This window comes from Triticum urartu, chromosome 1 (genome assembly GCF_003073215.2).
Source record: "Triticum urartu cultivar G1812 chromosome 1, Tu2.1, whole genome shotgun sequence".
NCBI classification, from domain to species: Eukaryota; Viridiplantae; Streptophyta; class Magnoliopsida; order Poales; family Poaceae; genus Triticum; species Triticum urartu.
This window is the reverse complement of record NC_053022.1, coordinates 547,604,364-547,676,452: the sequence shown is the minus strand read 5'-3', so window position 1 is coordinate 547,676,452 and position 72,089 is coordinate 547,604,364.

Here is a 72,089-nt window from a genome sequence, read left to right as displayed (position 1 = left end):
CAGTCCGACGCTTCTGGGTGGTGTCAGGCAAGCCGGAGGATAGCTCTGCATCCTTGCTGGTCCGGGTCTTCCTCCGGTTTTCAAATTGCTGTTGCTTCAAAAGAAAGTCAGGATCTTGGTAAGCCAAAGGGTGTGAAAATCTTACTTTCCGGGTTACTCTTCGAATTTTCTGACGCAGCCGAAGTTCGGAGTCGGAGGAGATTATAATTACCTCTTCTTCGACGGGTTGGCTGTTGCCTGTGTTTCCCTGAAAGAAGGTTAATATCAGTAAAGTAGTGATAAAGGAGAAAGGGAAATTAAAAAGTTACCTCTTCCTCATTATCATCAGTATCATCAAGCTGAAGCAACTCAGAAGCGCTTGGCTTCCTTTTCCTTGAAGTGGTGGGCTTGGAGGTTTTCCTTTCGGCCCTCTTGGCCGCCCTGGCTGTCTTGGCCGCCTCATGATCATATTGGATTTTCCAGAAGTTATCATTTGCCTGTAAAAGGTTATAAAGGGTTATGCGTAAGAATATAGTATAACACGGTGAAAAAATAACCCGACGGCTGGAAACTTACTGCAGGGGCGGGGTTCTTCTGGCAAAAAGGTAGTAAGCCGAAAGCGTTACTATTCACTGTGCCCTCTTTCAACAAAGACTGAGTTGTAGCTTCCACTGCGTCATCTAGTAAGTCGTCAGGACTATGAAGCCGAGGGTCATCTTTCTCGCCTGAATAATTACACATTAAGCCGGGGCGGCGACTTAACGGAATTATTCTCCAAGCAATCCAGACTCGGACCAGGTCAATGCCATCTAAGCCGTTCCCTAAAAGAGCTTTAATCTTCTTGATCTTGGGGGTAAGTGGCAGATGTTCAATAGCAGTCAACTTATCCGGCAGCGGGTGAGTAGGTTCAAGGCGCAATGCACGGAAGCCGGGCAGCGAGTTTTCACCAGCCGGAGAAGTATCTTGGCAGTAGAACCATGTCTGGTTCCAGTCCTTTGGATGACTCGGCAATTCAACTTAAGGGAACATGCAGTCTCTCCGCCTTTGAATCGATATGCCACCAAGCTCCAGACTGGGCCCGTTGGCCCGCTCATTCTGCCGGTTCAAATAGAACAATTCCCTAAACAAAAGTAGGCTGGGTTCTTCTCCAAGGTAGACCTCATAGAAAACTTGGAAGTTGCAGATATTTGACATGGAATTGGGCCCGATGTCTTGAGGTCTTAAGTCAAAGAAGTGCAGAACGTCTCTAAAGAATTTTGAACCGGGAGGAGCAAATCCCCGGCTCATGTGATCGGTAAAAATGATCACCTCCCCTTCCTTGGGTTGAGGTTTCTCTTCAGACGGTTCTGGAGCACGATAAGACATGACATCCTTCTTGGGCAGATGGCCAGACTTTACAAACTCGAACAATTTGCTCTCTGTAACAATGGATGGGACCCAGTTGCAGGTAACCGGAGGTTTAACAGCTTTGGGTGACATTGGGTAAAATGAAGCCTACAACAAGATAAAGGAAATTTTTTCGGTTCATTATAACCCGGAGAATAAACATTATTGGGTTATTTAAGATGGCGGCTTAAGAAGGGGCCTAATGATATATGGGTAACTATGCAATGGTATTTAAGTCACTACAGGTATTAAAGGTAATCAAAATTTTCTTAAGTCGCTGGAAGCAAGCGGCGCTGATAGCCGGTATTATTTTAAACCGGTCATATGAGCTGCTATGGCTGAAACAGAGTCAACAGACGCAATTTTTGGCTAAGTGTGGAACAAACAGGTTTCACAAGTTGCAATTATTATTTTGGATTAAACAGTTGCTCTAAAAAGAAAAATTTCTAGACCTAAAACAGGGCAGAGAAGTTCATGCAATCAAAGATGGTTTCCAGACAGGGGAAATGAGATCTGTTTCTATACAAAATAGGCGCAAATAAGTACCGCAGCAGTTCTATGTTGTTTTTACGATCTAAGAAGTGCATTGGAAGTGGAAACTAGCAAAGACTCGCATCGGGCGGCGAAGAACGCCGACGAACTCAAGATAGTTCCAATGCAGATCTAAGGAAACAAAGAAAAGGAACTCACCGATGCAGATGAGCTGCAGAGGGTCGTCATCGTTTTCTGGTCAAGAGTCAGGTTGATGCAGCGGCCTGAGTCGTTGAAGACGAAGGAGTTCGACGGCGGCGGCGGCGGAGCTCAAGCAGTAGAGAAGGGAGTGTGAGGAGGAAGATAGCTGAGGAAAATGGGAAAGACCTAGGTCGCATCTATTTATAAGGAGGGGCCGACCAAGACGACGCGAAAAACGAGGAGATGGAGTATCATTATCCAGCGACCCCGACGCCTCGATTTTCGGGATGGTCAGTAAAGGCAAAGATCAGTTGGAGGATATGACGGAATAAAATATGAGTTTTATTGAAGATGATGTCACGGAGATTTAACCCGGATCTAGATGATGACGTCACAACGGGTTACAGTTTCCGCACAAAACAGAAGACTGAAGGCCAGTTCATAAGGTTTTTAAAGATTGACATGAACCGGTTCAAATCAATCTAGGGCCTAATGTTGGGGATATAACTATTTATGTAAGCCGCCCAGGAGGGGCTGGGTTACGCAAAGAGGAGCCCATCTGAAGCCCAAGACCGAGACGTGAAGATGGCGGTTCAGTAAAGGGTCTAAAGGCCCACAGGCGATTTATGGCCCATAGTGATAAACCGCTATAAGGACGTGACTTATATTGTAAGGTAGAAGTAACTAGTCACCGAGCCAGATACTGTTTATGAGTCGGCCGGGACTCTGTAAGCTGTAGGGCGTCGACCCGAGTATATAAGGGGACGACCCGCTGGCGGTTTAGGAAAGAAGAGACAACCAATCGAGAACCGGGCATAGCGTATCTCGCTCCCTGGTCATTGAAACCTCAAGCAATAACAACCCAACTAGACGTAGGCCTTCCTTCACCGTAAGGGGCTGAACTAGTATAAACCTCGCGTGTCCTTTGTCCCGATTAACCCCTTTAAGCTTCCTAGTTGCGATGGCTCCACGATTAAGTCCTTGCAAGAGGACATCTGCCGTGACAATTCCACGACAACTGGCACCAAATAACAATTATTTAGGTCTAATACTAATCCACAAGGTAGATGTAGAAGTAGCAAGCCGACTGCGATCACATCGACTTTGGAACCATTTCCCACGTGCATCGTCACGTCGTCCTTTGCCAATCTTCGCTTAATCCGTAGTCCCTGTTTCGAGTTGCAAATATTAGCAACAAAACCAACATCAAATACCCAGGCACTACTGTGAGAATTAGTAAGGTACACATCAATAACATGTATATCACATATACCTTTGTTCACCTTGCCATCCTTCTTATCCGCCAAATACTTGGGGTAGTTTCGTTTCCAGTGACCAGTCTGTTTGTAGTAGAAGCACTCAGTCTCAGGCTTAGGTCCAGACTCGGGTTTCTTCTCCTGAGTAGCAACTTGTTTGCCGTTCTTCTTGAAGTTCCCCTTCTTCTTCCCTTTACCCTTTTTCTTGAAACTGGTGGTCTTGTTGACCATCAACACTTGGTGCTCCTTCTTGATTTCTACCTCCGCAGCATTTAGCATTGTGAAGAGCTCGGGAATAGTCTTATTCATCCCTTGCATATTATAGTTCATCACGAAGCTCTTGTAGCTTGGTGGCAGTGATTGAAGAACTCTGTCAATGACACTATCAACCGGAAGATTAACTCCCAGCTGAGTCAAGTGGTTATGGTACCCAGACATTCTGAGTATATGTTCACTGACAGAACTGTTCTCCTCCATCTTGCAGCTGTAGAACTTATTGGAGACTTCATATCTCTCAATCCGGGCATTTGCTTGAAATATTAATGCCAGGGTACTGATCCACGGGCACCTATGGGACCGGCGGACCGGGTCCCTTTCGGTTCGGCAGGGGCGGAGGTTGTGCAAAGAGCAAATCGAGGCGATGCACGCGAGCGATTTACCCAGGTTCGGGCCGCACGGATGCGTAAAACCCTACTCCTGCTTTGTGGTTTGTATTGGTTTCTTACTTGGGAGCGCGGAGTGCTATAGTACACACCAGCAGCTAGCGAGACCGAGCGTGAGTGTTCGAACCCCCCTCTACGTTGCACACGGGCCTCCTTTTATATGCTCAAGGGGTTACCGACAGGTGGCAACGGAGGTAAAGGGAAAAAATGGAAAGGTGCTGTGGTAGGCACAGCTACCTGCTACAGTGTATCATACCTAACCCTGACGGCAGGGGACAAGGGCCTTAAATGCCCGTCTGTGTCACCTAAACAGTGCGAAAAGGGACCGCCAGGGACGCCACCGTTCGCCACGATGGCGATCTTGTCAGCGCCGCTTGCCACCGCACACCCCTGGCTGCACAGCCTTCCGCCACGTACGCCTGGAGGGGCCCCAGAGCGACACGTTGGTGGATGTGCTGGAGCGCGGGCACGGAGATGTGGCTTGCCGCGGCAAGCAGCTTGCCGCGGTCGTTGTCTTGTCGCGTCCCTACTTGCCGCGGTCGTTGTCTTGTCGCGTCCGGGAGCTTGTTGCTCACCGGGCCTTGCCGGGACGCGTGGTGCGCCGCGGCAAGTTCCTTGAAATGCCTTGGGTGGCCTTCCCGGCAAGCTCCTCTTGCCGGGGTCTTGGGATGCTTTTGTTAGCCTTCCCGGCAAGCTCCACTTGCCGGGGTCTTGTCTTCTTGGCTTGGACACTTTGTTCTTGAATGGCTCCAAAGGAACCACGGAGGAGCTTGGCGGTCACCCGGCAAGCCTTGCCGCGGGATGCTGCGACTGCCCGTGCACAAGTTCGGGATACTAGGGTACCCCTACTCTAGTACACCGACAAGAGCCCCCGGGCCTGGGCCATACACGGTGCCGAGCGCTGTTGGGCCAGGCCCAAAACAGGGCACGGGCACGCGCGGCCTAGGTTACGCCGTATCTCACTCCGTATCCACCGCGCCCTCCCCGAACGGCACGCGTTGAATGCGGCGTCGTGGGAGAGATCGTGGGGGTTTCTTTATTCGGAAATGCGGAACGTCCGCCCCCTCCCCCTCTATAAGCAGGGGAAACAGGGGCAGTTCACACATTCGCCCGTTGCCGTTTCCAATCTCAGAAATCTCCGCTGCCCCCTCGCCTCCCCAAAGCTGAGAGAGAGAGCAGCGCTCCGCCCCCCATCGCCACCAGTACCACCAATGCCGTCGACCCCTCCACTGCTCCGCCATGGCTCCAAAAGCCAACAAGGGGAAGGTCGTGAAGTCGACCGAGGCGCAGCGGCTCGCGGCGCTGCAGAAGGAGCGGTCCGTCTTCCCCCCCAAGCTTGGCGCTAAGGAGCTGAGGGAGAACTACTATTTGTTTTGGTCGGCGGAGACGCGCGCGCATCTGCGCACAAAGGTTCTCCCCGCCGCCGCTTGGAAGAAGGCTCCGAATGGGTACCCCTTCTTCGCATTGTTCTTCTACTGCGGGCTCTGCCCGCCCTTTTCTAATTTCTTCTGCGACATCATGAACACCTATGGATTCCATCTCCTTGACTTCACCCCCAATGCCGTCCTGACAATGGCAGTTTTCGCACATCTCTACGAAAATTTTGTCGGAGTCCTTCCCAACGTAGCCCTCTTCCGCCACTTTTTCATACCCCGAGTAGAGAGAGGAGAGGCTCTATCCGGCGGAATCGCCTGGATCTCAAGGGCCGGCAAGAAGGAGACCTATCTGGAGGGAGAGTTCCACGGCAAGTGGGAGGAGTGGAGGGCTGATTGGTGCTGGATTGATGAGGAGAGCCCGCAGCCATTCACCACCCGGCGCCGAACCCCAGTAGCACGCGGCAGCGACTGGAGCGACGTGGCCCTGGAGGATGACAGGCTGAAGATCGCCGTAACCAGGATTCTGCGTCTCAGGCTTGCCGGGCTTACTGTTGGCGCAGTTGGCGCAGACTTCCTTCGCCGCCGCATCGCCCCCCTGCAGGAACGGGGGAGGCCAACCTGGGAGTTCAAGAACGCGGCAGACATCATGAGGCTGCGGCCAGGCCTCAATTACAACTTCACAGTCTTGGAGCTCAACGCAATGCTGCAGGAGCTGTTCAAGTATGACCCCCAGCATCCCGAGGTCTTCAGGTTGCCGGGGGGCGTCGTCCCGTTGTGCAACAATTCTGCGTTTGACCGCATCCGTGCAATGATGCCAGAGTGCGACTCGCACGGAATTGTGCCAACTTGGCAGGAGCCCGCAGACGACGTAGTGCAGCAGTTCTTCGACGACTTGGTGGAGGTGCCAATCCGCCCCGACGAGAAGGACGGCCTCACCCGCGACACCACGGATGCGCAGATGGCACTCATCGCCACCAGGCTGGAGGAGGCAGCGGCAGCCGCAGCCGCGGGCGAGTTTGGCTTCACCGTGGAAGAGGCGGATGCAGCGGAAGCGGCAAGCCGTGCCGAGCGAGGGGAGCCCGCCGGCAAGAGGGAACTTGCCGGGCGTGATGCCGGGCCGAGCGAGCTCGCCAAGGACACAAGCGGCTCATTGGAAATCAACTCCTCCTCCTCCTCCTCTTCTTCGGGCAGCCCGCCGCAAGCAGAGCCTCCATCCCCACCAAGAAGGCGCCTCCGCAAGGCGGGTGACGTGACGGAGTGGCAAGCGGGTCAACAGTCGCCGCGCCGCGTGACACGCTCCACCGCGGCAAACACCGTTGCCGCGGGAGCGCCTCATGCTGCGACGGCAATTGGAGCGGAGTCTAGCCGGACCACCGCTTCAGTTCCTGCCGCTGCTCACGCCGCGCCGACAGCTGGAGCGGGGTTGTCTCAGACCACCGCCACTGCTCCCGCCAAGCGGCCAAGGGAAGCCACTCCTCCGCCTCCTCGCGCTGGACGTGGGCCAGACTTCGACTTCTCCGCGTTTAGCTCCGACGAATAAGAAGAAGAAGAGTAAGCTTCTCTTGCTGTATTTGCATTTCTTCAATTCTTGCTGTTGGTCTTGCTTCTCACTTGCTTTTCTTCTGAACTTGTTCCTTTTTAGGACTCTGGCCCAGAGAGCGGCAAAGAGAGCTAAGGTCCCAGTGATCGTCATCGAGGACGAGCCCACCGCGACAGCAGGTGGCGCGCCCGAGACAACCCTGCCGGACCCGGCGACTTTCCTCCAGGGCAGCCCCCAGCGTAAGTGCATGATTTACTTCCTGCTGCGAGGCGCGTTTGGGTACTTGTCTTTGCTGATATCTGCTTATTGACTTGTGTAGGAGCCGAGCAGCCCCACCAGCAGCCAAGGGAGAATTCCCCGGCAAGGGAGAATTCTCCGGAAAGGGAGGGCTTCCCGGTAAGGGAGAAGTCTCCGGCAAGGGAGGGTTCTCCGGCGAGGGACAGCACCAGCGGCCCCCCGACGACGGAGACCACGACCGCAGAGCCTGGTGCAGGTACTCCCCTTGCTTCAAAACTTCTCTTGGATCCTTCTTCTTTTGATCTTCTTTCTGTTGGATTTTTTGCTGGATTTTGTTTGACTCTTCTCCCCTTTTCCGGGCGTCAGATCCATCCGCTGCGGAGCAGATGGAGACCGAGGTCGCCGCCGACGAACCAGCTGGTGCTGGAGACGCCACCGGCGCAGAGACCTCCAAGGCTGCCGCCGCAGCAACCGGCGAGGAGTCTGGCGGTCGTACTGATGGCCCAGAGGCCGCAGGAGCGCCAGGCGCTACGCCGACCACCGACCCGTCCGCCGAAGCCGCAGCGCCAAGCTCGAAGGAGCCCCAGCCGGGCGTCTATTTGAAGGCTGGCGATGACGTCTTCATCAATCTTCCCTGGTCGCCCAGAGCTCCAGAGCGCCGGTCGAGGGGGAGGTCTTCGACGGAGAAGTGCTCGCCTCCGCGGAGCTGAAGCTGGTCGACGCGCCAAGCAGCAGCAGCAACGAGCCTGAAGAAGAGCGGCTGCTGCGGAAGTTGATGTCGCTCTACCATGCGCGGCAAGCCAAGCTGGAGTCCCGCGAGGCACTTGTGCGAAGGCGGGAGCTGACATCGAAAGGCGCGCGGAAGAGCTCGGGGGTTTCCACCGGGAAGCCCTCCGGTCCCTGGCGGAGGAGCGGGTGCAGCTCGCTGAGGCGCAGAAGGCCTTCCTCCTCGAGAAGGCCGAAGCCGAAGAGCGGCAACGACTTGCCGCTGTGAAGCTAGCCGCAGAGGAGGGCGAGCTGGCACAGTGGAAGGTCAACCTCGATGCCCATGAGGAGGAGCTTGCCGCGCGCGAGGGAAAACTCGGCGAAGCCCTCAAACAAGCAGAGGCCGCCGCCGCCGCCGAGGCCGCCAAGGAGGAGTTGAAGACAAAGGTGGCGCAGCTAGAAGCCGATCTCGCCGAGAAGGGCAGAGAGCTCAGCGCCGCCAAGGTCTCCAACGTGGATCTTGAGTTGAAGTTAACCACTTCGACCAAGACTCTGGACAGCGCCAAGAAGCGGGAGGCGGCCTTGAAGGAGGAAATCAAGGCCGACAAGGCGTTGCTGGAGAGTGCTGCCGCCGCCCAGAACGCCTTCAGGGAGACTGTGACGCGCTGGACGGAGAGTCTGGTGAATGCCGCCACAGACATCGACAAGGAGCTGGCGCAGCTGGGGATGGAAGATCTTGGGTATTCCTCCAACGACAATCTCCAACCCAGCGCCAAGCTCGTCCTGTTCTTCAAGGGCGTGGCGACAACCCTCCAGCGACTCCGGGAGAGGATCCTCAAGCAGCTGGCCGACGAGTCGCGCAAGATCTGCGCAGGAGCCCTCCAGAAGGTGTTGATGAAGGTGGCCTTCCGCAATCCGGGCCTCCGCCTCACCAACATCCTCAGGACCTTGCCACCGGAGGCTGATCTAGAGGAGCCAAGGCCCTTGTCGCACCCATTGTGGACAAGGTGAGCGGGATCAAGCGGGTCGAAGGAAGGCGATCGCGTAGATTAGGCCGCTCATTTCTTCTTTCCTTGTCGCTGCTTACCATGTCATGAAAACAGTCTGTTAGAGCTGCAACAAGCTACCTTTGTAATATAACTTTGTTCTGGGCAATGATCGCAATGTTATTCCCTTTACTTGATTCCTTGCTTTGTATGCCTTTTTACCCTACGCTTTTAGGGAACTTGCCGGCGCAGGCACCTGAGCCGCGAGCGCTGAGTGCGGGACGTCAGCAGCCTGCTGGCGGTGCCGCAGCCGACAAGAAACCTTGTCGCAACTAGTTGCAGCTCACTTAAGTTGTTGAGCGAACTCGAAACAAAGTAAGGGCGCTAGCGGCTCACTTAAGTTGTTGAGCGGACTCGAAACAAAGTAAGGGTGCTACTAGCTACGAGTCGGTTCCTCCGCGCACAGGTTTTCCATACAAAGTGCAGTCGTTCAAGGGAGATAACTTAGAAATTTTAAAAAATCTGATTGCTCAAACTTTGGCAACTTAGCTTTTCTGTTGCTTGCTTCCCGGCAAAGCGAAACTTTCTTGAACGACGCCTGGTCCATACCATCGTCTTCTCCTTTCCCCCCGGCAAACTTGTGGGCGAGGGGAACCTTGCTTTTAGAAGAAAAAAGAGACAATACACATATGGAGCTTTACGGCTCGTTATTGCTTACCGTGGAGTAGGTGCTACACAAAGTGTCAGATCATATATGCCAAAAAATAGAAAGCATAAAATCGACAAAATGTGCAGAGCACATGAGCTTTACTTATGCACGGGGTCTGCGCCCGGCTTTGTACAAAAGATTACATGCAACAGCGGCAAGACTTGTACAAAAGGTGGTTGCCGGAACAGGTTCCGGCAACCGCGCCTTACGGGTAAAACTTACGAAGATGCTCAATATTCCAGGAGTTGCTCACCGGAATGGCATCTTCGGTCTCAAGGCGGACAGCGCCAGGCCTAGTGACTCGTTTCACCAGGTAAGGGCCTTCCCACTTCGGCGTCAACTTGTTGGAATTCTTGGCGGACTGAACGCGCCGAAGAACAAGGTCGCCTTCCTCGAGACTTCTGGCGTTAACTTTGCGGCTATGGTAGCGGCGCAAAGCTTGCTGGTAGCGAGCAGCTCACACAGCAGCCTGAAGACGGTCTTCCTCAAGGAGCAGTGCGTCATCTTGTCGCAGCTGCTCTTGCTCAAGCTCATCATAAGCGAGCACTCGAGGTGACCCGTATACGAGTTCCGTGGGGATAACTGCCTCTGCTCCATAGACTAGAGCGAAAGGTGTCTGGCGAGTGGCTCGATTTGGCGTCGTCCTGATCGACCAAAGAACCACCAGCAGCTCCTCGATCCAGTTTCTTCCGCATTTGTGCAGCCTGTCGAAAGTTCTAGTGTAACGCCCCAGATATACTTTCCATATTTGTATCCAACCTTGCCGTTTCCGGCATTAAGTTATATTTATTTCTCGGGTTAGGGTCTTTGTCTCCGTGTGTTGTTTTTCTTTTCGTGCATCTCTTATCATGTCATCTCGTGCATTGCATTGCATACATGTTCATCTCATGCATTCGAGCATTTTCCCCGTTGTCGGTTTTGCATTCCGGCGCTTCGTTCTCCTCCGGTGGCCATTTCTAGCTTTCTTTCATGTGTGGGGTTAAACATTTCCAGATTGGACCGAGACTTGCCAAGCGGCCTTGGTTTACTACCGGTAGACCGCCTGTCAAGTTTCGTATCATTTGGACTTAGTTTGATACTCCTACGGTTAACCGAGGGACCGAAAAGGCCTCGTGTGTGTTGCAGCCCAACACCCCTCAAGTTTGGCCCAAAACCCACCAAACTCTGCTCCATGTCCTAGAGCGTTCGATCACGATCGCGTGGCCGAAAACCGCACCTCATTTGGACTCTCCTAGCTCTACTTATGTCTATATATACCCCCTCCAATTTCGGATCTCGTCTTCCTCCTCGAACCCTAGCTCTAAAAAAAATCCATCTTCCCCCGCGCCGGGCCGGACGTGTCCGCCCGCGCCGGACGTTGTTCGCCCCGCCGCCGCCTACCCACTCGCGCGCCGCCACGTGGACCGAGGCCCACTTCGCCGCCGCCAACCGCCGCCGGCCCGGGAGGCCCAGGAGGGGCCCCCGAGGCCCATCGCCGCGCCTCGTCGCCCGGGTACAGGCGCCGCCCGAGGCCGCCCAGCTCCGCCGCCCGCCGTCCCGCCTTCGCCGTCCAGCTTCGCCGCCGGCGCCGACTCCGGCCGCCGTTGGCCGCTCCGCCCCGGTGCCGGCCGCCGGCCTCCTCGCGCCGCCCCACGCCGGCCAACCCCCCCTGGCAGAGGACGCCGGATCCGGCCACTCCGGCCTCCTCTCCCTCCACGCCGGCGACTCCTCCGGCGAGCTTCAAATCCGGCGGTGAACAGTGCCGCCGCCACCTTGGTTCCCGTGCCCGATCTGGATCTCAGATCCGAAATTCTAGGGTTGACTTTTTCCCTCTCCCTCTAAAATTTTGTGCTATGTTTGACCAGTGTTATCTCCGCATCCGTAACTCCGATTTGGACATATAATATATCAAAATCTTTGCCTCGACATGTACATCATTCCATTCCATTGCATCATTTGCATTTGAGTTCATCTCGATGCCCAAAATGCTGTTAGAAGGAGGCTTCGTGAGTTAAATTGCAGATCCGTTAGTTCATCATGCACTTTTGTCATTTTTGCCATGTTTAATCCGTGCATGATATGCCTGTGCCCCTTTGGGATGAATTGTTAAGCATTTTGTCTTCTTTCCAGAGGTGCCGCCCATGCATTTTTAGGATGTGTGTGTTGTCTTGTGCAAGCTTGCTAAGAGAGGTACCTGAGATTGCTGATTTCAGGGACTTAGCGATTTTCACTAAGTCTGGGATATTTTAGTTCATGATGCTATATGTCCAGCTTGTTTCCTAGTGATCCGTGCCTCTTTTGAGGAAGATCAGTAAGGGAGTTTTGATATTTATGTTATGCTCTATCCATCCATGTCTTTGTTTGCAAATATGGAGTACTCTAGGTTGACTCAATCGAGCTCAACTTTTGCTTCGTTGTTAATCTGGGCAGATCGTCAACTTGTTTGCGATTTTGCCGATGCTACCGTTAGTGTTCCATGCATGCTATGCCTTTGTTCTTGCCATGTCTAGCTTGTTATTTGTGCCTTCTTAATGGATGTATGCTTGCCTTGCCATGACTTGCACCGTAGTGAGTGCATCGAGCTCGTTTACATGCCTTCGCGAGTTAAATTTCAGCATGTCTCAGTTTTCACTAAGTTTGAAAACTGATTGTGTTCGAGCTATGTTCGTGAGCTCGGTAGAGTATTTTGTGAACCCTTTTGGCCCCAGGTCACTTTGGGTGTTTTGTTAAGCTTGTTGATTAGCTCCATGCCATGTTCTTACTTGTCATGTTCAGGTCATTTATCATGTTGTTTTGCTGCTCCAAAGAGAGCATCGTGATCTGAAATTTCAGGCTAGTGTTAATTTCACTAAGTCTGGAATCTGTTTTGCTTATTCATTTTTGCCATGCTTGTTTGAACCTCTTAATGGATGAATTTGCCTATGGATCAGTGCTAGTGTTTTGTTAACCATCTTGTGTACATCACTGCCATGTATTTTGTTTTCATGTTTGGTGGCTGTAGCATGTTCATTTCGTTGCATTTAGATGCCTACTTGCTGTAAATCGCAGACCGGTGTCATATCTTAAAATGCTTGCCATTTCCAAACCGTAACTCCGATTCCAATGATCTTTATATCATTTTCAAGCGATTTCATCCCCTCTATCCAGTGGCACCCTTGGAATTCCAAGTTGAGGCCAGGTTCATGCATTTCCTGTCATATCTTGCATTTTGCATCCCGCATCGCATCCCGCATAACATATCATCATTTCATCATATTGCTTGGTCTTGCACGTGGTTGATTGTATCCTTGTTGCTTGTTTGTCTTGTTTGGGTAGAGCCGGGAGACGAGTTCGCTACCGAGGAGCCCGTTGAGTTTGCTTGTGAGGATCCAGTCAACTTTGACAACTGTGCAGGCAAGATGATCATACCCTCGAAATCACTACTATCTTTGCTATGCTAGTTTGCTCGCTCTTTTGCTTTGCCACTGCTACGATGCCTACCACTTGCTTGTCAGCCTCCCAATTGCATGATTGAACCCTTAACCTACCATTGTCCTAGCAAACCGTTGATTGGCTATGTTACCGCTTTGCTCAGCCCTTCTTATAGCGTTGTTAGTTGCAGGTGAAGAGTGGAGCCGTTCCTTGTTGGAACATTTATTTACTTGTTGGGATATCATTATATTTCTATGTTATCTTAATGCATTTATATACTTGGTAAAGGGTGGAAGGCTCGGCCTCTCGCCTAGTGTTTTGTTCCACTCTTGCCGCCCTAGTTTCCGTCATATCGATGTTATGATCCCGGTTTTTGCGTTCCTTACGCGGTTGGGTTATAATGGGAACCCCTTGATGTTTCGCCTTGATTAAAGCTTTTGCAGCAATGCCCAACCTTGGTTTTACCATTTTCCACCTAGCCCTTTTCTTTCCCTTGGGTTCTGCAGACTCAAGGGTCATCTTATTTTAACCCCCCCCCGGGCCAGTGCTCCTCTGAGTGTTGGTCCAAACCGTCAGCCGCCGGTGGCTACCAGGGGAAACTCTGGGCTGGCCTACCGGAAGTTTGGACAATCTGAGTGTGCCCTGAGAAAGAGATATGTGCAGCTCCTATCGGGATTTGTCGGCACATTCGGGCGGTGTTGCTGGTCTTGTTTTAACCTGTCGAATTGTCTTGTTGTACCGGGTTACCGAGTCTGATCGGTGTGTCTCGGGTGGAGGTCTTATCCTTCGTTGACCGTGAGAGCTTGTCATGGGCTAAGTTGGGACTCCCCTGCAGGGATTGAACTTTCGAAAGCCGTGCCCACGGTTATGGGCAGATGGGAATTTGTTAATGTCCGGTTGTAGAGAACTTAAACCTTAATTACTTAAAATGAATCAACCGTGTGTGTTGCCGTGATGGCCTCTTCTCGGCGGAGTCCGGGAAGTGGACACGGTGTTGGAGTAATGCTTGCGCATGTTGTTCCTTCTAGTTTCTCGCTCGCGCTTTGCCTCCTCTTCTCGCTCTCCTTTGCGAATAAGTTAGCCACCATATATGCTAGTCGCTTGCTGCAGCTCCACATATACTTGCCTTATCCTTCCTATAAGCTTAAATAGTTTTGATCGCGAGGGTGCGAGATTGCTGAGTCCCTGTGGCTCACAGATACTACAATTCCAGATGCAGGTCCAGGTGATTCCGCTCCAGGTGACGAGTACGAGCTCAAGTGGGAGTTCGACGAGGACTCTCAGCGTTATTATGTTTCCTTTCCCGACGATCAGTAGTGGTGCCTAGTTGGGGTTATCGATTCAGGGCCTTGTCGCATGTTGGGGGTCTTTTCTATTTGGCACCGTAGTCGGGCCATGAGTGATTTGTATGATGGATGTTATTTATGTACTTTGATGTGACGTGGCGAGTGTAAGCCAACTACGTTTCTCCCCTTCATCTTATTTATGTACATGGGATGTGTAAAGATTTCCCGACTTGCGGCATTGCTTTCAATGCGGTTATGCCTCTAAGTCGTGCCTCCACACGTGGGAGATATAGCCGCATCGAGAGCGTTACATCTAGTCTTGAGCCCGCGCAGCACTTCAGCATTTGCCCTTTCTGCTTGACCGTTGCTTCTCGGGTGAGCAACAGAAGCGAAGCAGACTTTGGCGCCAAGATCTTGGACGTACTGCATGAAGGTGCGGCTCGTAAATTGTGTGCCGTTGTCGGTGGTTATCCTGTTAGGGATCCCGAAGCGGCAAACAATCGACCTGAAGAACTTGACTGCTGACTGTGCGGTCACCTTCCTCACTGGTTCCACTTCCGGCCACTTTGTGAACTTGTTGATTGCAACGTACAAGTACTCAAAGCCCCCGACAGCTCGGGGAAAGGGGCCGAGGATGTCAAGCCCCCAGACCGAAAATGGCCAGGATAAAGGGATCGTCTGGAGAGCTTGAGCTGGTTGGTGTATCTGCTTGGAATGAAACTGGCACGCTTCACACTTGGTTACTTGTGCAGTTGCATCCTGGAGGGCTGTTGGCCAAAAGAAACCTTGCCGGAAAGCTTTACCAACAAGTGCTCTTGCGCCAATGTGGTGACCACATATGCCTCCATGTATCTCTGCCAACAACTTTTGTCCGTCTTCCCGGGGAATACACTTCAATTTCACACCATTGAGTCTTCTTCTGTACAGTGTCTTGTCGACAAACTGGTACATACTTGACTGCCGGGCTACTCTTTCCGCTTCTTCTTGCTCTTCGGGAAGTTCTCCTGTTTGAAGGAAATGGACAATCTGCTGTGCCCATGCTGGAGCTTGTGGCTCGACAACAAGGACTAAAGGCAAATCCGCGGCTGCGGGAACGTCCGCTTCTACGGCGAGAACCTGGGCCTCTGCCGGAGCTTGATGTTCCCTAGCAAGCTTGCCGGAGCAAAACTTGTCGGGAGCTTCTGCTACAACGGAACAAACCCTAGGGCTTGCCGGAGCAGACTGCTCCTCAGCACTCTTGGTGTTGATCTTAGGTACTTTCTTGGCGGCGGCTTCGGGAAGCTCTGCCGGCAAATAGTCACCAGTAATCAACTTCCTCTTTTTTCTCTGTCCAGTTGATGGCGTTACGGACGGCTGAGTCAGCTTGAGCACAAAGATCCCTGGTTCCACAGGTAACTTAAGTGCGGCGCACTTTGACAGGCCATCGGCAATGGCGTTCTGAGCTCTTGGAACATGCTCCATCCGCAGGCCGTCAAAGTGCTCTTCTAGCTTTCTCACTTCATCGACGTAAGCTTCCATTAATGGACTCTGATAACTCTTGTTCACTTGGTGGACGACGAGCTGTGAGTCACCACTGACAATGAGCTTCTTGATCCCAAGGTCTGCCGTGATCCAGAGACCGGCAAGCAGGCCTTCATACTCTGCAGTATTATTTGTTGCTTGTTCCTTGGGGAAGTGCATCTGGACTACGTACTTGAGGTGCTCTCCGGCGGGTGCGACAAGCAGCACGCCAGCGCCGGCACCTTGCAGCGAAAAGGCACCATCAAAGTACATCAGCCACTCTTTGCTTGCTTCATCAACGAGGATGCTCGTCTCTGGAATTTCTTCATCTAGTGTTGGCGTCCATTCTGCTATAAACTCTGCCAATGCTCTGCTCTGAATAGTTGGAGTGCTCTCAAACTTGAGGCCAAACCTTGACAGTTCCAGTGCCCACTCGACAATCCTGCCTGTCGCTTCTGGATTCTGCAGTATCCTCTTCAGCGGAAAGCGAGTGACAACTGTTATCTCATGTGCTTGAAAGTAATGGCGCAGCTTTCTCGAGGCCATGAGAAGGCCGAAAAGCAATTTCTGCACGCCAGAGTACCTTGACCTAGCCCCCTGCAGAAGGGAACTGACAAAGTAAACTGGGTGCTGCACCATCTTCTTGTGTATCTCTTCATGCATCTGTGCAGATCCATCTTTATCGGGACCAGAGCTTGTTGAGGAAGCCCCCTGCTTGTCGCTGGATGCGCTTGCCGTGGTTGTTGGCTCATCATCTGCCTCCCTCTCCGCTACTAGTGCAGCACTGACCACTTAATTGGTTGCCGCTATATACAGCAGCAACTTTTCTTGTGGCTTAGGTGCGACAAGTATTGGAGGGGAGGACATGTATCTCTTCAAGTCTTGCAGCGCAGCCTCCGCTTCCGGAGTCCATTTCATTGGACCTGCCTTTTTCAACAATTTGAAAAATGGCAGGGCGCGCTCAGCAGACCTAGAGATAAACCTGCTGGGAGCAGCCACACAACCGGCAAGTCTCTGTACATCCTTGACACGCTTTGGTGCTTTAATCTGCTCAATGGCCTTGATCTTGTGGGGATTGGCTTCAATTCCTCGCTGAGACACAAAGAACCCGAGAAGCTTGCCGGAGGGAACTCCAAACACACACTTCTCTGGGTTGAGCTTGAGGCTGATCTTGCGCAGATTTGCAAAGGTTTCGTCTAAATCTTGAATCAGGGTTGCTCTGTCTTTGCTCTTGACCACTATATCATCCATGTAGGCTTCCGCATTTCTGTGTATTTGTGGCTCGAGAGCGACATGGACTACTCTTGCAAATGTTAAACCAGCATATTTTAATCCGAAAGGCATTCGTACGAAACAGTACGTGCCACATGGACTAATAAATGCGGTCTTCTCCTCATCCTCTTCTGCCATGAAGATCTGATGGTATCCCGAGTATGCGTCAAGAAATGAAAGCAAATCACATCCGGCTGTGGAGTCAACAATCTGGTCAATGCGCGGCAAAGGAAATGGGTCTTTGGGACAGGCTTTGTTAACATCAGTAAAATCGATACAAAGTCTCCATTTCCCATTTGCTTTGCGCACGACTACATGATTGGCCAACCACGTGGGATGGAGCACTCCTCTGACAAGGCCTGCTGCTTCCAACTTCTTGATCTCTTCTGCAATGAATTCCTGGCGCTCCACTGCTTGCTTCCTGACTTTCTGTTTGACGGGCCGTGCATGAGGACAAACGGCAAGGTGGTGCTCAATCACTTTCCTGGGAACACCGGGGATGTCAGACGGTTGCCACGCAAACACGTCGACATTCGCCCGCAGGAAAGCAACGAGCGCGCTTTCCTATTTAGGGTCGAGCGTGGCACTGATGGTGAAGGTACCACCAGTGCCGTCCTCCTTGGCGGACATCTTCTTCGTCTCTGCCGGAGCTGCCATCGTCTTCTTACACTTGCCAGTGGAGCTCGATGGTGCGTCCTCGACAGCAGCGCAGCACTCCGAAGAGGTGCGCTTGCGGGAGTGGGCATCAGGACTCTTGCCGGACTTGGTCTTCTTGGTCTTCTTCCCCCCGGGAGCTTTAGCGGCAAGTGATTCGCGTTCTGCTGTGGCTGCTGCTTCCCGGTAAATCTTGTCGGCGCAGATAAGGGCATCCTTCTTGTCGCCAGGGACAGAGATGACGCTTATCGGGCCTGGCATCTTCAGCATGTTGTATGAGTAATGAGAGGCTGCCATGAACTTGGCGAGTGCTGGACGGCCAAGTATCCCATTGTAAGGTAATGGAATCTCGGTGACGTCAAAAGTGACCCTCTCAGTCCTGAAGTTCAGCTCGCTGCCAAATGTGACTGGCAACGTGACCTTCCCCTTCGGCTTGCTCCTTCCCGGGTTGATTCCTTGGAATGTGCCGGTTTCTTCGAGCTTGCTGTCAGGGATCTGGAGTTTCTGGAGTACAGCGGAGGAGATCAGGTTCAGGCCGGCCCCGCCGTCAACTAGCATCTTAGTGACCTTGAGGTTGCGGATAGTTGGTGAAACCAACATCGGCAAACACCCGACCACAGTTGTGCGATCAGGGTGGTCCTCAATGTCAAAGATGATAGGCGTGCCGGACCATTTTAGAAGTTTGCGCGATTCGACAGGTGGTTCCGCTGCATTGACTTCCCGCACCCACTGCTTGAGTTGGCGGTGCAAAGTGTGCAGGGAAGCACCGCCGTCAACGCACAAGACCTCTGTGGCTTTCTGAAACTCCTGCTCACTGGTCTCAACATCATCCATGTCTTCATCGTCGTCATCGTCTTCATCGTTGTCGCGGCCGCGGGGAGGTCTGTCTCCTTGCCGCTGCTTGGCCTTGCCGCGGCGTCCTCCCCGGCCGGCGCGCTTCTTGCCAGATTCTCCAGCGCCACCTTGGGCTCTCTCCTTGTCTCGCCGCTCGTACTCAGCTTTTTGCTACTGGACAAGCTGCTCGACCTTCTTACAGCTTTGGAGGTCATGGCCCTTGGTGCGGTGAATCTTGCAATATTGCTTGTCGGAGCCGTCCTGTTTGTCGGCGACTGCCACAGCCTGAAAGTTGGTGCATGCGGCAACCTCCTTGCCGGAGCTACCAACTTTGGCTTTCTTGGCGCTACCTTCGTTGCCGGACTGCTCAACGACTAGCACCTCTTTCCCTTTCTTCTTTCTGTTTCGCCGCCGGTTCTTCTTGGCCGGGGCAGTATCTTCGCTGTCAGATCCTCCTGCTCCCACATTCTCTCCGGGGAGTTTCCTCCCTTCCTCAGCACGTGCACACTTGTCTGCCAGGGCATACAGCTCGCTGACGTCTCTGATCTTGCACATCGCCATCTCCTCCCTCATCCTGCGGTTACGCACGTTCTGATGGAACGCGCTAATAACCGCGGCAGGGTGGACATCTGGGATGTTGTGCTGCACACGGCTGAATCTCTGAATGTACTTGCGCAGAGGCTCTCCTTCCTTCTGGGCGAGCAGATGAAGGTCACTCTCCTGGTCGTGAGGTTTGTGGCCGCCTGTAAAGGCGCCGACAAACTGATGGCATAGGTCTGCCCAGGAGGATATGGAGTTGTCCGGCAAGTGCATGAGCCAGGACCTGACGTTGGGCTTGAGCACCAACGGGAAGTAGTTGGCAAGGATCGTGTCGTCCCGCCCCCCAGCAGCCTGCACCGTGATGGTGTAGATACTGAGGAACTCCGACGGATGCGTCTTGCCGTCGTACTTCTCTGGCACATCTGGTTTGAAATTCTTCATACTGGGACACTGGACTTGCCGCAGCTCACGGGTGAACGCAGGGCAACCTACCATGTACGACAAGTCGCTTGGTTCCCCTGGCGCATGCATGTCGACAGAGGGCCCAGCGCGCTGGTCTGATTGACGTCGCGCTTCTCTCCGGCGCTCGATGCAAGTACGAGCATCCTCTTGCTGCCGTTCTTGAAGAACTTGGCGCTGATCACAACGAGCTCGCGGATCTGACGATGCGGTGGAGTCGCTGTCGAGGTGGATCTGGCGAGTCGGCGATCTTGGCCTTCAGGGTGGGGAGTGCACAGAGGTTGCACCCCCACCGGTCTTGTCGCCACCGGCTCGTGCCTGGCTGACTCGTTGCGGCTGCGACGTGTTCGGCTGCCGAGGAGTGTCGCCGTTGGCGAAGCCGATGAGACTCTGGATAGTGGCCCTCCAGTCGTCGATCTTGTCCGCCGCTGGAGGGTAGTCTAGGAGCAGCTGAGCTCGCGCCAAAGCTTCTGCTGCAGTGGCGGGTGGCGGTGGCGAATGGTGCGAGGAGCAGGATATGCTCGGACTTCTAACTATGTTAGAAGGAGCAGTATCCCGTCCAGGCGACTGTGTCTCGCTCGCGCCAGCAGGTTGACGTGCGTGGTGGTCCTGAGCGCTCCGAGAGCCACCAGCTCGATCTTGGTCTAGCGAACGCATGGTACCGTGAGTACAATGACGCTGCCGGTCCCGCGCCTCCTGAGAGGGGCGCGGTGCATGTACGGACGCGGAGGTCTTGGAGTGCGCCCGGTCGTTGTGGGAGCCGGCTACGCCGCCAATGGGCAGCGCAACCTTGTCCTTGGACCTGGCAGCACCGCGAGCTCCCTCGTCGACGCTCGTTCTTCCACCGCCGTCTGCCCCACCAACCGTTTGCTCCGGCGGTGGTTGGCTCGGCGCGGAAGTAGTAGATGCCTCCGAAACCTTCTTCTTCGGCGGCATGTTGATGAAGATGATGAAGATCTAGCTCGCGAGAACGTCGGATCTGGTTCACACAACCTCGACACCCCCTACCTGGCGCGCCAAAGATGCCGGGGTACTGATCCATGGGCACCTATGGGACCGGCGGACCGGGTCCCTTTCGGTTCGGCAGGGGCGGAGGTTGTGCAAAGAGCAAATCGAGGCGATGCACGCGAGCGATTTACCCAGGTTCGGGCCGCACGGATGCGTAAAACCCTACTCCTGCTTTGTGGTTTGTATTGGTTTCTTACTCGGGAGCGCGGAGTGCTACAGTACACACCAGCAGCTAGCGAGACCGAGCGTGAGTGTTCGAACCCCCCTCTACGTTGCACACGGGCCTCCTTTTATATGCTCAAGGGGTTACCGACAGGTGGCAACGGAGGTAAAGGGAAAAAATGGAAAGGTGCTGTGGTAGGCCCAGCTACCTGCTACAGTGTATCATACCTAACCATGACGGCAGGGGACAAGGGCCTTAAATGCCCGTCTGTGTCGCCTAAACAGTGCGAAAAGGGACCGCCAGGGACGCCACCGTTCGCCACGATGGCGATCTTGTCAGCGTCGCTTGCCACCGCACGCCCCTGGCTGCACAGCCTTCCGCCACGTACGCCTGGAGGGGCCCCAGAGCGACACGTTGGTGGATGTGCTGGAGCGCGGGCACGGAGATGTGGCTTGCCGCGGCAAGCAGCTTGCCGCGGTCGTTGTCTTGTCGCGTCCGGGAGCTTGTCGGTCACCGGGCCTTGCCGGGACGCGTGGTGCGCCGCGGCAAGTTCCTTGAAATGCCTTGGGTGGCCTTCCCGGCAAGCTCCTCTTCCCGGGGTCTTGGGATGCTTTTGTTAGCCTTCCCGGCAAGCTCCACTTGCCGGGGTCTTGTCTTCTTGGCTTGGACACTTTGTTCTTGAATGGCTCCAAAGGAACCACGGAGGACCTTGGCGGTCACCCGGCAAGCCTTGCCGCGGGATGCTGCGACTGCCCGTGCACAAGTTCGGGATACTAGGGTACCCCTACTCTAGTACGCCAACAATTAACTTCAACTCCTGGAACATCTCATATGCTCCATGACGTTCAAAACGTCGTTGAAGTCCCAGTTCTAAGCTGTAAAGCATGGCACACTGAACTATTGAGTAGTCATCAGCTTTGCTCTGCCAGACGTTCTTAACGTCGTCAGTTGCATCTGCAGCAGGCCTGCCACCCAGCAGTGCTTCCAGGACATAATTCTTCTGTGTAGCAATGAGGATAATCCTCAAGTTACGGAACCAGTCCGTGTAATTGCTATCATCATCTTTCAACTTTGCTTTCTCAAGGAACGCATTAAAATTCAACGGAACAACAACACGGGCCATCTATCTACAACAACATAGACATGCAAAATACTATCAGGTACTAAGTTCGTGATAAATTAAGGTTCAATTAATCAAATTATTAAAGAACTCCCACTTAGATAGACATCTCTCTAATCATCTAAGTGATCACATGATCCATATCAATTAAACCATGTCCAATCATCACGTGAGATGGAGTAGTTTTCAATGGTGAACATCAATGTGTTGACCATATCTTTTATATGATTCACGCTCGACCTTTCGGTCTCCAGTGTTCTAAGGCCATATCTGCACATGCTAGGCTCATCAAGTTTAACCCGAGTATTCTGCATGTTGATACGTCTCCGTCGTATCTATAATTTTTGATTGTTCCATGCCAATATTATTTAACTTTCATATACTTTTGGCAACTTCTTATACTATTTTTGGGACTAACATATTGATCCAGTGCCCAGTGCCAGTTCCTGTTTGTTGCATGTTTTTTGTTTCGCGGAATATCCATATTAAACGGAGTCCAAACGGGATAAAAACTGACGGAGATTTTTTTGGAATATATATGATTTTTGGGAAGAAAAATCCACGCGAGACGGTGCCCGAGGTGGCCACGAGGCTGGGGGGCGCGCCTGCCCCCCTTGGGCGCGCCCCTGACCCTCGTGGGCCTCCCGTAAGGCGGTTGATGCCCTTCTTTCGCCACAAGAAAGCTAATATCCAGATAGAGATTGTTTTAAAATTTCAGCCCAATCGGATTTACGGATCTCTGGGAATATAAGAAACGGTGAAAGGGTAGAATCTGAGAACGCAAAAACAGAGAGAGAGAGAGACAGAGAGACAGGTCCAATATCGGAGGGGCTCTCACCCCTCCCACTCCATGCAGACCATGGACCAGAGGGGAAACCCTTCTCCCATCTAGGGAGGAGGTCAAGGAAGAAGAAGAAGAAGGAGGGGGTCTCTCTCCCCCTCGCTTCCGGTGGCGCCGGAGTGTCACCGGGGGCCATCATCATCCCCGCGATCTGCACCAACACCTCCGCCATCTTCACCAACATCTCCATCACCTTCCCCCCTCTATCTACAGCGGTCCACTCTCCCGCAACCCGCTGTACCCTCTACTTGAACATGGTGCTTTATGCTTCATATTATTATCCAATGATGTGTTGCCATCCTATGATGTCTGAGTAGATTTTCGTTGTCCTATCGGTGGTTGATGAATTGCTATGATTGATTTAATTTTCTTGTGGTTATGTTGCTGTCCTTTGGTGCCCATCATATGATCGCGCGTGTGAACCACACCTTAGGGTTAGTTGTATGTTGATAGGACTATGTATTGGAGGGCAAGAGTGACAGAAGCTTCAACCTAGCATAGAAATTGATGCATACGGGATTGAAGGGGGACCGATATATCTTAATGCTATGGTTGGGTTTTACCTTAATGAACTTTAGTAGTTGCGGATGCTTGCTAATAGTTCCAATCATAAGTGCATAGAATTCCAAGTCAGGGATGACATGCTAGCAGTGGCCTCTCCCACATAATACTTGCTATCGGTCTAGTAAAGTAGTCAATTGCTTAGGGGCAATTTCGCAACTCCTACCACCACTTTTCCACACTCGCTATATTTACTTTATTGTTTCTTTATCTAAACAGTCCCTACTTTTTATTTACGTACTCTTTATTATCTTGCAAACCTATCCAACAACATCAAGCGTGCGTAGAGTTGTATCGGTGGTCGATAGAACTTGAGGGAATATTTGTTCTGCCTTTAGCTCCTCGTTGGGTTCGACACTCTTACTTATCGAAAACTGTTGCGATCCCCTTTACTGGTGGGTTATCAAGACCTTTTTCTGGCGCCGTTGCCGGGGAGCAATAGCGTGGGGTGAATATTCTCATGTGTGCTTGTTTGCTTTATCACTAAGTAATTTTTATTTGCTGTTCTTAGTTGTTCTTTATCTTTAGTTATGGATATGGAACACGAAATACCAAAAAATTAGGTGTACTTTCTGCTCATGGAGATAGGGAACCTCCTAAAACCCTCGATGCTGGTTATGTGAAGAATATTATGTACTACTTTAATAATCCTGAGAAAACCCCATTCAATTATGTAGTGGGAGTAATGTTGGATCAACATGAATACTTTAGGGATTACCGCTTGACACAAAAAGGGAAACTATTATGGGATCAAATTCATATATTGAATTGGTATGCTAGGCAACTATGCTTGAGATATGATTATACTTGTTGCTCTAAGATGAAGGCTCCACACCTTCCCTTTTTATGCGAATTTAATGATAATAAAACCTTAGCTTCTTATGCTAATGGTATATATGATTACTATGATGTGGAACAAATAGAAGAATTTGTTGCTTTTAAGGGTGCTTATGAAATTGAATCTATGTTTAAAGAGTTTGAAGATTTTGATGATGCTGTTTATAGACCTGAAAATTTAGCTATCCTGAAATATTGTTATGAGAATTATGAATATAATTACAAAATTAATGCGCTTATTGAGAAAGTCTCCGCTGTCCAAGAAGAGACTAATATTTTGCAGGAATCTATGGAAGAAGAAGTTGATGAAACTGTGAGCTCAATGGATGAAAAAGATGAGGAAGAGAGCGAAGAACAAAAGGAGGAAGAGCGGATTAGCTACCCGTGCCCACCTTCTAATGAGAGTAACTCTTCAACTCACACATTGTTTAATTTCCCTTCGTGCTTACCGGAGGATGATTGCTATGATGATTGTTATGATCCCGTTGATTCTTTTGAAATATCCCTTTTTGATGATGCTTGCTATGCTTGTGGCCAAGATGCCAATATGAATTATGCTTATGGAGATGAACTTGCTAGAATTCCTTATATTAAACATGAAATTGTTGCTATTGCACCCACAGTGACAGTCCTATTATCTTTTTGAATTCTCCAAACTACACTATATCGAGAAGTTTGCCCTTATTAAGGATTATATTGATGGGTTGCCTTTTACCGTTGCACATGATGATTTTGATGAATATAATATGCATGTGCTTGCTGCTCCTACTTGCAATTATTATGAGAGAGGAACTATATCTCCATCTCTCTATGTTTCCAATACGATAAAATTGCAAGAAATTGTTTATACTATGCATTGGCCTTTACTATGTGTGCATGAATTGTTCTTTTATGACATGCCGATGCATAGGAAGAGAGTTAGACTTCGTTGTTGTATGATATATGTTACTTTGTGCTCACTACTAAATTACGAATAATTGTTAATTAAAATTGGCTTTGATATACCTTGGGATCCGGGTGGATTCATTACTTGAGCACTATATGCCTAGCTTAATGGCTTTAAAGAAAGAGCTGCCAGGGAGACAACCCAGAAGTTTTAGAGAGTCATTTATTTCTGTTTTGTGCTTTTATAAAGTTTAGAAATAAAATAATATGCCAAGGTTTGCCTTTAGGATGTCTACATTTGCTTGATGGTTTGTACGGTGCAGGACAGAAACTTTGGCTGTAGTGCACGATTTTACATTTTTAGCTGGAACGTCAAATGGTTCTGATTCTTTTTGCACTGTATTCCTATACAGATTGTTTATTTTTTCTAATTTTGGTATAATTTTTCAAGTGTCATAAGTATGGTAAATGTTCAGATTGTTACAGACTGTTCTGTTTTAGACAGATTCTGTTTTTGATGCATAGTTTGCTTGTTTTGATGAAACTATCGATTAATATCAGTGGATTAAGCCATGAAATAGTTATATTACAGTAGACACAATGAAAAAACAAAATATGAATTGGTTTGCAATAGTACTTAAAGTAGTGATTTGCTTTATTATACTAACGGATCTTACTGAGTTTTCTGTTGAAGTTTTGTGTGGATGAAGTGTTCGATGATCGAGAAGGTCTCGATGTGAGAAGAAGGAAGAGAGGCAAGAGCTCAAGCTTGGGGATGCCCGAGGCACCCCAAGTAAATATTCAAGGAGACTCAAGCTTCTAAGCTTGGGGATGCCCCGGAAGGCATCCCCTCTTTCTTCAACAAGTATCGGTATGTTTTCGGATTCGTTTCGTTCATGCGATATGTGCAATCTTGGAGCGTCTTTTGCATTTAGTTTTCAATTTTCTTTTATGCACCATGCTGGTATGATATAGTCCTTGGTTGATTTATAGAATGCTCTATGCACTTCACTTATATATTTTGAGTATGGCCTTATAGAATGCTTCATGTGCTTCACTTATATCTATTGAAGTTTGGATTGCCTGTTTCTCTTTACATAGAAAACCACCATTTGTAGAATGCTCTTTTGCTTCACTTAGATTTGTTAGAGTGTGGGCATATCTTTTGTAGAAAGAATTAAACTTTCTTGCTTCACTTATATCTATTTAGAGAGATGATAGGAATTGGTCATTCACATGGTTAGTCATAAAATCCTACATAAAACTTGTAGATCACTGAATATGATGTGTTTGATTCCTTGCAATAGTTTTGCGATATAAAGATGGTGATATTAGAGTCATGCTAGTGGGTAGTTGTGTATTGTAGAAATACTTGTGTTGAGGTTTGTGATTCCCGTAGCATGCACGTATGGTGAACTGTTATGTAACGAAGTTGGAGCATGAGGTATTTATTGATTGTCTTCCTTATGAGTGGCGGTCGGGGATGAGCGATGGCCTTTTCCTACCAATCTATCCCCCTAGGAGCATGCGCGTAGTACTTTGTTTCGATGACTAATAGATTTTTGCAATAAGTATGTGAGTTCTTTATGACTAATGTTGAGTCCATGGATTATACGCACTCTCACCCTTCCACCATTGCTAGCCTCTCTAGTACCGCGCAACTTTCGCCGGTACCATAAACCCACCATATACCTTCCTCAAAACAGCCACCATACCTACCTATCATGGCATTTCCATAGCCATTCTGAGATATATTGCCATGCAACTTTTATCATCATCATATACATGACTTGAGCATTCATTGTCATATTGCTTTGCATGATCGTAAGATAGCTAGCATGATGTTTTCATGGCTTGTCCTTTTTTTGATGTCATTGCTACGCTAGATCATTGCACATCCCGGTACACCGCCGGAGGCATTCATATAGAGTCATATCTTTGTTCTAGATATCGAGTTGTAATATTGAGTTGTAAGTAAATAAAAGTGTGATGATCATCATTATTAGAACATTGTCCCATGTGAGGTTATCAAAATAAAAGTGGCCAAAGAAGCCCCAAAAAAAGAGAGAGAGAGAGAGGTCAAAGAAGCCTAAAAAAGAAAAAAAGAAAAAAGAAAAAATGAGAGAAAAAGAGAGAAGGGGAAATGTTACTATCCTTTTACCACACTTGTGCTTCGGAGTAGCACCATGTTCTTCATATAGAGAGTCTCTTGAGTTATCACTTTCATATACTAGTGAGAATTTTCATTATAGAACTTGGCTTGTATATTCCAACGATGGGCTTCCTCAAATGCCCTAGGTCTTCATGAGCAAGCAAGTTGGATGCACACCCACTTAGTTTCAGTTTGAGCTTTCATATACTTATAGCTCTAGTGCATTCGTTGCATGGCAATCCCTACTCACTCACATTGATATCTATTGATGGGCATCTCCATAGCCCATTGATACGCCTAGTTGATGTGAGACTATCTTCTCCTTTTTGTCTTCTCCACAACCACCATTCTATTCCACCTATAGTGCTATGTCCATGGCTCACGCTCATGTATTGCGTGAAAGTTGAAAAGGTTTGAGAATGTCAAAAGTATGAATCAATTGCTTGGCTTGTCATCGGGGTTGTGCATGATGTGAGTATTTTGTGTGAAGAAGATGGAGCATAGCCAGACTATATGATTTTGTAGGGATAACTTTCTTTGGCCTTGTTATTTTGAAAAGACATGATTGCTTTATTAGTGGGCTTGAAGTATTATCGTTTTTATGTCAAATGATAGACTATTGCTTTGAATCACTCATATCTTAATATTCATGCCATGATTAGATTACATGATCAAGATTATGCTAGGTAGCATTCCACATCAAAAATTATCTTTTCTATCATTTACCTGCTCGAGGACGAGCAGGAATTAAGCTTGGGGATGCTGATATGTCTCCGTCGTATCTATAATTTTGGATTGTTCCATGCCAATATTATTCAACTTTCATATACTTTTGGCGACTTTTTATACTATTTTTGGGACTAACATATTGATCTAGTGCCCAGTGCCAGTTCCTATTTGTTGCATGTTTTTTGTTTCGTAGAATATCCATATCAAACAGAGTCCAAACGGGATAAAACCTGACGGAGATTTTTTTGGGAATATATATGATTTTTGGGAAGAAAAATCCACGCGAGATGGTGCCCGAGGTGGCCACGAGGCAGGGGGCACGCCCCTAACCCTCGTGGGCCACCCGTAAGGCGGTTGATGACCTTCTTTTGCCGCAAGAAAGCTAATATCTGGATAGAGATCGTGTTGAAATTTCAGCCCAATCGGAGTTACGGATCTCCGGGAGTATAAGAAACGGTGAAAGGGTAGAATCTGAGAACGCAGAAACAGAGAGGGAGACAGAGAGACAGATCCAATCTCGGAGGGGCTCTCGCCCCTCCCACGCCATGGAGACCATGGACCAGAGGGGAAACCCTTCTCCCATCTAGGGAGGAGGTCAAGGAAGAAGAAGAAGGAGGGGGGCTCTCTCCCCCTCGCTTCCGGTGGCGCCGGAGTGTCACCGAGGGCCATCATCATCACCGCGATCTGCACCAACACCTCCGCCATCTTCATCAACATCTCCATCACCTTCCCCCTCTATCTACAGCGGTACACTCTCCCGCAACCCGTTGTACCCTCTACTTGAACATGGTGCTTTATGCTTCATATTATTATCCAATGATGTGTTGCCATCCTATGATGTCTGAGTAGATTTTCGTTGTCCTATCGGTGGTTGATGAATTGCTATGATTGATTTAATTTGCTTGTGGTTATGTTGCTGTCCTTTGGTTCCCATCATATGATTGCGCACGTGGATCACACCCTAGGGTTAGTTGTATGTTGATAGGACTATGTATTGGAGGGCAAGAATGACAGAAGCTTCAACCTAGCATAGAAATTGACGCATACGGGATTGAAGGGGGACTGATATATCTTAATGCTATGGTTGGGTTTTACCTTAATGAACTTTAGTAGTTGCGGATGCTTGCTAATAGTTCCAATCATAAGTGCATAGAATTCCAAGTCAGGGATGACATGCTAGCAGTGGCCTCTCCCACATAATACTTTCTATCGGTCTTAGGGGCAATTTCGCAACTCCTACCACCACTTTTCCACACTCACTATATTTACTTTATTGTTTCTTTATCTAAACAACCCCTACTTTTTATTTATATACTCTTTATTATCTTGCAAACCTATCCAACAACACCTACAAAGTACTTCTAGTTTCATACTTGTTCTAGGTAAAGCAAACATCAAGCGTGCGTAGAGTTGTATCGGTGGTCGATAGAACTTGAGGGACTCCTCGTTGGGTTCGACACTCTTACTTATCGAAAACTGTTGCGATCCCCTATACTTGTGGGTTATCACATGTGCAAAACTGGCTTGCACCTGTTGTATGTGAACGTAGAGCTTATCACACCCGATCATCACGTGGTTTCTTGGCACGACGAACTTTCGCAACAGTGCATACTCAGGGAGAGCTCTTGTACCTTGAAATTTAGTGAGAGATCATCTTATAATGCTACCGTCGATCTAAGCAAAATAAGATGCATAAAAGATAAACATCACATGCAATCAATATAAGTGATATGATATGGCCATCATCATCTTGTGCTTGTGAACTCCATCTCCGAAGCACCGTCATGATCACCATCGTCACCGGCGCGACACCTTGATCTCCATCGTAGCATCGTTGTTGTCTCACCAACTATTGCTTCTACGACTATCACTATCGCTTGGTGATAAAGAAAAGCAATTACAGGGCGATTGCATTGCATACAATAAAGTGACAACCATATGGCTCCTGCCAGTTGAAGATAACTCGGTTACAAAACATGATCATCTCATACAACAGAATATAGCAACATGTCTTGACCATATTACATCACAATATGCCCTGCAAAAACAAGTTAGACGTCCTCTACTTTGTTGTTGCAAGTTTTACGTGGCTGCTACGGGCTGAGCAAGAACCGTTCTTACCTACGCATCAAAACCACAACGATAGTTTGTCAAGTTAGTGTTGTTTTAACCTTCTCAAGGACCGGGTGTAGCCACACTTGATTCAACTAAAGTTGGAGAAACTGACACCTACCAACCACCTGTGTGCAAAGCACGTCGGTAGAACCAGTCTCGCGTAAGCGTATGCATAATGTCGGTCCGGGCCTGATACATCTCCAACATATCTACTTTTCCAAACACTTTTGCCCTTGTTTTGGACTCTAACTTGCATGATTTGAATGGAACTAACCCGGACTGACGCTGTTTTCAGCAGAATTACCATGGTGTTATTTATGTGCAGGAGCAAACGTTCTCGGAATGACCTGAAACTTCACGGAGCCACTTTTCAAAAAATAAGATAAATACCTGCCAAAGATGAAGGCCAGGGGGGGCCATCGTCTCTCCACGAGGGTGGGGGGCGCGCCCCCTACCTCGTGGGCCCCCTATTGCCTCTCCGACTCCAACTCCACCTCCATATATTGAGTTTCGGGGAGAAAAAAAATCAGAGAGAAGAAATCATCGCGTTTTATGATACGGAGCCGCCGCCAAGCCCTAAAACCTCTCGGGAGGGTTGACCAGGAGTCCGTTCGGGGCTCCGGAGAGGGGAATCCGTCGCCATCGTCATCATCAACCATCCTCCATCACCAATTTCATGATGCTCACCGCCGTGCGTGAGTAATTCCATCGTAGGCTTGCTGGACGGTGATGGGTTGGACGGGATCTATCATGTAATCGAGTTAGTTTTGTTAGGGTTTGATCCCTAGTGTCCACTATGTTCTGAGATTGATGTTGCTATGACTTTGCTATGCTTAATGCTTGTCACTAGGGCCCGAGTGCCATGATTTCAGATCTGAACCTATTATGTTTTCATCAATATATGAGTGTTCTTGATCCTATCTTGCAAGTCTATAGTCACCTATTATGTGTTATTGATCCGTTAACACCGAAGTGACAATAATCGGGATACTTACCGGTGATGACGTAGTTTGAGGAGTTCTTGTATTCACTACGTGTTAATGCTTTGTTCCGGTACTCTATTAAAAGGAGGCCTTAATATCCCTTAGTTTCCGTAAGGACCCCGCTACCACGGGAGGGTAGGACAAAAGATGTCATGCAAGTTCTTTTCCATAAGCACGTATGACTATATTCGGAATACATGCCTACATTACATTGATGAACTGGAGCTAGTTCTGTGTCACCCTAGGTTATGACTGTTACATGATGAACCGCATCCAGGATAATTCTCCATAACGGATTCATTGCCTACGAGCTTTCCATATATTGTTCTTCGCTTATTTACTTTCCCGTTGCTATTGCTATCATCACTACAAAATACCAAAAACATTACTTTTACTATTGTTAACTTTTGCTACCGTTGCCACTACTATCATATTACTTTGCTACTAAACAGTTTGCTGCAGATATTAAGTTTCCAGGTGTGGTTGAATTGACAACTCAACTGCTAATACTTGAGAATGTTCTTTGGCTCCCCTTGTGTCGAATCAATAAATTGGGTTGAATACTCTACCCTCGAAAACTGTTGCGATCCCCTATACTTGTGGGTTATCAAGACTATTTTCTGGTGCCGTTGCTGAGGAGCATAGCTCTATTCTTTGAGTCACTTGGGATATATATCTTCTTATCACTATGAAGAACTTGAGAGATCCAAAAACCAAGATCTATCCCTCAACTACGAGGGGAGGTAAGGAACTGCCATCTAGCTCTGCACTTGATTCACCTTCTGTTATGAGTAAGTTTGTGACACCTACACCTGCTTCTGCTATTCGTTCTGATATGTCACATGTTATTGATGATGCCACTTCTGCTATGCATGCTACTTATGATGAAACTACCTCTATGCCTGATACTACTATGCCACTTAGTGATTTTCTTGATGAACAACTTGCTAGGGCTAGAGAGATTGAAAATATTGAATCTGATGATACTGATGAAAGTGATGATGAAGAATCACTTGTTATTCCTAAGGGTTATGTTTTTGATCAAGAAGCTTCTTTCGCTATTTTAGCTTGCAAAAATAGAAATGAACTCAAAAGATTATTAGCTAAATGGAGTAAGAAATCTCTAAATGCTAGAATGAAACCTGACCCTACTTTTGCTACTTCACCTATCTTTGTTACTGATAAGGATTATGAATTCTCTGTTGATCCTGATATAATTACTTTGGTTGAATCTGATCCTTTTCATGGTTATGAATCTGAAACTGTTGTGGCACATCTTACTAAATTGAATGATATAGCTACCCTGTTCACTAAAGATGAGAGAACTCGCTACTTTTATATTCTTAAAATATTTCCGTTCTCATTGAAGGGTGATGCTAAGATATGGTTTAATTCTCTTGATCCTGGTTGTGTGCGTAGTCCCCAAGATATGATTTATTACTTCTCTGCTAAATATTTCCCTGCTCATAAGAAACAAGCTGCTTTAAGGGATATATATAATTTTGTGCAAATTGAAGAAGAGAGTCTCCCACAAGCTTGGGGGAGGATTCTCCAATTACTTAATGCTTTGCCTGATCATCCTCTTAAGAAAAATGAAATACTTGATATCTTTTATAATGGACTAACCGATGCCTCCAGAGATTACCTGGATAGTTGTGCTGGTTCTGTTTTTAGGGAAAGAACACCGGATGAAGCTGAAATTCTATTGAATAATATGTTGACAACTGAAAATAATTGGACACCTCCGGAGCCAATGCCTGAGCCTATTCCTAAACCAATTCCGAAGAAGAGGGGTATTCTATTTCTCAGCCCTGAAGATATGCAAGAGGCAAAGAAATCTATGAAAGAAAAAGGTATTAAAGCGAAAGATGTTAAGAATTTACCTCCTATTGAAGAAATACATGGTCTTAATTTACCTCCTGTTGAAGAAACATATAATCTTAATCATTTACCTATTGAAGAAACTCATGGTCTTGATAACCCGACATAGGTAGTAAAGGTAAATTCTCTCTATAGATATGATAAAGCTGTAATCCCATTTACTAAAATTGCCAGCCCATGCTTGGATGAGTTTGATAAATTTATGGCTAAGAAAGAAGACTTTAATGCTTATTTTGGTAGACAATTGAAAAACAATTCAAATATGCTTGAACACTTGGGTGATTATATGGCTAATGTTAAAGGTGAACTTAAACTTATTAGTAAACATGCTTCTATGGTTACCACTCAAGTAGAACAAGTACTTAAAGCTCAAAATGATTTTCTCAATGAATTGAATAGTAAAGATAATGATTATACTGTTAGAGTGGCTACTAGAACTGGTAGAATGACTCAGGAACCTTTGTATCCGGAAGGCCACCCTAAGAGAATTGAGCAAGATTCTCAGAGAAAAAACATAAATGTACCTAGTTCTTCTAAAAAGAAGAAAAGGAAAAATGATAGGACCTTGCATGCTTCTAGTGATCCTATTGTTGAAACACCTAAGAATCCAAATGATATTTCTATTTCTGATGCTGAAACACAATCTGGTAATGAACTTGAAACTAGTGGTAATGTTAATGATAATGTTCATGATGATGCCCAACCTAGTAATGATAATGATATAGAAATTGAACCTCCTGTTGATCTTGATAACCCACAATCAAAGAATCAACGTTATGATAAAAAAGATTTTGTTGCTAGGAAACATGGTAAAGAAAGAGAGCCTTGGGTTCAGAAACCCATGCCTTTTCGTCCCAAACCATCCAAGAAAAAGGATGATGAGGATTTTGAGCGCTTTGCTGAAATGATTAGACCTATCTTTTTGCATATGCGATTAACTGATATGCTCAAAACCAATCCTTATGCTAAGTACATGAAAGATATTATTACAAATAAAAGAAAGATACCGGAAGCTGAAATTTCCACCATGCTTGCTAATTATACCTTTAAGGGTGGAACACCAAAGAAACTTGGAGATCCCGGTGTACCCACTATACCATGCTCTATTAAAAGAAACTATGTTAAAACTGCTTTATGTTATCTTGGAGCCGGTGTTAGTGTTATGCCTCTCTCTTTATATCGTAGACTTGATTTGAATAAGTTGACACCTACTGAAATATCTTTGCAAATGGCTGATAAATCAACTACTATACCTGTCGGTATTTGTGAGGATGTGCCTGTTGTAGTTGCAAACGTTACTATTTTAACGGACTTTGTTATTCTTGATATTCCCGAGGATGATAGTATGTCTATTATTCTTGGAACACCCTTTTTGAATACTGCAGGGGCTGTTATTGATTGCACTAAAGGCAATGTCACTTTTCATGTTAATGGCAATGAGCATACGATACACTTCCCGAGGAAACAACCTCAAGTTCATAGTATCAACTATATTGGGAAAATGCCATCGATTATATTTGGAGGTTTTGAATTTCCTCTTCCTACTGTCAAGAAGAAATATGCTATTCTTATTATTGGGGATGTGCATATCCCCGTTGAGGTAACATAGTGTTATTCAAAATTTCTCCGGTTCCATGTTATTCGGAATGAGTTCGTTAACAAGACTTGATCAACCTTGTTAGTGGATTCCTTTTGATGATCATGAGATGGATGAAACTAGAAGGCACAACCTTCTCTACCCCACTTTTACTTTCTGTTATTTATATTAAATAAAATAAAAATAAATATTTTTCTGTCTCTTATCTGATTATCCGTGCAATATAAAAATACCTCGAAAATAAAAGTTCTCCAAATGCCCTGAAATTTAAATATGATTTTTTCCAGAATATTTGAGGATTTATGGAACTGAGAACACACCAGGGGGGTCAACCACCTTCCCACGAGGGTGGAGGGCGCGCCCACCCCTCTAAGGCGCACCCCCTTGCTCGTGGGCCCACGGCGGCCCTCCTCCACTTATTCCTGCACCCACACACATCATCTTCCTCCCACAAACACGAATATCCAACTCAAGCATGAGTTCTAGCTCATCTTGCTGCCATTTTCGATCTCCTTGCTCAAAGCACCTCTCACAAAACTGCTTCGGGAGATTGTTCCTTGGTATGTGACTCCTCCATTGGTCTAATTAGTTTTTGTTCTAGTGCTTTATTCATTGCAAATTTGTGTTGCTTAGGTGACCCTGTTCTTGAGCTTGCATGTCAAATTTATTTGTTCAAAAGTAGTTTTGATACATGATATAGGCCCTAGGCACTTGTAGGAGTAGTTGCTACCAATATTATTGAGTTTGGTTTACTTTTATTTTGAAGTTACTAAAAATTTTCAGAATTTTTCAGAGGAAGAAATATGCTTAGGAAAATGTTCCAAGGTGGTTCTTCAAGGAAGCAAAGACCCAGGCTTGCAATACGTGATGCTGATGAAGAGCCACCAAGAGACGCTCCAGTGCGTCCCTGTGAATGGCCTTCTGAGAACTTTATGGATCGAGCGGGAATTAATGAAGAATTCAACGCATATTTGTGTAACGCTGATCTTGTGAGCTTCGAGGAAGAGAAGTGCAGCCAGTATCACTATCTCACCAGTACCTTTGTGAGGAGGTTTGAATTTTTCAACTTCACGTAATTCTCCAACTGTCATGTTTGATCTTTATGATAAATCTTACATTATGGACTTAGAGGATTTTACCACTGCTTGCAAACTTCCACAATGGGGTAGTATAAGGGATCCTCGCAAATCTGAATTTAGAGATTTTCTTGCTAGAATAACTATGGGGGAATCTAGAGATATTACACAAGCTACCATAGGGAGCATTCACTTTCCTGCTATACATTATTTTGCTCTCTTCATACGTAGATGCATTAATGGTAAAGATGAGGCATGTCACATGTGTGTCCCCGATCTTAGTATTCTTAGGAGTGCTGTGTTAGGAGACAAATCATATAATGTGGGAGCCATTGTTGCATGTAGGTTGCATCCTAATAGACTTAATGGAGATTTCTTTGGTGGAATTTATGCAACCCGCATAGCTAATTTTCTTGGTATAGCCATACGCGAAGATGATATTGAATTACCTCCTGCTTATCTAGATTTTAATGCTATGGTTCACCGAGAGGAACGAACCACCTCTCTAGTATTGACTAATCTTTGACAGACGCTGTGTTGTCCGTATTACTCTCCCTGCTCCCGCCTTCTTTGATTATCAGGCAAGAGGAGGATATACTATTACCAGAGAGGAGGCAGATGAGTACGAGAGGATAGAGGAGGCCGCTCGTCACCACGCTGCAGCTCAGTAGGCGATAGCCGCTGCATCACAGTACGACCCCAGCTACTATTATGGATATCCGCCAGGCCAGCCGTGGCCATAGACCAACTTAGGCCAAAAGCCTAAGCTTGGGGGAGTACGTATTTCCCACCGACATTACATTTGTGTTCACACACTCATTGCTAGATGTCGGTGCTCATACTTTTTCATTGTATCATCCATGCTAGTTTATTTTCCTTTTTTATGCTTTCTTCTTGTGTGTTTAATAAACCTTAAGAAAAACCAAAAAATCAGGTGTAGCTTTTAATCAGTTTAATTTCCATGCTTGTAGTAGTAATTAAAAAGAAAACCCAAAAAGATTTCCTATTCTTCTTTTGCTTGTTGGGAGCTTTCCTGTGTAAACAGTTTTATTTCTTTTCTTTTCTTTGGGGGTCGATAGGAGAAGACCATAATTAAATTGTTGAAGTGGCTCTTATATGCATTATTGTTTATCTGACAAAAGAGCCCATATTGCCTTGTCTTCTCCTGTTTATTGAATGCCTGCAGATTCCAGCTTAGTCCAATGCACGTGCACTATTATTATTATTCACATCGTTCGGTCGTGCAAGTGAAAGGCAATTATGATGATATATGATGGACTGGCTGAGATGAGAAAAGCTGGTATGAACTCGACCTCTTTTGTTTTTGTAAATACGATTAGTTCATCATTCCTGATTCAACCTATTATGAATAAACATATTTGCAATGACAACTAGAGATCATAGTTTCTTGTGCCATGCTTGATTAGCTATGAGTTATAATGGTTTACCTTGCGTGCCAACATGCTATTAAAATGGTTATGATGTGGTATGATAGGGTGGTATCCTTCTCTGAATGATTTAAGTGACTTGACTTGGCACATGTTCACGCATGAAGTTGAAACAAAATCAACAAAGCCTTCACGATATTTATGTTCATGGTGGATTATATCCTACTCATGCTTGCATTCGATGTTGATTAATTTTAATGCATGTTCATGACTGTTGTCGCTCTCTAGCTGGTCGCTTCCCAGTCTTTTGCTAGCCTTCACTTATACTAAGCGGGAATACTGCTTGTGCATCCAAACTCCTTAAACCCCAAAGTTATTCCTCATGAGTCCACTATCTATAACTACTAATAAAGCATGGTCGGTTTCGTCGATTTTTCATCTGTTCACCATCGATTTTTTTGTTCTATCCAAGGTGGTACTAATTTTTTGTATGTCCATCTGCCATAAAAGAAACAGTTCTATCCAAAATTTCGTACGTGGCCGCGCGCGCTGAGGCCCAACCCATTTATTTCCTGTCCATGCAGCTGAGAACCATTATTTAATGCACTGGGCACAAAATAGATAAAGTTTCGCATATGGCGCCCAGTATTGGGACGGCCCGTTTTTATTTTTTCTCTGTTCTGCTTCTTTTTCCTTTTTATTTTCTTTCCCTTTTCTTTTATCTTTCCTTTTTCTTTTTTCGCTTCCATATTTCTTTTTGTTTTTTCCTTTTTTCATAAATTCAATTTTTCAAAATTTTAGTTTTTCATTAATCTTCCTAAAATCTCCAGAATTTATTATATTTTTACCATTTTGATTTTTTTCCAAATTTTAGTTTTTATTCCCATTCCAGAATTAGTTGAAAACTATAGAAAATTTTCGCATTTTAATTGTATTTTATGTTTTCCAAAATTGTTTGATATTTTCAAAATAAATTGCATTTTGAAAATGATACAAATTAAATAAATATTCATTTTTATTGAAACGTTCACAAATTCAAAGTAATGGTTGTGTTAGAAAACATGTTTTTGAAAATTGTTTCAATGTTGAAAACATATTTAATTTTCAAAAATTGTTCACACATTCAAAAATTGTTCGTTTTCTTATAAAAGGTTCATCTTTTTAATATTTTTTGTGAATTTCAATAAATTTTCATGTTTCGAAGAATATTCGAGATATCATAATTATTAATTTATTTTTTGATAAGTTCAATAAGACGAGAAAAAAATGTTTTGAATGGTACGCTATAGTATATTATTAAACATCCGCGCTGGCCATTTGTTAGCAGGAGTTGTTTGTTCGGGTGGCTAGCAGCACGTGGTCGAGTTTTTGAGGTCGTGAGTTTGATCCTTCAACTCAGTGGTTGTTTTGGATTTTCGTTTGCGCCTTACAAACACATGTCATTTTGGTGCCTGCCACTTGCCTGGCCAGACTTGAACTGTTGTGCATCCGACGTGCTATTTGACAATAAAAAAGAATACGTTTGTTGAATATAATTAAAAGAAATTGTGGACACATGGCAATAAAAGAGGATATGTTGGTTTGGCTCTGACTAAAAATATGTGGGCAAGTGATCGCCGAAATAATTACAGAGAATAAACCCTGGTAAAGTAGGGACTACCTGGTTATGTGTTGATTATACCAATGAAACGGGATTCACTGCAATTTGTACTATATCTGTTACGCCATCATAGGAGAGAGTGGTCGAAGCAAGTATGCACTGAAGGTCGCCGTGCTGCCATAAAATGAGGAGGCAACCACAACCTAGACACGATAGCGAACAAAAAAGAAAAAAAGGCACAAGTTGGGTGGTGGCCACCACTCCGACCAACCCCATCACTATTAAGATCTCGTGGGCCAAACATGACCTGTGAGAACATCGCAGCTCCTCGCTCTATAGCCCCATCACTATGAAGACCGTTTTGATGGACACATCAATTATCTCTCCGATGCTTCTCGTAAAAAAATATCTCTCCCCTTGCAACGCACGGGCATATGTGCTAGTACCTACCTATATACGGTATCTACCTGCCGTTCCAAGCAAATTTGTATGTACCAAACTCTAAACCTTCAAATAAATATCCTGTTTTGTATGCTCGAATAGCTCATGTATCAACTAGGGCTGTTTGTATCTTCCATGCTAGGCGGGTTATTCTCAAGAGGAGTGGACTCCGCTCCTCACTCACGAGATAAATGGCTGGTCACCGGGATGCCCAGTCCCATGCTTTATGCAAACTAAATCAAAATAATTGCAAACAAAACTCCCCCTGGGACTCTTGTTAGTTGGAGGCACTCGTTGTTTCGAGCAAGCCATGGATTGATGCTTGTGGTGGAAGGGGGAGTATAAACTTTACCATTCTGTTTGGGAACCGCCTATAATGTGTGTAGCATGGAAGATATCGCCATCTCTTGGTTGTTATGTTGACAATGAAAGTATACCGCTCAAAATATCATTCACCTCTGTTTCAAAACCGAGCTCTGGCACCTCTACAAATCCGTGCTTCCTCTGCGAAGGGCCTATCTATTTACTTTTATGCTGAGTCATCATCCTCTTATTAAAAAGCACTAGTTGGAGAGCACCGTTGTCATTTGCATTCATTACTGTTAGTTTACATTGAGTATGACTTGACTGGATCTCTTTTACCATGAATTACAATGTCTAGTCAGTCCTTGGTCTTTAAAGGTGCTCTGCATTTATGTTTTGCAGTCTCAGAAAGGGCTAGCGAGATACCATCTTGTTATATCATATTATGATTGTTTTGAGAAAGTGTTGTCATCCGAGATTTATTATTATTGCTCGCTAGTTGATTATGCTATTGATATGAGTAAACTTGAGATCTATGCATTATTGTGAATGTGGTTAGTTATAATCTTTGCTGAAAACTTGAATGCTGGATTTACATATTTACAACAACAAGAGCAAACAGAGTTTGTAAAAGTTTTTCTTTATCACTTTCAGTTTATCAACTGAATTGCTTGAGGACAAGCAAAGGGTTAAGCTTGGGGGAGTTGACACGTCTCCAACGTATCTACTTTTCCAAACACTTTTGCCATTATTTTGGACTCTAACTTGCATGATTTGAATGGAACTAGCCCGAACTGACGCTGTTTTCAGCAGAATTACCATGGTGTTATTTATGTGCAGGAGCAAACTTTCTCGGAATGACCTGAAACTTCACGGAGCCACTTTTCATAAAATAAGAAAAATACCTGCCAAAGATGAAGGCCAGGGGGCCCACCGTCTCTCCACGAGGGTGGGGGCGCGCTTGCCCCCTAGGGCGCGCCCCTACCTCGTGGGCCCCATGTTGCCTCTCCGACTCCAACTCCACCTCCATATATTGAGTTTCGGGGAGAAAAAATAAGAGAGAAGAAATCATCACGTTTTATGATATGGAGCCGCCGCCAAGCCCTAAAACCTCTCGGGAGGGCTGATCTGGAGTCCGTTCGGGGCTCGGGAGAGGGGAATTCGTCGCCATCATCATCATCAACCATCCTCCATCACCAATTTCATGATGCTCACCGCCGTGCATGAGTAATTCCATCGTAGGCTTGCTGGAAGGTGATGGGTTGGATGGGATCTATCATGCAATCGAGTTAGTTTTGTTAGGGTTTGATCCCTAGTGTCCACTATGTTCTGAGATTGATGTTGCTATGACTTTGCTATGCTTAATGCTTGTCACTAGGGCCCGAGTGCCATGATTTCAGATCTGAACCTATTATGTTTTCATCAATATATGAGTGTTCTTGATCCCATCTTGCAAGTCTATAGTCACCTATTATGTGTTATGATCCGTTAACCCCGAAGTGACAATAATTGGGATACTTACCGGTGATGACTGATACGTCTCCAACGTATCTATAATTTTAGATTGCTCCATGCTATATTATCTACTGTTTTGGAAATTATTGGGCTTTATTATCCACTTTTATATTATTTTTGGGACTAACCTATTAACTGGAGGCCCAGCCCAGAATTGTTGTTTTTTGCCTGTTTTAGGGTTTCGAAGAAAAGTAATATCAAACGGAGTCCAAACGGAATGAAACCTTCGGGAACGTGATTTTTAGGAAGATTATGATCCGGGAGACTTGGACCCTACGTCAAGAAAGAAAACAGGAGGGCACGAGGTAGGGGGGCGCGCCCACCCCCACCAGGCGCGCCCTCCACCCTCGTGGGCCCCCTGTTGCTCCACCGACGTACTCCTTCCTCCTATATATATCCACGTACCCCCAAACGATCAGATACGGAGCCAAAACCATAATTCCACCACCGTAACTTTCTGTATCCACGAGATCCCATCTTGGGGCCTATTCCGGAGCTCCGCCGGAGGGGCATCGATCACGACATCAACACCATAGCCTCTCCGATGAAGTGCGAGTAGATTACCTCAGACCTACGGGTCCATAGTTAGTAGCTAGATGGCTTCTTCTCTCTTTCTGGATCTCAATACAATGTTCTCCCCCTCTCTTGTGGAATTCTATTCGATGTAATCTTGTTTTTGCGGTGTGTTTGTTGAGACCGATGAATTGTGGGTTTATGATCAAGTCTATCTATGAATAATATTTGAATCTTCTCTGAATTCTTTTATGTATGATTGGTTATCTTTGCAAGTCTCTTCGAATTATCAGTTTGGTTTGGCCTACTAGATTGATCTTTCTTGCAATGGGAGAAGTGCTTAGCTTTGGGTTCAATCTTGCAGTGTCCTTTCCCGGTGACAGTAAGGGCAGCAAGGCACGTATTGTATTGTTGCCATCGAGGATAACAAGATGGGGTTTTCTTCATATTGCATGAGTCTATCCCTCTACATCATGTCATCTTGCTTAAGGTGTTACTCTGTTTTTAACTTAATACTCTAGATGCATGCTGGATAGCGGTCGATGAGTGGAGTAATAGTAGTAGATCCAGGCAGGAGTCGGTCTACTTGTCTCGGACGTGATGCCTATATACATGATCAAACCTAGATATTCTCATAACTATGCTCAATTCTGTCAATTGCTCAACAGTAATTTGTTCACCCACCGTAGAATACTTATGCTCTCGAGAGAAGCCACTAGTGAAACGTATGGCCCTAGGGTCTATCTTTATCATATTAATCTCCTACTACTTAGTTATTTCCTTTGCTATTAACTTTGCCTTTATTTTACTTTGCATCTTTTATCATAAAAATACCAAAAATATTATCTTATCATATCTATCAGATCTCACTCTCGTAAGTGGCCCTATAGGGATTGACAAACCCTATTTGCGTTTGTTGTGAGGATTTATTTGTTTTGTGCAGGTGCGAGGGACTCGCGCGTAGCCTCCTACTGGATTGATACCTTGGTTCCCAAAACTGAGGAAAATACTTACGCTACTTTGCTGCATCATCCCTTCCTCTTCGGGGAAAACCAATGCAGTGCTCAAGAGGTAGCAAGAAGGATTTCTGGCGCCGTTGCCGGGAGGTCTACGCAAAAGTCAACATACCAAGTACCCATCACGTACCCTTATCTCCCGCATTACATTATTTGCCATTTGCCTCTCATTTTCCTCTCCCCCCACTTCACCCTTGCCGTTTTATTCGCCCTCTCTCTCTCTCTATCCTCCCTCTCTATTTGCCTCTTTTTGCCCGCTTGCTTTTTGTTTGCTTGTGTGTTAGTTTACTTGCTTGTCACGAAGGCTCAAGATAATACTAAATTGTGTGACTTCACCAATACCAACAATAATGATTTTATTAGCACCCCGATTGCTCCTCTTACTGATACTGAATCTTGTGAAATTAATGCTGCTTTGCTGAATCTTGTCATGAAAGATCCGTTCTCCGGCCTTCCTAGTGAAGATGTCGCTACCCATCTAAATAGCTTCGTTGATTTGTGTTACATGCAAGAGAAGAAAGATGTGGATAATGATATTGTTAAATTGAAGCTATTTCCTTTTTCGCCTAGAGATCGTGCTAAAGCTTGGTTTTTGTCTTTGCCTAAAAATAGCATTAATTCATGGAACAAGTGCAAAGATGCTATTATCTCTAAGTATTTTCCTCCCGCTAAGATCATCTCTCTTAGAAACGATATTATGAATTTTAAGCAACTTGATCATGAACATGTTGCACAAGCTTGGGAGAGAATGAAATTAATGATACGTAATTGCCCTACTCATGGTTTAAATTTGTGGATGATTATACAAAATTTTATGCTGGATTGAATTTTGCTTCTAGAAATCTTTTAGATTCGGCCAAGGGAGGCACTTTTATGGAAATCACTTTAGGAGAAGCTACTAAACTCCTAGATAATATTATGGTTAATTATTCTCAATGGCATACTGAAAGATCTACTAATAAAAAGGTGCATGCGATAGAAGAAATTAATGTTTTCAGTGGAAAGATGGATGAACTTATGAAATTATTTGCTAATAAGAGTGTTTCTTCTAATCCTAGTGATATGCCCTTGTCTACTTTGATTGAGAATAATAATGAATCTATGGATGTGAATTTTGTTGGTAGGAACAATTTTGGTAACAATGCGTATAGAGGAAATTTTAATCCTAGGCCTTATCCTAGTAACCCCTCTAATAATTATGGTAATTACTACAACAATTCTTATGGAAATTATAATAAGATGCCCTCTGATTTTGAATCTAATATTAAATAATTTATTACTTCGCAAAAGAATTTTAATGCTATGATTGAAGAACAATTGCTTAAGATTGATGATTTGGCTAGGAACGTTGAATTTCTCTTGATGTTGATTCTTTGGAACTTAGATCTATTCCACCTAAGCATAATATCAATTAGTCTCTCAAAGCCATGAGAATTTCCATTGATGAGTGCAAAGAAAGAACCGCTAGGATGCGTGCTAAGAAAGATGCCTTTATAAGAGTGTGTTCTTCTAGTTGCTATGAAAATAAAGATGATGGTCTAAAAGTTATTGATGTGTCCCTATTAAATCTTTGTTTTGTAATATGAATCTTGATAATGATGGGAGTGAATATGATCCACCTTTACCTAGAAGGCGTTCCAAGAATTCGGAATTTGTTGATCTTGATGCTAAATTTGATAAAAGTGGGATTGAAGAAATTAAAACCCTAGATGTTGCTAAACCCACTATTATGGATTTCAAGGAATTTAACTATGAAAATTGCTCTTTGATTGATTGTATTTCCTTGTTGCAATCTGTGCTAAATTCTCCCCATGCTTAGTCAAAATGAAGTGTTTACTAAACATATCGTTGATGCTTTGATGCAATCTTATGAAGAAAAACTTTCACTACAAAATACCAAAAACATTACTTTTACTATTGTTACCTTTTGCTACCGTTACCACTACTATCATATTACTTTGCTACTAAACACTTTGCTGCAGATATTAAGTTTCCAGGTGTGGTTGAATTGAAAACTCAGCTGCTAATACTTGAGAATATTCTTTGGCTCCCCTTGTGTCGAATCAATAAATTGGGTTGAATACTCTGCCCTCGAAAACTGTTGTGATCCCCTATACTTGTGGGTTATCAGGGCCGCTTCATCCAACAATATCGCCGAACCAAAGTATGACATGATGGTAAGCAGTATGACTTGTATCGCCCACAAATCACTTGTGTTCTACTCATGCATATAACATCTACGCATAAACCAGGCTCTGATACCACTGTTGGGGAACGTAGTAATTTCAAAAAAAATCCTACGCACACGCAAGATCATGGTGATGCATAGCAACGAGAGGGAAGAGTATCGTCCACGTACCCTCGTAGACCGTAAGCGGAAGCGTTATGAGAACGCGGTTGATGTAGTCGAACATCTTCACGATCCGACCGACCAAAGTACCAAACGCACGGCACCTCCGAGTTCAGCACACGTTCAGCTCGATGACGTCCCACGAACTCCGATCCAGCAGAGCTTCACGGGAGAGTTCCGTCAGCACTACGGCGTGTTGACGGTGATGATGTTGCTACTGACGCAGGTCTTCCCCTAAGCACTGCTACGATATGATCGAGGTGGATTATGGTGGAGGGGGCACCGCACACAGCTAAGGGATCAATGATCAACTTGTGTGTCTAGAGGTGCCCCCTGCCCCCGTATATAAAGGAGCAAGGGGGAGGCCGGCCGGCCCTATGGGGCGCGCCAGGAGGAGGAGTCCTCCTCCTAGTAGGAGTAGGACTCCCCTCTTTCCTACTCCTACTAGGAGGGGGAAAGGAAGGGGGAGAGGGAGAAGGAAAGGGGGGCGCCCCCCCCCCCTCTCCTAGTCCAATTCTGACTAGAGGGGGAGGGGTGCGCGGCCTGCCCTAGGCCAGACCTCTCTCTCTCCACTAAGGCCCATAAGGCCCATTATTTCTCCCGAGGGGGGGGGTCCGGTAACCCTTCGGCACTTCGGTTTTCTCCGAAATCACCCGGACACTTCCGGTGTTAGAATATAGTCGTCCAATATATGGATCTTTACGTATCGACCATTTCGAGACTCCTTGTAATGTCCGTGATCATATCCGGGACTCCGAACTACCTTCGGTACATCAAAACACAAAAACTCATAATACCGATGGTCACCGAACTTTAAGCGTGCGGACCCTACGGGTTCGAGAACTGTGTAGACATGACCGAGACATGTCTCCGGTCAATAACCAATAGCGGAACCTGGATGTTCATATTGGCTCCCACATATTCTACGAAGATCTTTATCGGTCAAACCGCATAACAGCATACATTGTTCCCTTTGTCATCGGTATGTTACTTGCCCGAGATTCGGTCATCGGTATCTCAATACCTAGTTCAATCTTGTTACCGGCAAGTCTCTTTACTCGTTCTGTAATGCATCATCTCGCAACTAACTCATTAGTTACAATGCTTGCAAGGCTTATAGTGATGTGCATTACCGAGTGGGCCCAGAGATACCTCTCCGACAATCGGAGTGAAAAATCATAATCTTGAACTATGCCAACTCAACAAGTAACATCGGAGACACCTGTAGAGCACCTTTATAATCACCCAGATATGTTGTGATGTTTCGTAGCACACAAAGTGTTCCTCCGGCAATCGGGAGTTACATAATCTCATAGTCATAGGAACATGTATAAGTCATGAAGAAAGCAATAGCAGTAAACTAAAATGATCAAGTGCTAAGCTAACGAAATGGGTCAAGTCAATCACATCATTCTTCTAATGATGTGATCCCGTTTATAAAATGACAACTCATGTCTATGGTTAGGAAACATAACCATATTTGATCAACGAGCTAGTCAAGTAGAGGCATACTAGTGACACTCTTTTGTCTATGTATTCACACATGTATCATGTTTCCGGTTAATACAATTCTAGCATGAATAATAAACATTTATCATGATATAAGGAAATAAATAATAACTTTATTATTGCCTCTAGGGCATATTTCCTTCAGTCTCCCACTTGCATACTAGAGTCAATAATCTAGATTACATAGTAATGATTATAACACCCATGGCGTCTTGGTGCTGATCATGTTTTGCTCGTGAAAGTAGCTTCGTCAACGGGTCTGCAACATTCAGATCCGTATGTATCTTGCAAATCTCTATGTGTCCCACCTGGACTTGATCGCGGATGGAATTGAAGCGTCTCTTGATGTGTTTGGTTCTCTTGTGAAATCTGGATTCCTTTGCCAAGGCAATTGCACCAGTATTGTCACAAAAGATTTTCATTGGACCCGATGAACGAGGTATGGCACCTAGATCGGATATGAACTCCTACACAAAAGATTTTCATTGAATCCAGTAGGAGGTCACGCACAAGTCCCTCGCACCTACACAAACTAATAAATCCTCGCAACCAACGCGATAAGGGGTTGTCAATCCCTACACGGTCACTTACAAGAGTGAGATCTGATAGATATGATAAGATAATATTTTTGGTATTTTTATGATAAAGATGCAAAGTAAAATAAATGGCAAAGGAAATAACTAAGTATTGGAAGATTAATATGATGGAAGATAGACCCAGTGGCCATAGGTTTCACTAGTGGCTTCTCTCAAGAACATAAGTATTTATGGTGGGTGAACAAATTAATGTTGAGCAATTGACAGAATTGAGCATAGTTATGAGAATATCTAGCTAAGATCATGTATATAGGCATCACGTCCGAGACAAGTAGACCGACTCCTGCCTGCATCTACTACTATTACTCCACACATCGACCGCTATCCAGCATGCATCTAGAGTATTAAGTTCAAGAGAACAGAGTAACGCTTTAAGCAAGATGACATTATGTAGAGGGATAAACACATGCAATATGATATAAAGCCCATCTTGTTATCCTCGATGGCAACAATACAATACGTGCCTTGCTGCCCCTACTGTCACCCGGAAAGGACACCGCAAGATTGAACCCAAAGCTAAGCACTTCTCCCATTGCAAGAAAGATCAATCTAGTAGGCCAAACCAAACTGATAATTCAAAGAGACTTGCAAAGATAACCAATCATACATAAAAGAATTCAGAGAAGATTCAAATATTCTTCATAGATAAACTTGATCTTAAACCCACAATTCATCGATCTCAACAAACACACCGCAAAAGAAGATTACATCGAATAGATCTCCACAAGAGAGGGGGAGAACTTTGTGTTGAGATCTAAAAAGAGAGAAGAAACCATCTAGCTAATAACTATGGACCCGTAGGTCTGAAGTAAACTACTCACACTTCATCGGAGGGGCTATGGTGTTGATGTAGAAGCCCTCCATGATCGTTGCCCCCTCCAGCGGAGCTCTGGAAAAGGCCCCAAGATGGGATCTCGTGGATACAGAAAGTTACGGCGATGGAATTTGGGTTTTGGCTACGTATCAGGTAGTTTGGGGGTACGTAGGTATATATAGGAGGAAGGAGTACGTCGATGGAGCAACAGGGGGCCCATGAGGGTGGAGGGCGTGCCTGGGGGGTAGGCGCGCCCCCCTACCTCGTGCCTTCCTCGTTGATTGCTTGACGTAGGGTCCAAGTCCTCTGGATCATGTTCGTTCCGAAAATCACGTTCCCGAAGGTTTCATTCCGTTTGGACTCAGTTTGATATTCTTTTTCTTCGAAACCCTAAAATAGGCAAAAACATCAGCAATTCTGGGCTGGGCCTCCAGTTAATAGGTTAGTCCCAAAAATAATATAAAAGTGTATAATAAAGCCCAATAATGTCCAAAACAGAATATAATATAGCATGGAACAATAAAAAATTATAGATACGTTGGAGACGTATCAAGCATCCCCAAGCTTAATTCCTGCTCGTCCTCGAGTAGATAAATGATTAAAACATAATTTTGATGTGGAATGCTACTTGGCATAATTTCAATGTAATTCTTCTTAATTGTGGTATGAATATTCAGATCTGAAAGATTCAAGACAAAAGTTCAATATTGACATAGAAATAATAATACTTCAAGCATACTAACTAAGCGATTATGTCTCATCAAAATAACATGGCCAAAGAAAGTTATCCCTACAAAATCATATAGTCTAGCTATGCTCTATCTTCACCACACAAAGTATTTAAATCATGCACAACCCCGATGACAAGCCAAGCAATTGTTTCGTACTTTTGGTGTTCTCAAACTTTTTCAATCTTCATGCAATACATGAGTGTGAGCCATGGACATAGAACTTTAGGTGGAATAGGATGGTGGTTGTGGAGGAGACAAAAAAAGGGGAAAGATAGTCTCACATCAACTAGGCGTATCAACGGGCTATGGAGATGCCCATCAATAGATATCAATGTGAGTGAGTAGGGATTGCCATGCAACAGATGCACTAGAGCTATAAGTATATGAAAGCTCAACAAAAGGAACTAAGTGGGTGTGCATCCAACTCGCTTGCTCACGAAGACCTAGGGCATTTTGAGGAAGCCCATCATTGGAATATACAAGCCAAGTTCTATAATGAAAAATTCCCACTAGTATATGAAAGTGATAACATATGATACCCTCTATTATGATGATCATGGTGCTACTTTGAAACACAAGTGTGGTAAAATGATAGTAGCATTGTCCCGTCTCTCTTTTTCTCTCATTTTTTTATTTGGGCCTTTTCCTTTTTTATGGCCTCTTTTTTTATTTGGGCTTCTTTGGCCTCTTTTTTATTTTTTATTTATTTTATTTTTCGTCTGGAGTCTCATCTCGACTTGTGAGGGAATCATAGTCTCCATCATCCTTTCCTCACTGGGACAATGATCTAAAAATGATGATCATCAAACTTTTATTTACTTACAACTCAACAATTACAACTCGATACTTAGAACAAAGTATGACTCTGTGTGAATGCCTCCGGCGGTGTACCAGGATATGCAATGAATCAAGAGTGACATGTATGAAATAATTATGAACGGTGGCTTTGCCACAAATACAATGTCAACTACATGACCATGCAAAGCAATATGATAATGATGAAGCGTGTCATAGTAAACAGAACGGTGGAAAGTTGCATGGCAATATTTCTCGGAATGGCTATGGAAATGCCATGATAGGTAGGTATGGTGGCTATTTTGATGAAGGTATATGGTGGGTGTATGATACCGGCGAAAGGTGCGCGGTATTAGAGAGGCTAGCAATGGTGAAAGGAAGAAAAGTGCGTATGATCCATGGACTCAACCTTAGTCATAAAGAACTCATATACTTATTGCAAAAACCTACAAGTTATCAAAGCAAAGTATTACGCGCATGCTCCTAGGGGGATATATTGGTAGGAAAAGACCATCGCTTGTCCCCGACCGCCACTCATAAGGAAGACAATCAATAAATAAATCATGCCCCGACTTCATCACATAACGGTTCACCATACGTGCATGCTACGGGAATCACAAACTTTAACACAAGTATTTCTCAAATTCATAACTACTCGACTAGCATGACTCCAATATTACCATCTCCATACCTCAAAACAATTATCAAGTATCAAACTTCTCATAGTATTCAACACACTCATAAGAAAAAATTTATTAATCTTGAATGACTAACATAATTAAAGCAAATTACCATGCTGTTTTGTAGGACTTTTGTAACACCCTCGATGCGACTATATCTCCCACGTGTCGAGGCACGACTTAGAGGCATAATCGCATTGAAGGCATATGTCGCAAGTTAGGCAATCCTCACAACATCCCATGTAATATAAATAATAAAGGGGAGATAACATAGTTGGCTTACACTCGCCACGTCAATCAAGTACATAAATAACATTACATCATCCAAACACTCATGGCCCGACTACGGCGCAAAAAAAAAAGTGAACCCAACATGCGACAACGGTCCCGTTCACCCCCAACTGGGCACCACTACTGATCATCGGGAAAGGAAACATAGTAACGTTGAGAGTCTTCGTCGAACTCCCACTTGAGCTCATACGCGTCTCCTGGAGCGGAATCATCAGGCCCTGCATCTGGTATAATAGTAATCTGTGAGCCACAGGGACTCAGCAATCTCGCACCCTCGCGATCAAAACTATTTAAGCTTATAGGAATGGCAAGGTAAAATATGAGTGGAGCTGCAGCAAGCGACTAGCAAATATGGTGGCTAACTTATTCGCAAAAGAGAGCGAGAAGAGGAGGCAAAGCGCGAGCGAGAAACTAGGGAGCAACCTGCGCAAACATTACTCCAACACCGTGTCCACTTCCCGGACTCCGCCGAGAAGAGGCCATCACGGTAACACACTCAGTTGATTCATTTTAATTAAGTTAAGGTTCAAGTTATCTACAACCGGACATTAACAAATTCCCATCTGCCCATAACCGCGGGCACGGCTTTTGAAAGTTCAAATCCCTGTAGGGGAGTCCCAACTTAGCCCATGACAAGCTCTCACGGTCAATGAAGGAATAGACCTCCTCCCAAGACGTTCCGATCAGACTCGGTATCTCGGTAATTCAAGACACTTCGACAGGTTAAAACAAGTCCAGCAACACCGCCCGAATGTGCCGACAAATCCCGATAGGAACTGCACATATCTCTTTCTCAGGGCACACTCAGATGAGCCAGACGTCGGGTAGGCCAGCCCAGAGTTGTCCCTGGTAGCCCCGGACATCACTCGGTGGGACCAACACTCAGAGGAGCACTGGCCCGGGGGGGTTAAAATAAGATGACCCTTGAGTCTGCAGAACCCAAGGGAAAGAAAAGGCTAGGTGGCGAATGGTAAGACCAATGTTGGGCATTGCTGGAAAAGCTTTAATCAAGGCGAACTATCAAGGGGTTCCCATTATAACCCAACCGCGTAAGGAACGCAATATCCGGGAACATAACACCAATATGACGGAAACTAGGGCGGCAAGAGTGGAACAAAACACAAGGCAAGAGGCCGAGCCTTCCACCCTTTACCAAGTATATAGATGCATTAAGATAACATAGCAATATAATGATATCCCCAACAAGTAAAATATACGTTCCAACAAGGAACGGCCTCCAATCTTCACCTGCAACTAGCAACGCTATAAGAGGGGCTAAGCAAAGCGGTAACATAGCCAATCAACGGTTTGCTAGGACATTGGTGGGTTAGAGGTTTGACATGGCAATTTGGGAGGCTTGCAAGCAAGTGGTAGGCATCGTAGCAATGGCATAGCAAAAGAGCGAGCAAACTAGCATAGCAAAGATAGTAGTGATTTCGAGGGTATGATCATCTTGCCTGCACAGTTGTCAGAGTTGACTGGATCCTCGAAAGCAAACTCAACGGGCTCCTCATTAGCGAACTCGTCTCCCGGCTCTACCCAAACAAGACAAACAAGCAACAAGGACATAATCAACCACGTGCAAACTCAAACAACACAATGCAAAGATGATATGCTATGCGGGATGCGATGCGGGATGCAAAATGCAAGATATGATAGGAAATGCATGAACCTGGCCTCAACTTGTAAAACCAAGTGTGCCACTGGAAAGATGAGACGAAATCGCTTGAAAACGATATAAAGAACGCCGGAATCGGAGTTACGGTTTGGAAATGGCAAGCGATTCAAATGACACCGGTCTGCGATTTACAGCAAGTAGGCATCTAAATGCAATGGGATGAACATGCTACAGCACCCAAACATGACAAAAAAATACATGGCAGGGATGCACACAAGATGCTTAACAAAAGTCTAGCACTGAGCTACGGCCAAATCATCCATTAACAGGTTCAAACAAGCATGGCAAAAATGCAAATGGCAAATAGATCTCAGACTTAGCGAAATCAACACTTGTCTGGAATTTCGGATCAGGTAGCCCTCTTCGGAGCAACAAAACTACATGCTACAGGACCTGAACATGGCAAAGTAAAGCATGGCATGGAGCTACTCAAAGATCTTAACAAAAGTCCCTTAGTGACCTTGAGCCAAAAGGGATTAGAAAATACAATTGCAAGCATGTGAACATAGCAAAAACATAATCAGTTTCAGACTTAGTGAAAAACTGACACATGCTGAAATATAACTCAAGTAGGCATGTTTACGAGCTCGATGCACTCACTACAGAGCAAGTCATGGCAAGGAAAGCATACACCCATCAAGAAGGCACAAAATGCAAGCTAGACATGTCAAGAACAATAGCATAGCATGCACGGATCAACTACAACATCACCGGCAAAATTGCAAACAAGTTGACAATCTGCCCAGATTCACAAAGTAGCAAAAGTACAGCTCGATTGACTCAAGCTAGGGTGCTCCATAAATGCAAACAAAGACATGGATCGATAGAGCACTGCAATATTAACAAAACTCCCTTACTGATCATCCTCAAAAGAGGCATGGATCACTAGGAAACAACATGAACATATGGCAACATGAGATAAACAGCTCCAGGACTTAGTGAAATCACTAAGTCCCTGAAAACAGAATTAGCAAGTGCACCACTTTGCAAGCTTGCACAAGTCACCACACACATCCTAAAAATACATGGATTGCACCTCTGGGAAGATGACAAAACCCTTAACAAAACATAAGTAGAACTCACGGGCATATCATGCACACATTAATCATGGCAAAAAAGACAAAAGTGCTAAACGGAGTAACAGATCTGGCAATTAACTCAAGTAGCCCACTTCTAACAGCATTTCGGGCCTCAAGATGAGCTCAAATGAAAATGATGCAATGGAATGTAATGATGTACTCTCCGAGATGAACATTTTGATATGCCATATGCATGAATCGGAGCTACGGATGCAAAGTTATGGAGCTACGAACAGAGGCACTTGGATCTGCAGTTCTAGGACTTAGACGAAATTTTTACCCCTAGGGTTTACTGTTCACGGATCCGGATCCAGATCGGCGCACGGATCGAGGTTGACCTGGGCACGCACTCCGGCGAGGCGACGGCGGCCGGGGTCGACGGAGAAGGACGAGGGAGGGCGGCGAGGTGGCGCGGACGCGGCGAGGCGGCGGAGGTGGCGGCCGGCGTCGGTGAGGCGGCGGGCGATCCGGAGGAGGCGGCGGCCGACGTCGGCGAGGCGGCGCGGCGAGTGAGGCGGCGGGCGGCGGCTCGGGCGGAGCGGGGCGGCGCGGCGCGGCAGGTGAGGGAGGCGACGCGAGGCGGTGGACGGGAGAGGAGGCGGGCGGCGGCGCGCTGGGCCGTGGGGGCCGGCCACGGGCCGAGCGGGCCCGCGCAGTGCGGCGAAGTGGGCACGGGTGGCGGCCAATAGGGAGGCGCCACGTGGCGGCGGCGAGGTGCAACGGACACGTCCGTCGGTGGGGGAAGCTGTCCGGCGGCGACGATGATGATTTTTTTAGGGTTTCGGGGGGGGAGAAAGATCCGGATTTGGAGAGGGTGTATATATAGGCATAGAGGGAGTTAGGAGAGTCCAAATGAGGTGCGGTTTTCGGCCACGCGATCGTGATCGAACGCTCTAGATGATGGAGCAGAGTTAGGTGGGTTTTGGACCAAATTGGAGGGGTGTTGGGCTGCAACACACACGAGGCCTTTTCGGTCCCTCGGTTAACCGTTGGAGTATCCAACGAAGTCCAAATGATACGAAACTTGACAAGCGGTCTACCGGTAGTAAACCAAGGCCGCTTGGCAAGTCTCGGTCCAATCCGGAAATATTTAATCCCCACACACGAAAGAAGGCTAGAAATGACCACCAGAGGAGAACGAAGCGCCGGAATACAAAACGGACAACGGGAAAAATGCTCGAATGCCTGAGATGAGCACGTATGCAAATGTAATGCACATGATGACATGATATGAGATGCATGACAACGATAAAAACACACGGAGACAAAACCCGAACCCGAGGAAATAAATATAACTTAACGCCGGAAACGGCAAGAGTTGGAGTATAAATAGGGAAAGTTATATCCGGGGTGTTACAACTTTCAAAATAATCTAAGTGAAGCATGAGAGAACAATAGTTTCTATACAACAAATCCACCGACGTGCTCTAAAAGATATAAGTGAAGCACTAGAGCAAAAACTATATAACTCAAAAGATATAAGTGAAGTACATAGAGTATCTATCTATTATATAATTAAAACAAGAGTCAAAGAAGCCATAACGTTTGTCCACATATGCTAATATTATTTCCACCATTTGATCAAAATAATAATGGCTGAGATTTAAAAGTATTTACGTTACACAGATTTAACACGTATGTAACAATAGTGGACTGTCACGTGGATATATACCAATGATGACTAGACTCAGAAAAAAATTATGCTGCCTAAAATATTATGTGCAATATTTGACACGTGCATCAAATTATGTGTACAAATTGGAAAGCAAGTCGTATAAAAAAATAATATGTCCTAACATAGAGCCATAATCCATTACGGTTCTTCATGCAAAGGGATATTACCGTGTGCATGCACTTTAATCAGACTCTTTTATTTGGAAACAATCAGACTTTTTTCTGGTGTACTTCAATCGGACACCGGCAGCGTATCAAAACAGAGCGCCAATCACCTAAGAAACAATCCCAACCAAACTGACTGTGCCTAAAGAAAAAGCAAAGCCCGGCCACACAAAGAGCCGAAATGTCTCACTTCTTTAAAGAAAAAACAAGGCGTTCAAGACGTCCGTGGCCCAGCCATACAATAATTTTTTTGCGGGCCCAACCACACAAGATGAAAGCACGTTCTGTTTTTTAGGGGGAAAATGATGTAAGCATGCTGGTGGCAAACGATTTTGTAGAGCCATGGTGTTAATTGGAATCGAGCCAAGCATAAATTTAGAGCTAGATCTACAATGAATCAAAAAAATATTTAAATTAAAATTAAAAAACGTTAATAAAAATATTTAATTTAAATATAAAAAACGTTAATAAAAATATATAAATTATATTGTATCTACAAACGAACAATTTACACATACGTCAAACATATCCATATATACATGTGAAATTTCTTTTTTATGGAATTTTTGCCAGCCAAAATATACTTGTGAATTACTTTCAAGAATTTTTGCCAGTTAGAGTACTGAATTGCTTTTAAGAATTGTTTTTCCTGTCAGATAATCTATATCCAACTAATTTTTTGAAAACTAAGCCCACTAGACCCCGAGCTGCAAAACACAATTCCGACCAGACTCTACGTTCACAAACTTAGAAAATAGAGTAGGAGAAATACGAGCCATGTCACGCATAAATTTGGAGCCCAGGCTCTGACAATGACTTTTAAAAAAGAAATAAATAGTACTTCCAATATTTCAAATTTTTCAAAAGTGATTTCAACTATATTTAGTACACCCTTAACAAAATTTAAAGATATATACGTATTGAATAGCTTTCAGAAGTTTCTGGCAATGAAAAAAATGTATTTTCAAATTTCAGAACAAAATTCCAGTCAGACTCTATCTTCAAGAAACAATTAGCGGCCACACACAGTTCATATTGGCTTATAGCACAAAAAAAGGGGCACCTTATGGTGAATAAAAAATTATATACATATGATAACCAGGCTAAAGGCATGTGCGACGGTTAGTAAGAAGACAAGGTGAAAAAATCCAGGCATGAGAAAGATGAGGCGAGTCATGCAGAATTAGCGGCCAACCTCTCTAATGAAAATAATAGTGATGAGAGATAGGTTTCACAATATCTAGGGAGAACCAAAGAGTATATACATGCATAAGCATTGGATATACGACATGCATGGCATTGTTTAGGAAAAATAGGCGGATCAATTTCAAAATATTATTTTTGTGAGCTAGCAAAATGTACCAACAAAGCAAGAAAAAAATGTTGTTAGATGAAACCTTAAATACTGAATGTTAAGACATCAAGGGGTGAGAATGGCCGACCTCACGGTGAACTGCTCAACCCACGCAATAGAAGATTTGTCATTAAAGAGAGCACCAAAAATATTGCGGTCAAGCATGGTGGACTTTCCAAAACCAATAGTGAAACAAAATAGGGTGCCACACCCGCATGTAAAGTTGATGCAAAGGGAAAAATGACCAAAATGTAACAATTTAGTAGCAACTAATATTAAACTTTTTAGAAACAATAAGTAGTAGAATCTGAAAATTAACTATGTATAAATGTTATGGTAATCTTAATAGGCATAACACGGTGCATTCATCGGAACCAAACTAAAATCTCTATGCCTAAAACCATAGATGAGACTTACGATGAAGGTTTCGAAAGGTGAAAAATCTTGCTCCTGTAACACGTGTGACTACAATAGAAATATGAATTTTATGTGGGTACATACTGTAAAATGAGTATATATCAAGTCTAATATAGTACAAATGAAGATATAAATGGAAGAAAACATAAGACAAAATCTAGCCGCGCAAATGCGCGGGTCACACCACTAGTTCTAACAATTTCCGAATCATGTGTGTCTCTCTCAAAAGGTCTGTACAGCAAGGATGATTGTGGAAAACTAACAAATAAAGACTCAAATAATACAAGACGCTCCAAGCAAAACACATATCACGTGGTAAATAAAAATATAGCTCCAAGTAAAGTTACCGATGGAAGTAGACGAAAGGGGGGATGCCTTCCGGGACATCCCCAAGCTTTGGCTTTTGGGTGTCCTTAGATTATCTTGGGGTGCCATGAGCATCCGCAAGCTTAGACTCTTTCCACTCCTTGTTCCATAATCAATCAAATCTTTTACCCAAAACTTGAAAACTTCACAACACAAAACTTAAAGTAGAAAATCTCGTGAGCTCTGTTAGCGAAAGAAAACAAAACACCACTTCAAGGTACTGTAATGAACTCATTCTTTATTTATATTGGTGTTAAAACCTACTGTATTCCAACTTCTCTATGGTTTATAAACTATTTTACTAGCCATAGATTCATCAAAATAAGCAAACAACACACGAAAAACAGAATCTGTCAAAAACAGAACAGTCTGTAGTAATCTGTAGCTAACGCAAGATCTGGAATCCCAAAAAATTCTAAAATAAATTTCTGGACGTGACGAATTTATCTATTAATCATGTGCAAAAAGAATTAACTAAATATCACTTTCCAAATAAAAATGTCAGCAATTCTCGTGAGCACTAAAGTTTCTGTTTTTTACAGCAAGATTAGAAAGACTTTCCCCAAGTCTTCCCAATGGTTCTACTTGGCACAAACACTAACTAAACACAAAAACACAACCAAAACAGAGGCTAGATAAATTATTTATTACTAAACAGGAGCAAAAAGCAAGGAATAAAAATAAAATTGGGTTGCCTCCCAACAAGCGCTATCGTTCAACGCCCCTAGCAAGGCATAAAAGTAAGGATAGATCTAGGTATTGCCATCTTTGGTAGGCAATCCATAAGTGGCTCTCATAATAGATTCATAAGGTAATTTAATTTTCTTTCTAGGAAAGTGTTCCATGCCTTTCCTTAATGGAAATTGGGATCTAATATTCCCTTCCTTCATATCAATAATAGCACCAATCGTTCTAAGGAAAGGTCTACCAAGAATAATAGGACATGAAGGATTGCAATATATGTCAAGAAAAATAAAATCTACGGGCACATAATTCCTATTTGCAATAATAAGAACATCATTAATTCTTCCCATAGGTTTCTTAATAGTGGAATCCGCAAGGTGCAAGTTTAAAGAGCAATCATCAAAATCACAGAAACCTAGCAAATCACACAAAGTCTTTGGAATTGTGGAAACACTAGCACCCAAATCACACAAAGCATAGCATTCATGATCTTTAATTTTAATTTTAATACTAGGTCCCCACTCATCATAAAGTTTTCTAGGGATAGAAACTTCCAACTCAAGTTTTTCTTCATAAGATTGCATCAAAGCATCAATGATATGTTTAGTAAAATCTTTATTTTGACTATAAGCATGAGGAGAATTTAGCACAGATTGCAACAAGGAAATACAATCTATCAAATAGCAATTATCATAATTGAATTCCATAAATCCGAAATAGTGGGTTCATTAATATTTAAAGTTTTGACTTCTTCAATCCCACTTTTAACAATTTTAGCATCAAGATCTAAAGACTCCAAACTTTTGGAACGCCGTCTAGGTAAAGGTGGATCATATTCAGCACCATCATTATCAAGATTCATATTGCAAAACAAATATTTAATAGGGGACACATCAATAACTTTTAGATCTTCATCTTTATTATCATGGAAACTAGAAGAACACGCTTTTATAAAGCAATCTTTCTTAGCATGCATCCTAGCGGTTCTTTCTTTGCACTCATCAATGGAAATTATCATGGCTTTGAGAGACTCATTGATATCATGCTTATGTGGAATAGATCTAAGTTTCAAAGAATCAACATCAAGAGAAATTCTATCAACGTTCCTAGCCAACTAATCAATCTTAAGCAATTTTTCTTCAATCAAAGCATTGAAATTCTTTTGCGAAGTAATAAATTCTTTAATATTAGATTCAAAATCAGACGGAATATTATTATAATTTCCATAAGAATTGTTGTAGGAATTACCATAATTATTATAGGAATTACTAGGATACGGCCTAGGATTAAAGTTTCCTCTATACGCGTTATTACCAAAATTATTCCTACCAACAAAATTCACATCCATATATTCATTATTATTCTCAATCAAAGTAGACAAAGGCATATCATTAGGATCAGAAGAAACACTTCTATTAGCAAATAATTTCATAAGTTCATCCATCTTTCCACTCAAAACATTAATTTCTTCTATCGCATGCACTTTCTTATTAGTAGATCTTTCAGTGTGCCATTGAGAATAATTAACCATAATATTATCTAGGAGTTTAGTAGCTTCTCCTAAAGAGTTTTCCATAAAAGTGCCTCCCACGGCCGAATCTAAAAGATTTCTAGAAGCAAAATTCAATCCGGCATAAATTTTTTGTATAATCATCAAATTCAAACCATGTGTAGGGCAATTACGTATCATTAATTTCACCCTCTACCAAGCTTGTGCAACATGTTCATGATCAAGTTGCTTAAAATTCATAATATCATTTCTAAGAGAGATGATCTTAGCGGGAGGAAAATACTTAGAGATAAAAGCATCTTTGCACTTATTCCACGAATCAATACTATTTTTAGGCAAGGACGAAAACCAAGCTTTAGCACGATCTCTAAGCGAAAAAGGGAATAGCTTCAATTTAACAATATCATTATCCACATCCTTCTTCTTTTGCATATCACATAAATCAACGAAGCTATTCAGATGGGTAGCGGCATCTTCACTAGGAAGGCCGGCGGATTGATCTTTCATGACAAGATTCAACAAACAAGCATTGATTTCACAAGATTCAGTATCTGTAAGAGGAGCAATTGGAGTGCAAAGGAAATCATTGTTGTTGGTATTGGTGAAGTAACACAATTTAGTATTATCTGGAGCCATCGTGTCAAGCAAGCAATCCAACACACAAGCAAACAAGAAATGGGCAAAAAGAGGCAAATAGAGAAAGAGAGGGAGGATGGAGAGAGAGGGCGAATAAAACAGCAATGGTGAAGTGGGGGAGAGGAAAACGAGAGGCAAATGGCAAATAATGTAATGTTGAGATTAGGATTTGTGATGGGTACTTGGTATGTCTTGACTTGCAACGGCGCCACAAGTGACTCGTTGTCGGGAGTCAAATCTTGACTTGTCTTGCGCGAACCTCCCCGGCAACGGCGCCAGAAATCCTTCTTGCTACCTGCTACGTCTTGAGCTTGTGTTTGTTTTCCCCGAAGAGGAAGGGATGATGCAGCAGAGTAGCGTAAATATTTCCCTCAGTTTTTGAGAACCAAGGTATCAATCCAGTAGGAGGCCACGCTCAAGTCCCTCGTACCTGCACAAAACGATAGCTACTCGCAACCAACGCGATTAGGGGTTGTCAATCCCTTCACGGTCACTTACGAGAGTGAGATCTGATAGATATAATATTTTTGGTATTTTTGGTATAAAGATGCACAGTAAAAAGTAAAGGCAAAGTAAAAAAAGCAAAGCAAGATTAAAGTAATGGAGATTGATATGATGAGAATAGACCCGGGGGCCATAGATTTCACTAGTGGCTTCTCTCAAGAGCATAAGTATTCTATGGTGGGTGAACAAATTACTGTTGAGCAATTGACAGAATTGAGCATAGTTATGAGAATATCTAGGCATGATCATGTATATAGGCATCATGTCCGTGACAAGTAGATCGAAACGATTCTGCATCTACTACTATTACTCCACTCATCGACCACTATCCAGCATGCATCTAGAGTATTAAGTTAAAAACAGAGTAACGCCTTAAGCAAGATGACATGATGTAGAGAGATAAATTCATGCAATATGAAATAAACCCCATCTTGTTATCCTCGATGGCAACGATGCAATACGTGCCTTGCTGCCCCTTCTGTCACTTGGAAAGGACACCGCAAGATCGAACCCAAAGCTAAGCACTTCTCCCATGGCAAGAACTACCAATCTAGTTGGCCAAACCAAATGGATAATTCGAAGAGACTTGCAAAGATAACCAATCATACATAAAAGAATTCAGAGAAGATTCAAATATTATTCATAGATATACTTGATCATAAACCCACAATTCATCGGTCTCAACAAACACACAGCAAAAAGAAGATTACATCGAATAGATCTCCACAAGAGAGGGGGAGAACCTTGTATTGAGATTCAAAGAGAGAGAAGAAGCCATCTAGATACTAACTATGGACCCGAAGGTCTGAGGTAAATTACTCACACTTCATCAGAGAGGCTATGATGATGTAGAAGCCCTCCGGGATGATGGCCCTCTCCGGCGGAGCTCCGAAACAGGCCCCAAGATGGGATCTCGTGGATACATAAAGATGCGGCAGTGGAATTAGGTTTTTGGCTCCTGTTCTGATCGTTTGGGGGTACGTGTGTATATATAGGAGGAAGAAGTACGTCGGTGGAGCACCGAGGGGCCCACGAGGCAAGGGGCGCGCCCTAGGGGGGGCGCCCCCCACCCTCGTGACCTCCTCTTTTGTTCCTTGGCGTAGGGTCCAAGTCTCCTGGATCACGTTTGGTGAGAAAATCACGTTCCCGAAGATTTTATTCCGTTTGGACTCCGTTTGATATTCTGTTTCTCCGAAACACTGAAGTAGGCAAAAAACAACAATTCTGGGCTGGGCCTCCGGTTAATAGGTTAGTCCCATAAATAATATAAAAGTGGAAAATAAAGCCCAATATAGTCCAAAACAGTAGATAATATAGCATGGAGCAATCAAAAATTATAGATACGTTGGAGACGTATCAGGCATCCCCAAGCTTAATTCCTGCTCGTCCTCGAGTAGGTAAATGATAAAAAGAGAATTTTTCATGCGGAGTGCTACTTGGCATAATTTCAATGCAAATCTTCTTAATTGTGGTATGAATATTTAGATTAGAAAGATTCAAGACAAAAGTTTATACTGACATAAAAATAATAATACTTCAAGCATACTAACAAAGCAATTATGTCTTCTCAAAATAACATGGCCAAAGAAAGTTATCCCTACAAAATCATATAGTCTGGCTATGCTCTATCTTCACCACACAAAGTATTTAAATCATGCACAACCCCGATGCCAAGCCAAGCAATTGTTTCATACTCTAACTTTTTCAAAACTTTTTTCAATCTTCACGCAATACATGAGCGTGAGCCATGGATATAGCACTATAGGTGGAATAGAATGGTGGTTGTGGAGAAGACAAAAAGGAGAAGATAGTCTCACATCAACTAGGCGTATCAACGGGCTATGGAGATGCCCATCAATAGATATCAATGTGAGTGAGTAGGGATTGCCATGCAACAGATGCACTAGAGCTATAAGTATATGAAAGCTCGAAAAGAAACTAAGTGGGTGTGCATCCAACTTGCTTGCTCATGAAGACCTAGGCAATTTGAGGAAGCCCATCATTGGAATATACAAGCCAAGTTCTATAATGTAAAATTCCCACTAGTATATGAAAGTGATAACATGAGAGACTCTCTACTATGAAGATCATGGTGCTACTTTGAAGCACAAGTGTGGTAAAAGGATAGTAACATTGTCCCTTCTCTCTTTTTCTCTCATATTTTTTTATATATTTTTTATTTGGGCCTTTTCTCTTTTTTTATGGCCTCTTTTCTTTATTTTTTTATTTGGGCTTCTTTGGCCTCTTTTATTTATTTTTCGTCCAGAGTCTCATCCCGACTTATGAGGGAATCATAGTCTCCATCATCCTTTCCTCACTGGGACAATGCTCTAATAATTATGATCATCACACTTTTATTTTTCTTACAACTCAACAATTACAACTCGATACTTAGAACAAAATATGACTCTATGTGAATACATCCGGCGGTGTACCGGGATATGCAATATGACAATGATGGCATGTGTCATGAACGGAACGGTGGAAAGTTGCATGGCAATATATCTCGGAATGGCTATGGAAATGCCATAATAGGTAGGTATGGTGGCTGTTTTGAGGAAGGTATATGGTAGGTGTATGATAACGGCGAAAGGTGCGCAGTATTAGAGAGGCTAGCAAAGGTGGAAGGGTGAGAGTGCGTATAATCCATGGACTCAACATTAGTCATAAAGAACTCATATACTTATTGCAAAAATCTAGAAGTTATCAAAGCAAAGTATTACGCGCATGCTCCCAGGGGGATAGATTGGTAGGAAAAAACCATCGCTCGTCCCCGACCGCCACTCATAAGGAAGACAATCAATAAATAAATCATGCTCCGACTTCATCACATAACGGTTCACCATACGTGCATGCTACGGGAATCACAAACTTTAACACAAGTATTCTTTAAATTCACAACTACTCAACTAGCATGACTTTAATATTATCACCTCCATATCTCAAAACAATTATCAAGCTTCAATCTTTTCTTAGTATTCAACACACTCAAAAGAAAGTTTCACAAATCTTGAATACCAAGCATATTATTATTAACCAAATTACCATGCTTTTAAGAGACTCTCAAAATAATTTAAGTGAAGCATGAGAGATCAATAGTTCCTTTAAAACAAATCCACCACCGTACTCTAAAAGATCTTAGTGAAGCACATAGAGCAAAATTATAACACTCAAAAGATATAAGTGACTCTCGAAAGGTGTGTACAACAAGGATGCTTGTGGCATACTAGACACGAAGACACAAATAATACAAGACGCTCCAAGCAAAACACATATCATGTTGGTGAATAAAAATATAGCTCCAAGTAAATAACCTATGGAAGTGGACGAAAGAGGGGATGCCTTCCGAGGCATCCCCAAGCTTTGACTTCTGGGTATCCTTGGATTATCTTGGGGGTCCCATGGGCATCCCCAATCTTAGGCTCTTGCCACTCCTTGTTTCATAATCCATCAAAAGAATTCACCCAAAACTTGAAAACTTCAGAACACAAAACTCAAAATAGAAAACTCGTGAGCTCCATTAGCGAAATAAAACAAAAGAACACTTCAAGGTACTGTAATGAACTCATTCTTTATTTATATTGGTGTTAAATCTACTGTATTCAAACTTCTCTATGGATTATAAACTATTTTACTAGCCATAGATTCATCAAAATAAGCAAACAACACACGGAAAACAAAATATGTCAAAAACAGAACAGTCTGTGGTAATCTGTAGCTAGCGCAAGATCTGGAACCACAAAAATTCTAAAATAAATTGCTGGACGTGAGGAATCTATCTATTAATCATCTGAAAAAATAATTAACTAAATGGCACTCTTCAAATAAAAGACAGCTGTTCTCGTGAGCGCAAAAGTTTCTGTTTTTTACAGCAAGTTCAACAAGACTTTCCCCAAGTCTTCCCAGCGGTTCTACTTGGCACAAACACTAATTAAACACAAAAAACACAACCAAAACAGAGGCTAAATAATTTATTTATTACTAAGCAGGAGCAAAATGAAGGAAATATGCCCTAGAGGCAATAATAAAGTTATTATTTATTTCCTTATAGTCATGATAAATGTTTATTATTCATGCTAGAATTGTATTAACCGGAAACATAATACATGTGTGAATACATAGACAAACAAAGTGTCACTAGTATGCCTCTACTTGACTAGCTCGTTAATCAAAGATGGTTATGTTTCCTAACCATGAACAATGAGTTGTTATTTGATTAACGAGGTCACATCATTAGTTGAATGATCTGATTGACATGACCCATTCCATTAGCTTAGCACCTGATCGTTTAGTATGTTGCTATTGCTTTCTTCATGACTTATACATGTTCCTATAACTATGAGATTATGCAACTCCCGTTTACCGGAGGAACACTTTGGGTGCTACCAAACGTCACAACGTAACTGGGTGATTATAAAGGAGTACTACAGGTGTCTCCAATGGTACATGTTGGGTTGGCGTATTTCGAGATTAGGTTTTGTCACTCCGATTGTCGGAGAGGTATCTCTGGGGCCCTCTCGGTAATACACATCACATAAGCCTTGCAAGCATTGTAACAAAGATGTTAGTTGTGAGATGATGTATTACGGAACGAGTAAAGAGACTTGCCAGTAACGAGATTGAACTAGGTATTGGATACCGACGATCGAATCTCGGGCAAGTAACATACCGATGACAAAGGGAACAACGTATGTTGTTATGCGGTCTGACCGATAAAGATCTTCGTAGAATATGTAGGAGCCAATATGGGCATCCAGGTCCCGCTATTGGTTATTGACCGGAGACGTGTCTCGATCATGTCTACATTGTTCTCGAACCCGTAGGGTCCGCACGCTTAACGTTAAGATGACAGTTATTATGAGTTTATGCATTTTGATGTACCGAAGGTTGTTCGGAGTCCCGGATGTGATCACGGACATGACGAGGAGTCTCAAAATGGTCGAGACGTAAAGATTGATATATTGGAAGCCTATGTTTGGATATCGGAAGTGTTCCGGGTGAAATCGGGATTTTACCGGAATACCGGGAGGGTTACCGGAACCCCCCGGGAGCTATATGGGCCATAATGGGCCTTAGTGGAAAAGATAAGGGGCTGCCCTGGATGGGCTGCACGCCTCCCCCTTCCCCTAGTCCTATTAGGACTAGGAGAGGTGGCCGGCCCCCTCCTCCTCTTTTCCCCCTCCGTGAATCCTATTCCAACTAGGATTGGGGGGAGGGGGAATCCTACTCCCAGAGGGAGTAGGACTCTCCTGCGCCCTCCTCCTTGGCCGGCCAGCCCTCCCCCTTGGATCCTTTATATACGGGGGCAGGGGGCACCTCTAGACACACAAGTTGATCCACGTGATCTATTCCTTAGCCGTGTGCGGTGCCCCCTGCCACCATATTCCTCGATAATATTGTAGCGGAGTTTAGGCAAAGCCCTGCTGCTATAGTACATCAAGATCGTCACCACGCCGTCGTGCTGACGGAACTCTTCCCCGACACTTTGCTGGATCGGAGTCCGGGGATCGTCATCGAGCTGAACGTGTGCTCGAACTCGGAGGTGCCGTAGTTTCGGTGCTTGATCGGTTGGATCGTGAAGACGTACGACTACTTCCTCTACGTCGTCTCAGCGCTTCCGCAGTCGGTCTGCGTTGGGTACGTAGACAACACTCTCCCCTCTCGTTGCTATGCATCACACGATCTTGCGTGTGCGTAGGAAATTTTTTGAAATTACTACGTTCACCAACACAAAAAGGAAGGAATAAAAATAAAATTGGGTTGCCTCCCAACAAGCGCTATCGTTTAACGCCCCTAGCTAGGCATAAAAGCGAGGATAGATCTAGGTATTGCCATCTTTGGTTGGCAATCCATATGTGGCTCTCATGATAGTTTCATATGGCCTTCTTAATGGAAATTGAAATCTAATATTCCCTTCCTTCATATCAATAATCGCACAAACCGTTCTAAGGAAAGGTCTACCAAGAATAATAGGGCAAGAAGGATTGCAATCTATATCAAGAACAATGAAATCTACGGGCACATAATTCCTATTTGCAACAATAAGAACATCATTAATCCTTCCCATAGGTTTCTTAATAGTGGAATCCACAAGATGCAAGTTTAGAGAGCAATCATCAAAATTACGGAAATCTAGCAAATCACACAATGTCTTGGGAATAGTAGAGACACTAGCACCCAAATCACACAAAGCATAAAACTCATGATCTTTAAGTTTAATTTTAATAGTTGGTTCCCACTCATCATAGAGTTTTCTAGGGATAGAAATTTTCAACTCAAGTTTTTCTTCATAAGATTGCATCAAGGCATCAACAATATGTTCGGTGAAGGCTTTATTTTGACTATAAGCATGTGGAGAATTTAGCACGGATTGCAACAAGGAAATACAATCAATTAAAGAGCAACTTTCATAATTAAATTCCTTGAAATCCAATATAGTGGGTTTAGCAACATCTAGATTTTTATTTCTTTCAATCCCACTTTCATCAATTTCATCATTAAGATCTAAATACTCCAAATTTTTAGAACGCCTTCTAGGTAAAGGAAGATCATATTCAGTTTCATCAAGATTCATATTGCAAAATAAAGATTTAATAGGGGACACATCAATAACTTTTAGATCTTCATCTTGATTTTTGTAGGAATTGGAAGAACACGCTTTAATAAAGGCATCTTTGGAAGCACGCATCCTAGCGGTTCTTTCCTTGCACTCATCAATGGAAATTCTCATGGCTTTGAGAGACTCATTGATATCATGCTTAGGAGGAATAGATCTAATCTTTGAAGAATCAATCTCAAGAGAAATTCTATCAACGTTCCTAGCCAGATCATCAACTTTAAGCAATTTCTCTTCAAGCAAAGCATTAAAATTCTTTTGTGAATTCATAAACTCTTTAACACTATTCTCAAATTCAGAGGGCATCTTATTATAATTTCCATAAGAGTTGTTGTAGGAATTCCCATAATTATTAGAAGGATTACTAGGATATGGCCTAGGATTAAAATTCCCTCTATAAGCGTTGTTACCAAAATTATTCCTACCAACAAAATTCACATCCATAGATTCATTGTTATTCTCAATCAAAGTAGACAAAGGCATATCATTAGGATCAGAAGAAACACTCTTAGTAGCAAATAATTTCATAAGTTCATCCATCTTTCCACTCAACACATTGATTTCTTCTATCGCATGCACTTTTTTATTAGAAGATCTTTCAGTATGCCATTGAATAATTAACCATAATATTATCTAGGAGTTTAGTAGCATCTCCTAAAGTGATTTCCATAAAAGTGCCTCCCGCGGCCGAATCTAAAAGATTTCTAGAAGCAAAATTCAATCCGGCATAAAAATTTTGTATAATCATCCACAAATTCAAACCATGAGTAGGGCAATTACGTATCATTAATTTCATTCTCTCCCAAGCTTGTGCAACATGTTCATGATCAAGTTGTTTAAAGTTCATAATATCGTTTCTAAGAGAGATGATCTTAGCGGGAGGAAAATACTTAGAGATAAAAGCATCTTTGCACTTGTTCCATGAATCAATACTATTTTTAGGCAAAGACGAAAACCAAGCTTTAGCACGATCTCTAAGCGAAAAAGGAAATAGCTTCAATTTAACGACATCATTATTGACATCTTTTTTCTTTTGTATATCACATAAATCAAGGAAGCTATTCAGATGAGTAGCGGCATCTTCACTAGGAAGGCCGGCGAATTGATCTTTCATAACAAGATTCAACAAAGCAGCATTAATTTCACAAGATTCAGCATCGGTAAGAGGAGCAATCGGAGTGCTAAGGAAATCATTATTATTGGTATTGGTGAAGTCACACGATTTGGTAGTATCTTGAGCCATCGCGACAAACAAGCAAACTAACACACGAGCAAACAAGAGCAAACGGGAAAAAGAGGCAAATAGAGAGGGAGGATAGAGAGAGAGGGCGAATAAAACAGCAAGGGTGAATTGGGGGGAGAGGAAAACGAGAGGCAAATGGCAAATAATGTAATGCGAGAGATAGGGATTGTGATGGGTACTTGGTATGTTGACTTTTTGCATAGACTCCCCGGCAACGGCGCCAGAAATCCTTCTTGCTACGTCTTGAGCTTGTGTTGGTTTTCCCCGAAGAGGAGGGATGATGCAGAAGAGTAGCGTAAGTATTTCCCTTAGTTTTTGAGAACCAAGGTATCAATCCGGTAGGAGGCCACGCTCAAGTCCCTCGTACCTGCACGAAACAATAGCTACTCGCAACCAACGCGATTAGGGGTTGTCAATCCCTTCACGGTCACTTACGAGAGTGAGATCTGATAGATATAATATTTTTGGTATTTTTGGTATAAAGATGCAAAGTAAAATGTAAAGGCAAAGTAAAAAATCAAAGCAAGATTAAAGTAATGGAGATTGATATGATGAGAATAGACCCGGGGGCCATAGGTTTCACTAGTGGCTTCTCTCAAGACGATAAGTATTATACGGTGGGTGAACAAATTACTGTTGAGCAATTGACAGAATTGAGCATAGTTATAAGAATATCTAGGCATGATCATGTATATAGGCATCACGTCCGTGACAAGTAGATCGAAACGATTCTGCATCTACTACTATTACTCCACTCATCGACCACTATCCAGCATGCATCTAGAGTATTAAGTTAAAAACAGAGTAATGCCTTAAGCGAGATGACATGATGTAGAGAGATAAATTCATGCAATATGAAATAAACCCCATCTTGTCATCCTCGATGGAAACGATGCAATACGTGCCTTGCTGCCCCTTCTGTCACTGGGAAAGGACACCGCAAGATCGAACCCAAAGCTAAGCACTTCTCCCATGGCAAGAACTACCAATCTACTTGGCCAAAGCAAATGGATAATTCGAAGGGACTTGGAAAGATAACCAATCATACATAAAAGAATTCAGAGAAGATTCAAATATTATTCATAGATAGACTTGATCATAAACCCACAATCCATCAGTCTCAACAAACACACCGCAAAAAGAAGATTCATCGAATAGATCTCCACAGGAGAGGGGGAGAACTTTGTATTGAGATTCAAAGAGAGAGAAGAAGCCATCTAGCTACTAACTATGGACCCGAAGGTCTGAGGTAAATTACTCACACTTCATCGGAGAGGCTATGATGATGTAGAAGCCCTCTGTGATGACGGCTGAGGGAGTCCTGGATTAGGGGGTGTTCGGGTAGCCGGACTATACCTTCAGCCGGACTCCTGGACTATGAAGATACAAGATTGAAGACTTCGTCCCGTGTCCGGATGGGACTTTCCTTGGCGTGGAAGGCAAGCTTGGCGATGCGGATATTCAAGATCTCCTACCATTGTAACCGACTTTATGTAACCCTAACCCTATCCGGTGTCTATATAAACCGGAGGGTTGTAGTCCGTAGGGAATCAACTCCATACACAACAATCATACCATAGGCTAGCTTCTAGGGTTTAGCCTCCTTGATCTCGTGGTAGATCTACTCTTGTACTACCCATATCATCAATATTAATCAAGCAGGAGTATGGTATTACCTCCATCGAGAGGGCCCAAACCTGGGTAAACAAAGTGTTCCCTGCCTCCTGTTACTATCCGGCCTAGACGCACAGTTCGGGACCCCCTACCCGAGATCCGCCGGTTTTGACACCAACATTGGTGCTTTCATTGAGAGTTCCTCTGTGTCGTCACCTTCAGGCCCGATGGCTCCTTCGATCATCAACAACGATACGGTCCAGGGTGAGACTTTTCTCCCCGGACAGATCTTCGTCTTCGGCGGCTTCGCTCTGCGGGCCAATTCACTCGGCCACCTGGAGCAGATCGAAAGCTACGCCCCTGGCCATCAGGTCAGGTTTGGAATCCTAAACTACACGGCCGACATCCACGGGGACTTGATCTTCGACGGATCTGAGCCACAGCCAAGCGCGCCGCACTGTCTCGATGGGTATGATATAGCTCTGCCGCCGAATAGTGCCTTGGAGGCCGCATACACATCGGTTTTGACCATTGATTCAGAGCATACCGCGCCAATCGAGGATCAGCGGTTAGACGCTGCCTCGGGGGCTGCGATCTCAGAGGCGATCGAGCCGAACTCCAGCCCCGCACTCCGCGTGGCCCGTGACTCCGAGGATCCGGACTCCTCCCCGGACTCCGAACCCCCCGCGCCCTGCCAATCGAATCCGATTGGGCGCCGATAATGGAGTTCACCGCCGCAGACATCTTTCAGCACTCGCCCTGTGGCGATATCCTGAACTCTCTCAAGTCTCTCTCCTTATCACAAGAGCCCTGGCCGAACTACGGTCAGCGAGGATGGGATATGGACAATGAAGAAATTCAAAGCCCGCCCACCACCCACTTGGTAGCCACTGTCGACAATTTAAACGACGTGCTCAACTTCGACTCCGGAGACATCGACAGCATGGATGACGATGCAGGAGATACCGACGAACCAACGCCCATAGGGCATTGGACAGCCTCCTCATCCCACGATGTGTACATGGTGGATACCCCTAAAGGAAGCGACAACGAGGAAAAAAGGGATGGGACGGGAGATCGACCCCCCGAAAAGCAATCAAAGCGTCGGCGTAAACACCGACCCAAGCCCCGCCTCAACAAAAACCCAGCCATAGAGCAGGACGAGCCGGTAGACGACGAGCAGGCCTCAGAGCAACCGTCCAAACAGGGCAACACGGATAGAGAAACCGAACATCCCTCCTCCGGTGAAAACGGCGACCTCACGCCGAATAAACCTACGGAGCAGAAGAATCTCCACGAGAGGCTCGTGGCAACTGCACGAAGCCTAAAGAAGCAGAAGCAGAAGCTAAAAACAGAGGAAGACGCACTCCGGATCAGATGGAGTAAAGTAATCAATACCACAGATAAGTACGGCAACAGTCGCCGCACTAAAAGCTATCCGAAAAGAAAGCTACTGCCTGAATTCGACGAAGAGGCCCTAGAGCCCTCGCATTCAAAAAATGAAAAAGCCACATGGTCAGATAGACGACCCCATAAAGCGGCAAGCGGCACCGCACCTGAATCGGCATGCGACCCACTTAAGGATTCGCATCATGGCCCAGTCAGGTCCATTTATGGGCCAAGAAAGCAAGCTCTCGTAAGCAACGCTATGAAGCCATCATCAGAATCCGGCACACCCAAATACAGGGGCGCCGCACACCCCCTATGTTTCACCAATGAGGTCCTGGACTATGAATTCCCAGAGGGATTCAAACCCGTAAACATAGAGGCATATGATGGAACAACAGACCCTGGAGTATGGATCGAGGATTATATCCTCCACATACACATGGCTAGAGGAGATGATCTCCACGCCATAAAATATCTACCCCTTAAGCTTAAAGGGCCAGCCTGGCATTGGCTTAAAAGCCTTCCTGAAAACACAATTGGAAGCTGGGAAGAGCTTGAGGATGCTTTCCGAGCAAACTTTCAAGGGATCTATGTCCGCCCTCCGGATGCAGACGATCTTAGTCACATAACTCAACAACCCGGAGAATCAGCTCGGCAGTTCTGGAATAGATTCCTCACTAAAAAGAATCAGATAGTCGACTGTCCGGACGCCGAAGCCTTAGCAGCTTTCAGGCATATCATCCGAGACGAATGGCTCGCCAGACACCTCGGCCAAGAACAATGGCCGCACTAACAAGCCTCATGACCCGCTTTTGTGCAGGGGAGGACAGCTGGTTGGCAAGGTGCAGCCCCAGCGACCCAAGTACATTCGAAACTAGGGATGGAAACGGAAAACCACGACGCAACAAGGACCGTCGCCGGACTAAGGACAAAAGTCCGAAGAACACGGCAGTCAACGCCGGATTCAAAGGCTCACGACAGAATCAGGAAAAATCACCCCCCAGGATAACAGGGACGATCCATCCAATCTAAATAAAATCCTGGACAGGATATGTCAGATACACAGTACTCCCGGGAAGCCTGCTAACAATACCCACAGAGACTGTTGGGTTTTCAAACAATCCGGCAGACTCAATGCCGAACACAAGGGGCTCGACACACCAAGCGAAGACGAGGACGAACCCCAAAAGCAGAGCACCAGGAAACAAAAGAACTTCCCACAAGAAG